General features: G+C 40.3%; 1 protein-coding gene, 1 non-coding gene and 1 pseudogene across 5 annotated transcripts; 2 read left to right on the top strand and 1 right to left on the bottom strand.

The window, feature by feature from the left end:
- Nucleotides 1-35,661: 35,661 nt before the first annotated feature.
- On the top strand, nucleotides 35,662-68,333 carry CEP78 (centrosomal protein 78). Of its 4 annotated transcripts, XM_046023982.1 has the most exons (17): nucleotides 35,662-36,134; nucleotides 40,654-40,826; nucleotides 40,921-40,993; nucleotides 42,098-42,201; nucleotides 43,676-43,850; nucleotides 46,239-46,352; nucleotides 48,073-48,137; nucleotides 48,421-48,532; nucleotides 50,148-50,165; nucleotides 51,389-51,524; nucleotides 52,939-52,984; nucleotides 54,572-54,700; nucleotides 62,694-62,771; nucleotides 64,823-64,989; nucleotides 65,834-66,005; nucleotides 66,324-66,371; nucleotides 67,741-68,333. In XM_046023982.1, exons 1-17 carry the CDS (start codon nucleotides 35,882-35,884, stop codon nucleotides 68,299-68,301), a joined length of 2,424 nt encoding a protein of 807 aa, XP_045879938.1. In that variant the 5' UTR covers nucleotides 35,662-35,881; the 3' UTR covers nucleotides 68,302-68,333. The 4 variants fall into 4 exon arrangements, with proteins under 4 accessions (XP_045879938.1, XP_045879940.1, XP_045879941.1 ...); XM_046023984.1 differs by lacking the exon at nucleotides 50,148-50,165; XM_046023985.1 differs by lacking the exon at nucleotides 66,324-66,371.
- TRNAE-CUC lies at nucleotides 49,260-49,332 on the top strand. The gene has a single exon. It is a non-coding gene; the product is annotated as a tRNA-Glu (tRNA).
- Nucleotides 63,914-64,041, bottom strand: LOC123953708 (annotated as a pseudogene).
- Nucleotides 68,334-72,089: the final 3,756 nt, after the last annotated feature.

Below are 72,089 nucleotides of genomic sequence, written 5' to 3'. Positions count from 1 at the left end.
TCTAATAAATGTTTAAGAATGAAACCATTTTGTGCTCTTTTTGTTTAAAAAGAGAGAGAGAGAGAAAGATTATGGAAAACATTTCCTCATCATGATCCTTCTTCATTAAACTGGACTCGTTTAAATGTACGCATCGATAAATGTAATGCATCATTACAACAAAAATAAATAGAGGGTGCATAATACATAGGGTACTTAAAAATTTTTTAAAAAGCAGGAAATCATTCTCTGTAAGAAACCCCGTATGTTGGCCTCACTATCATCGTCAGTTCTTGCAGTTAAGGCCCACAGCAGAGAGGGTATTTCTGGAGAACTCTCTCAGGTCCCAGACCCAAGACAAGATGAAGGTAAAGAGAGAGGTAAAGAACTCTTTAACTACAAAGCGTCACATACTAATCTACCCCTGCACCCTGTGTCTCTAGGTGTTTCACCAAAGGTGTTGAATATGAAAAGGGCTGACCTCCTATCAAATGGTAAGGAATTACATAAGATACTACAAAAAGCATATCATAAAAATACAATTTTCTTCATTATAGAGGGAGATGTTAAAATGCACATAAACAAATACATTTTATTATTTGTTTTGAACGTTAACTTTCACTTAGTACTAATGTAAGTTTCCTTTACTGTTACATCTGGTAAAACAAGGCTCTGAGGTGCCAGTCTGGTTTGTGTCCTTCTGAGGAAAGAGTTCACGAACAGTGTTACAGCATATTCTCCCATAAAAATAGCCCTGAGAATGTTTACGATTAGGCCTCTTGGAATAGATAATTTCCACTTCTATTCTTAACACTTATTCCTAAAATATCAAGGGTAGGGGGCAGTTGGTACATAAACCATCTCTACGCTTATGCTATTGATTTTGGAACTTTGAATGAGATGGTTTTCAAAGTCATATCTCCACCTGTGATCCGAAGACACAGAGGATAAGCTAATAAGTATGGTACCTGAATTACAATTCCCAATACCATGAAGAGGAGAGGCCACATCAAGGAGATAGAGCACAGAAAGGAAAACAGTCTCATGGGAGTGATTCTGAGACTCCTTAATGTACCTTATTAATGTACCTTATCATTGATTCTGCAATAGAACAGCAGGAGTCGTCCTAGCCCTCACTGGGAAGCAAATAATTATTCACCGGGAAAGGTAATTCAAATATAGCTCTTATAGAAAGCACATTTGCATATGTAAATCATACTAGCAGATTAAAAAAAATAGCCTGGGAACAAGGAAAATAAAGAAAGGGTAGAATAAAATAATCTCAGCTCTAGCGAGGTAAATGTCTCTATTTCCCTCTGCTAGTTTTCAGCTCTGATTCCTAAATTACCCTTAAACCAAAAAAAAGGAAGTGACAAGCATCATGAATCAAAAATAATAAAAAATGAAGCCCTGTTCATGTTTGCAACTACATAAAATACATTGTATTACAAAGAATACCAATAATACTGAAATACAGTCGTTAAAATACTAATATGCTTTAGTAATTAATGTTCTGCTTTATTAATAAATAACAATATCTAGCAGCTAGCCTGCTAGCTACCATGATTTTATAGTAAATTTTATTACAAGATCTCTGCAACAACTATAATAGGAGGTACACAGAAGATTCATCGTCCCATCAAAACCAAAATGAGATATCACCTTTTAGAAGAGCTGTTACCAAAAGAGACAATAAATAAGAAGTGTTGGCAGGAATGTGGAGAAAAGGGAACCTTCATGCACTGTTGCTAGTAATGCAAAATGGTGCAGACACTATGGAAAACAGCACGGAGGCTCCTAAAAAAAATCAAAATAGAACTACCATACAATCCAGCAATGCTACTTCTAGATATCTGTCCAAAGAGAAAACACTAATTTGATAAGATACATGTACCCCCATATTCATTGTAGCATTATTTACAATAGCCAAGATATGGAAACAATCTGGATGTCCACTGATAGAAGAATGGCTAAATCATATAAATATATAAATATAAATATATAATATAAATATATATATATTTAAGTATATATATAAATATATAAATATATAATGAATACTAGTCAGCCATAAAAAAGAATGAGATCTTGTCATTTGCAACAACATGGATGGAGGTAGAGGGTATAATGCAAAGTGAAATAAGTCAGAGAAAGACACATACCATATGATTTAACTTATATGTGAAATCTAAAAAACAAGACAGACAAATATGTAAAACAAAATGGAAAGGGACTCACATACAGAGAAAAGTCTGTTGGTTGCCAGAGGAGGAGGGGGATGGGGAAATGAGTAAAGTAGGGGAAGGGGATTAAAAGGTATAAACTTCCAGTTATAAAATAAATAAAGAGCTCCTGCCTGGCTCAGTCAGAAGAGCATGTGATCATGGCTTTAAGCCCCACAATGGGTGTAGAGATTACTAAAAATAAATAAACTTTTCAAAAAATTAAAATTTTTTTAAAATAAAAAAATAAAATAAATAAGACACAGGGGTGAAGGGGCACCTGGGTGGCTCAGTGGGTTAGGCCTCTGCCTTCAGCTCGGGTCATGGTCTCAGGATCCTGGGATCGAGCCCTACATCCGGCTCTCTGCTCAGCGGGGAGCCTGCTTCCCCCTCTCTCTCTGCCTTCCTCTCTGCCTACTTGTGATCTCTGTCAAATAAGTAAATAAAATCTTTAAAAAAAAAAAGACAGGGGGTGCAATGTACAGCACAGAGAATATAGTTAATAATATTGTAACAAGATAGAAAGTTGACAGAGGATAGCTAGATTTACCATGGCGATTATAAGTATCATAGTCCATATAAATGCTAAATCACTGTTACACACCTGAAATTAACATGTCAACTACACTTCAATAATAATAATAAACAATTTCCATCCTGACTCCCCTGACCCATTTCTTCCAACATCAGTATAAGGACTATCACATCTGTTTCTGATGTGTGAGAAGCATTGAAAAGGCCCCTGACCTTTTCAGTCCTTTCATCCAGGGTGTCTAAGGATGGGGACAAGTTGTTGTGATTATGGAGATTTCAAGGGTGACAACCTTGAGACCTCTCATAAAATCAACCTCAAGACTCGCAATCCCTTTTCCAAGGTTCAGTGCCAACCTAAAGGTTGCCACTGAATTTAAACACCCTGGTAACTTGAACTAGTGAACACTGGGAGGCTGGTGCCTGGACCTGCACAGTGATTTTACCTATAATTCTCAACACACAGAAAGCAAACTGGAGTCTCCTATGCAGCCTCGTGAGAGCGTGGGACTGGAGGAATGGGGGAGAGGTGAGGCTCCCCCTGTAAAAGTACCCCTGTCCTGACATATTTGCTTGCTGGAGATAGGATTTCAAGTCACCAGGGCATGCCTGTATCACTTCCAGGGACTTGGGTCCGCCTTGAGCCTGGAATTTTTTTTTTTTTTTTTTTTTTTTAAGATTTACTAATTTGAAAGGTCGGGGGGGGCATGGAGGGGCAGAAAATTCCAAGTTGATTCTATGCCGAGCATAGAGCCCAATGCCGGGCTCCATCTCACAGCCCCAAGATCACAAACTGAGCTGAAAACAAGAGTCAGAGGCTAAATCTACTGAGCCACCTAGGTGTCCCTGTGCCTGGAGTCTTAGCTCTATTATTAGGTCTTCCTCTTGGAGCACTGCTGCCATGTCTTCTTTTCTTCCTCAGCCCTGATTAGCTCTCCCTAATCACAGGAATTCAGACAACTTCAGGGGTTTGTGGTAAAATCTAATAATTCCAGCATATAATCTTCTCCCATTCAGATCTAATCTTATTTCAAGCTGGGCTCCCCTATTCTTCATCATGAATGGCCAGTTGTAGACATCCCTCCAGCATGAGCTAGTAATTAGATTTTTCCCTTTCATGTTGATGCCCAGTTGTGATAACAACTGATTCCTGGTGCATTCCATGACGCACTGTGCAAGGCCAACCAACGGAGAATACAAAAGAACACAGAGAGCAAATCCATGGCAGGTGGCTGGAGCCGAGGCTCTCAACCCCTGCTGCATGTTACAATCACCTAAGAAGCCTTTGAAAACTGCTGAGTCCAGAAGACACCCCATACCAAACAGATCAGAATATCTGGCATAGGACTCAGGCATCAATTACATTATTATCAAAACTATGAAAAAAAAATGAAGACAATTAAATAAAATGATTATCTCACTACCTCTTTGGGCGGTAGGACTATGTATTACTATTTTTCTATTTTCTAATTTTCTTTGCAATTTTAGCTTTTTGTCATCACTATGTATGGTTTTTATGCTCTGTAAATGATTAATCCACTTTTGCTTTAATAAACATTCAAATAATGTTCCATGCTCATGGATTGGAAGAACAGATATTGTGAAAATGTCTATGCTACCTAAAGCAATCTACACATTTAAGGCAAGCCCTATCAAAATGCCACCCCTTTTTTTTTTCAAAGAAATGGAACAAATAACCCTAAAACTTATATGGAACCAGAAAAGACCTCGAATAATCAGAAAAGGAATACTGAAAAAGAAAGCCAAAGTTGGCGGAATCACAATTCCAGACTTCAAGCTCTATTACAAAGCTGTCATCATCAAGACAGTATGGTACCAGCACAAAAACAGACACATAGATCAATGGAACAGAATACAGAGCCCTGAAATAGACCCTCAACTCTATGGTCAACTAATCTTTGAAAAAGCAGGAAAGAAAGTCCAATGGAAAAAAGACAGCCTCTTCAACAAATGGTGTTGGGAAAACTGGACAGCCACCTGCAGAAAAATGAAATTGGACCATTTCCTTACACCACACACGAAATAGACTCAAAATGGATGAAGGACCTCAATGTGAGAAAGGACTCCATCAAAATTCTTGAGGAGAACACAGGCAGCAACCTCTTTGACCTCAGCCACAGCAACTTCTTCATAGGAACATCGCCAAAGGCAAGGGAAGCAAGGGCAAAAATGAACTATTGGAACTTCATCAAAATCAAAAGGTTTTGCACAGCAAAGGAAACAGTTAACAAAACCAAAAGACAAATGACAGAATGAGAGAAGATATTTGAAACCCACATATCAGATAAAGGGCTAGTATCCAAAATCTATAAAGAGCTTAGCAAACTCAACACCCAAAGAACAAATAATCCAATCAAGAAATTGGCGGAGGACATGAACAGGTATTTCTGCAAAGAAGACATCCAGATGGCCAACAGACACATGAAAAAGTGCTCCACATCACTTGGCATCAGGGAAATACAAATCAAAATCACAATGAGATACCACCTCACACCAGTCAGAATGGCTAAAATTAACAAGTCAAGAAATGACAGATGCTGGCGAGGATGTGGAGAAAGGGGAACCCTCCTCCACTGTTGGTGGGAATGCAAGCTGGTGCAGCCACTCTGGAAAACAGCATGGAGGTGCCTCAAAAAGTTGAAAATAGAGCTACCCTATGACCCAGCAATTGCACTACTGGGTATTTACCCTAAAGATACAAACATAGTGATCCAAAGGGGCACGTGCACCGGAATGTTTATAGCGGCAATGTCCATAATAGCCAAACTATGGAAAGAACCTAGATGCCCATCAACAGATGAATGGATAAAGAAGATGTGGTATATATACACAATGGAATACTATGCAGTCATCAAAAGAAATGAAATCTTGCCATTTGCGATGACGTGGATGGAACTAGAGGGTATTATGCTTAGCAAAATAAGTCAATCAGAGAAAGACAACTATCATATGATCTCCCTGATATGAGGACGTGGAGATGCAACATGGGAGGTTTGGGGGGTAGGAAAAGAATAAATGAAACAAGATGGGATTGGGAGGGAGACAAACCATAAATGATTCTTAATCTCACAAAACAAACTGAGGGTTGCCGGGGGCGGGGGGAGGCTAGGGAGAAGGTAGTGGGGTTATGGACATTGGGGAGGGTATGTGCTTTTGTGAGTGCTGTAAGTGTGTAAACCTGGCGATTCACAGACCTGTACCCCTGGGGGAAAAATACATTACATGTTTATAAAAAAAATTAAAGAATTATTTTTAAAAAAGAAAAAAATAAACATTCAAATAGTAATGGACAGGCCTTAAATCTTGTAGAAAGAAAAAAAAAATCCCTCTTGCTCTGAGAAGCGTGGGGAAAGATGGTGAGTAGAGGGAGTGGGAGAAACCCAAACAAACTTCTTTTCCTATTACTTCTGGGGAAAATTTGAGCTTTTCAGGAAAGCACATGAGATGACAACACTCCAGTTCTCAATCTGGATTTCATGGAGTTTGCGAATTTTGGTCACTCCTGCAACCTCCTGAACTGTGTGAAAGTTCTGGGTGTCTATCAATATTTTCCCAGTAAAAGACTTGATTGAATGAAGCAAATTCTCAAGGAGATTCACAACGGCACTGCTTCAGAATCTCACTATGTGGAAGTGTGATTTGAGAATCACCTGCATGGGAAACACCATGGGTATTTGTTAAAATGCAGGTTCCAACTTCCACTCCTGGTCTGCTGATTAAGAAATTTTCAGATGGGGCGCCTGGGTGGCTCAGTGGGTTAAAGCCTCTGCCTTCGGCTCGGGTCATGACCCCAGGGTCCTGGGATCCAGCCCCGCATCGGGCTCCCTGCTCAAGCGGGGAGCCTGCTTCCCCCTCTTTCTCTGCCTGCCTCTCTGCCTACTTGTGATCTCTATCAAATAAACAAATAAAATCTTTTTTAAAAAAAGAAAACATATAAAAAAGAAAAAAAAAAGAAATTTTCAGATAAACAATAGATTTTTTTTTATTATAAGTGAGACCCAATTATTCCAATGGTCATACTTACACTAAGAAAAAAAAAATTCCATCAGTGTTCACATCATGCTACATGAAAGAAGCCAGACACAAAAGGCTATGTATTATACGATTCCACTTACACTGTGTTAGAGGTAAGCTTACAAAGACAGAAATCTGATCAGTGGTTGCCAGGGGTGGAGGGAAATTGAAAGAGTGACTAAAAGGGGGCATAGAGGAACTTTTGGGGGTGAGGAAACTATTCTAGATGTTGAGTGTGGTAGGAGTTACATGATGTATATGTTTGTAAAAATATACAGAACCATATACCTAAAAAGGATGAATTTCATCAAATGTAAATTATACTTCAGTAAACCTGACTTTTTAAAAAAAAATCACTATTCATCTGAAATTCACATTTAACTGGTTTCCCTGAATTTTTATTTTCTAAATCTGGCAACCCTATCTGGCATCAGAGTGAAATCAATTCCTTTTTTAAAAGGCACCTACACACACCATCCACAGACGTTTCTTGACCACAATGCTAGAGCTCTTTTGTGAACTTAATACTATACCAGCAGTCACTGGACAGTGAGATTATATCACTTGTTTACTAGGGCCTGGGATAGCTCTGGTCCCTGCCTACCGTGGATTTTTACAGTTACTGGAAACAACCATGTGCTTGATGTCACTGACTGCCTGATTTTGCAATGGACAGTGGCAACGAGGAAGAAATTTTGGTTTTGATGATTCCAGCCTAGCAATTTTGACAGTGTTAGTGCCCCTTTGTGGGCTAAAACCAGGAAACCTGGTTGAGAAGTTGCTAATGAAGAGGAAGTAAGGCGGCGTTTTCCTTTCTGTTTCAGAAAAAGACCTGCAGACTCTAACCACCCTTTTGGTAAGGGAACATTGCCACCTAGCAAGAGAATCAAGGCTCCAAACAAAGTTTTGACTCCGGCTGCACATTTTCAAGTGCACAGATTTGCAAGTTGGAGCTTTGATTACTTTCCACTTATCATTCAGGGTCTGTAAGCCTTCCATGGAATGCAGGGACAAAAAGTCATTTACCAGCAGAGTCCAGGTTTGTGAAAAGTGAAAAGGATCTCTTGAAAAGGACAGTAATATAAATAAGAATGGATTCTCTTTAGTATGCACTGGTAAATATGAGAATAAAACAAAACTAGACTCTGTTTAAAGAAACTTCTTTCTGCCTAAGGCTATGTAGATGAAATTCATATTTATTTTGCAGTTCATAAAATGTCCAAGTCCCTGACACATACAAAAGACTAAATAAAAATTACCAGAATAGAATCTCACATATAAAAACAGCATGGCTTGGAAGCATTAAGTTTGGCTCCCACTTGAAATTCCAGTGCTCCTCCCCAATCTAGCAATCCTATAGTCTTTAAACTCATCCCAGCAAAATTTACAAAGTCTCATGCCATGTGTATTTCTCATAGGATAAATCTTGCCATCAGAAAAGAGAAACTATTTAGTTAGAATTTCCCAAGCATTTGATGTAGGCTTCTCTCTCTCTCTCTCTCTCTCTATTTTTTTTTTTTTTTTTTTTTTGGTAAGGAGGTTACAGCCAGTTAGAAAAAGAAAACTCCTTTCAGTTTGTCAATTTTATAGTCTCTCCTGGCTTAGTGCCACCAATCTTAAATATGTCCTTATGAGTTGTAGCAACAAAGACTATATTGCTTTAATAAGTATTTACTGTCTGTTATCTGATCTGAAGAAGGTGATTTCAAAGTATTGTAGTCTTACAGTTGGGTACAAAGTATAGATACACTCTACAAATCTGTCTGTCTAACCTCCACCAACAAGATTATTTTACATAGAAAAAAATTTTAAACATTGTAACTTTCCATGGAAACAGCTCCAAGCTTACATAAAGGAGGTGGATATCATTATGCCCATTTTAAAGATGTGGGCACTATAGATGTGGCACATAGATGTGGGCAGAATTTAAGTAATTTGGCTCAGATCACGCAACTAGTAAGCATCAGAGCTACCCTTCAATGCCACTGGCTGAACTCCAGAGGATAGAAGAAATGCCTCACAAGAAAAGTCAGTAATAAAAACTTTAAGCACGTGGCTACATTTTACTTAAGCCAGCCTGAAACCGATAGTATCTATATACCTAGTCAACCTGCTTCATCTGTGTCCTGAAGAATGATGAACCCCAAACAAACCCACAGCCAGATCCCAAGGCCATCTTCTCATTACAGAGGGTTATCCTAGCACAGAAGACTCAGATGTCTCAGGTAGGGCAGTGGACATTGGGTGGCGTTCCAGTAATCAAATGCTGTGTAACAAACCATCGTAAAACTTAATGGATTAATAAACAAACAACAAAAACAACAACAAAAAAAAAGCTTAAGGGATTAAAATACCAACTACATTTATTTCATTCATGAATCTGCAATTTTCACAGGGATCAGTAGAGACAGTTCATCGGTATCAAGTAGCACCCCTCAAAAGCTGGAATTAGATTCATCTGACAGCCTTTCAGGTACATGACTGGTGATTCTATGATTAGAATCTTAGCTGGGGCTGTCAGCCAGAACACTCAAATGTGGCCTCTTCTTGTGTCTGGGGCTTCCTCAGAAGACACCAGAAAATGGTGGCTGGGTTCCAAAGGTGAGTATCCTTAGAGAGAAAGATCCAGACAGAAGCTGGATTGCCTCTTATGACTTAAACTTATAAATCCCTTAACCTCACTCTTGTGGATTGAACTGTGTCTCCTTAAAAGACATGTTCAAGTTGTAACCCCCACTACCTGTTTATGTGACCTTATTTAAAAATTGGGCCTTGGGGGGGCCTGGGTGGCTTCGCTGGCTAAGCATGCAACTCTTGATTCAGCTCAGGTCTTAATCTCAGGACTGTGAGTTCAAGCCTCACACTGGGCTCTATGTTGGGTGTAGCACCTACTTAAAAAAAGCGGGAGAGGGTCTTAATTAATTAAGATAGGGCCATATTGGATTAGGGTGGGCCCTAATCCAATGACTGCCGTCCTTAAAAGAAGAGGGAATTTGGATATGGGACACACACAAGGAACAATGCCATGTGACAATGGAAGCAGAGATTGGAACAATGACTCTGCAAACCAAGGATGGCAAGGTTTCCTGGCAATCGACAGAAGCTAGGAAAGAGGCTTAGAACTGACTTTCCCTCAGAGTTCTCCAAAAGAATCAATCTTGATGATGCCTTGGTTTCATAATTCTACCGTTGAGAAATTTAAGAGAATATATTCCTGTTGTTTAATTCATACAGATACTTTGTTATCTGTTATCTGCCCTAAGGAACACACGCCTGTCTGCTGCATTCTATTTATCGATATGGCCAGAAGTCTGACCCAACTTGAAGGGAAAGATAGACTCCAACTTTTGATAGAGGCTAGCAAAGCTCTGGAAGGGAATGTGGGACTTGAAATACTGCTGTGGTCATTTTTTGAGAAATACGATCTGCTATAATTAGAAAACCCTAATCTACAGGACTTGAATATCTTTGGACAGTTGTATATCCTGGGTTATATAAAGTTTTCAGTATGTTCTTCAACAGATGTTGTAAAGATATTGGAATTAGAATTTCCTTCTTACCAGATTACATGCTGGGGTTAGTTTCAGAAGTGGGGATTTATTCTGGGAATACACACACACACACATACACACAGATATTTGCACACCTGTATAAACATACATGTATTTTTTAAGATAACAAGAACAGAAAATATTTTCTGCTTTCATTTATTCCCAGAAAGAGAGCTTTGAATGGACTTCAGTATATGCTTTGACATAAAACGAGTGACGACCTAGAACATTCATCCACGTGCCCATGCTAATTTAAAGAACATTGCGAGAGCTAGCCTCTGTGAATGTTCCATGTTCTTCATTCCTCAGGGTCAGCCAATTCATGCACTGTGGCTGCCCGGACAGGAGATGTGGGGTGTGAGATATGGTGGTATATACCTCCCTTGTGCGTAATGTCAGGACACCTGCTAAGGAACAACTCTTTGTGCTTTCTGTCCAACTCTGAACAAAATGAATGACGGCCCCTAGTTACACCACATGTGAGCCCTGGGAGCGGGCACAAAGCAGTTGAAAATGATTCCTGGTATGAGTGCCCTTATCTCTCTGTCAATGAACTGTCAAAAGCTCTCTGTCAATGAGCTTTTCCTGCCTTTATGTTTTCCCACACAGGCGAGAGTAGAGAAGGGGAGGGAAACAGTGCTGAAGCAGAGCAAGACTGAGGCATCTTCCCTAGACAATTTCCCCCTCTCCATTTGGGACTCCTCATACTAGCCCTCTTGGCGTAGAAACCTGTCTGATTGTTTCATCAACTATGTGTGTACAGAAATATCCAAAGAAATAGGATTCCAGGAACGACTTTCTATGTAACAAAGACCAGTCTCTGAGCTCTTTCCAAGCACGAACTCTCCTTTGGTGAGAAGTTCCTGAGGCCCAAGTGCATGAGAGAGATCCCTGGCATTAGAGGCTCATCTCCCCCATCTTTTAGTTCTGCCTTTTCTACTTAATGGATACACTGAAAATCTTGGCACTTCAAGTTGGAAAACTCAAACACAATGATAGTGTGCAGTATTATTCAATAGACTGTTAAATAAATTAAATTTCTCAGACTCTAGGATTTACTTGTTCTCTAAGTCTGTCCCATGTGACAGGAGCTAAAGGTTGTTTTTCTAGGACTAGAATCCAGAACCCAGGGCAGGTGAAGAGCCTGGAGGAGCCGGGGGAGCCATACTGCCCCTGAATTTTCAACTCTTCTAGGAGTAAAGGACAATATTGGTAGAAAGGGTGGCTCCAGTGGCTTATTTCATCATACATTCATGGGGGAACCTCCACATCTCCTTTGCCTTTTCCTTTGTGGTCTCACCCTCTTTGGAGTCTGTGAGACGTATTTTTCCACTCAGCCCTTGAAGAAGGCTGTGTCCCATGTGACCTAAGTTTAATGTAAAGAAGTCTACTTTAGAACAACACTCTGAGGGACTCAGGGAAAGGGACCATGATCTATGCATCTTACTGTCAAATGTTCAGGAAACATATTAATACAGAGACAGAGTAATGGGAGGACATTTTTAAAAACACAGGAATTCATACAACTTTTTTAAAGTTTGCGATTATTTCCAAACACAATGCCTTAATGCCCACAAAGTACCAGATGACTTATTAGAGATGCCAAATAAGAAATAATGGGGAATGAAGAAGGCTAAAAACAAGGCATTGGTTATAGCTCTGACTAGTTAGATCCCCTCCCCTTCCTTGGTTTCTGCCCATCACTGAACAACCGAATTTGTTTCCTTCTACCTCCTCCCCATCCTTGTACCCTGCTTCAAGGAGAGTGTAGGGTTGGTGATGAATCACTGGAGAAGTGGAACTGAACAGCCTCTGAGCTCAGAGATCCAAGTAAAGCAGAGTGTGGGGGTGAGGTGCAGGGACTGCCCGAAAGCCCTTTCAGGATGGGAGTTTCCCTCTTACCACACACCTCAAGCACCCACCATTGCTTCGAACCCTCCAGAAGACAGTTACAGAAACCAAGGCAGGAGATCAGTGGGCCTTGCTTACGAAAATTTTAAATTCCAGAGAAAAGCCCTCCAGATACATATATTTGAGTGTCCAATTCCAGAAACAAGCTTTCCCCACAACTCACTCTGGAGTCAAAGACACATTTGTGCACGGAGTCTCCCCATATACTTAAGGTCTTATTTCTAAAGATGGGCAGAAATCCAAAGTTCACTGTACACTTAAGAAAAACCTAAATCATATCCTGGTAGATATGTCAACATTAAAATGAGAGGGGAAAACAAAAGGATAATTTAGCACACAGGAAATGAGGTCCCCAAATAAGAGTGCATGGAATGGAAGCCCCTGAGTGGCAACTGTGTAGCGGTTTCAAAAAAACAAGTAGTCTATGTCGAATAAGGGGATGGAGGACTCTCTTCTCAGGAATAAAGGCAATGATTACTTGATGGTCTTGAGCACAATGCAAATGGGCATGAAATTTAGGATACACAGGGAATGTGGTGAATTAAAAACAATATGTGTAAATTTAAAATATATTCCCTGCATGAAGAACAAAATATTTTCCCAAAAAATATTAACACAGAGTATACTACTGGAGACAATAGTCAACAATATTTATCTGATCACGTGTATTCATGTAAAGAATGTAATTAACTGAATATTATAAACACTGAATATGTTTGTAATATACAACAAGGCCTAGTCCTTACTCACTTCGGTACTCCAGCCAGGGGTGCCTTCATGAGCAGTCCCCCAGGGTCCCACACTTAGAAGAACTCCTATCTTGGTTTAATATTCGACTCTCATCTGTCTCGAAATTCTTTATTGTATCTGTCAGCTTGTGTTTTCTTTTTTCTTTTTTGGATTTTATTTATTTTACCGAGAGAGAGAGACAGCGAGAACAGCAAAACAAGCAAGTGGAGTGGGAGAGGGAAAAGCAGGCTTCCTGCAGAGCAGGGAGCCTGATGTGGGTCTCACTTTGAGGACCCTGGGATCATGGCCCAGGCTGAAGGCAGACATCAACCACTGAGCCACCCAGGCACCCCTCAGCTTGTGTTTTCTAAGTGAAGTCTATGGGAGGAGGGCACATGCCTGTAAGGAGAGGAGCCCATGTAGTAGCATGCCTACCGTTCTTGCTGCCCCATTCATACACAGCAGTTGCCATGCTCCATGTGCACAGCATTCAGATGGACCAGCAGCAGGGCCAGACACACCCCGTGTTACCTAAATGTCTGAGTGAACAGAAGGACTGACAGCCTCTGGAGGCTGTGCTTTTACATTCTCATCACAATCCTTCAGACACAGGGAAGGCAATGGAGTTCTGAGAAACATGAAAGATCAAGGAACCCATCATAAACTTCCTTACTCATTCACTGCCCTGTGTTAGCCAATTGCTTACCCTGGAAATGATGACATAGAAGGAAAGAGAGGGCAACCAGGGGCTCTTTTTCCTTTCAGTCCTTAGTCACATAACACCGAGCAGAAGGTAGGAATCAGGGGAGAAAGTGTACATGTTGGAAAGTAAAATTAAAACAATTGAATTAGTTTTGTGCAGCATTTCCATGGCATAGATAAGAAAGAAATACATATGCATATACAATCTATGAAGGATAAATTGTGTAATTTGTAATCCTGCACTTAAGTGAAAAGCTCTTACATATGCACTTAAAATTCACATTGCACAAGAATAAAGATGAGTGAAAAAAAATTCATGCTGATCATGCCAAATTTTAGTTTTTCTTTACTTCAAACAATAGTCAGTAGGAAGTAAAAAATATCCTAACAAGTTGAGAGAGAGAGACTCTGGAAAAAAGGAAAAGCTTTTATGTTTTAGTATGGCTACAATCACTTTTTTTCTGCTTTTCAAACAAAGGACCCCACATTCTCATTTTGCCCTGGGCCCTGTCAGTTATGGAGCTGTAGCTGGACACATTTTCTGATTAATTTAAAGCTATGGAGGGTGACAAGTTTGAGGTGAGGAGGTCATACACCTCATCCTCTAATAGACACCATCTGTTTTTATGGTTTTTAATTACACAAGTGACTGAGATTGAGTCCCCAGAAGCAGACTCAGAGGGGAAACTGTTCTAAGACAATCCAGGGAAGCTTGAACTGGAAGGAGGCCAGAAAGAAAGTGCAGTTTCAAGTAAAGTCCCTTGAAGCCAGTGAAGTCATTTAGGGTGAATCACTGGGGAGCTGTACAGAATCAAAATGCACCCTTTGAGTTACCCAATCAAGGGCGAGGCTGCAGGAGTCCGTTTACTCCTTCTGTCAGTTATTTGTTAAAAGCTGGATGGGGACAGGTACGTGAATGACCAGTCACGTCTGGCTCCCCAGAGCCAGCTGTTTCTGGCTATTTCTGGTAGCCTGAAGTCACCCTAGCAACAAAGAGATACAGGCGCTGACTGCTGGAGGGCCAAGCACCTTACATGCCAGAAAGCATAAGACATTAAATACATTCTAATAAAACTGCTTGGATCATCAGAAATGTGGTAAACAAAAAATGCTCCTCCAGAGAAGGATTACCCTGATAACAACGTGATGTGTGTTTTTCCAGGTCATTTTCTGTGCTCTAACATTCAGTCCACAAAGATTTACAAGTGCCTGCTTGTCCACTAGACACTGCAGATGTGTAAGCCGGACTTGGTCTCTGCTCTCACCTATCTTGCCTACCAGTGGGCATAGTATTTGTCTGACTGTATTGTTTCTCGCCTGTTTCACTTTACGATGTATCATGGATACCTTGCTACATCAACTCATGCAAATTTGCTAAATATTTTATTGGCCACATAGAATTCCACAAAATGGATATGGGCATAGATCATCTAACCACTTCCCTTATTGATTAAGCAGCGATTCCTAAAGGGAAATACAGCAAATACCTTCTTCAGATCTGCGTGTTGGTATATTCTGAGGCTGACTGGGAGAGGATCACTATTGTAGATAATGATGTGTAGGGATAAGTAGAGCAATCTACCTTAAGTTAAATCTAAGAGAATATTTCAGGAATATTTTTCCCTGGTAAGAATGAGCAGAGGTCTGGAAGTCAAGCCAACCTGACCATGAAGGCCATGGTAATGCGAGGAAATTGTACAGATGTTGCCATTATAAATCATTATGAAGGATGCCTGGGTGGCTCAGTCAGTTAGACGTCTGACTCTTGATTTCAGATAAGGTTGTGATCTCAGGGTCTTGGGGTCAAGCCCTGTCTTGGGCTCCAGGCTCAGTACAGAGTCAGCTTGAGGTTCTCTCTCTCTCTCTCTCAAATAAATAAATAAAATCTTAGGTTAAAAAGAAAGAAAGAATCCATTATAAGTCTTGGAGGAATTCAAGTCCTTTTACAATAGGTATATATTGTATGATTTCCAGTTATTAGTTTGCCATGCAATCCTCTGATGCATACTAATAATACGGATGGGGAAAATAAAGACCAAGGTCACATGGCCAGCGAACGGTGAAACCTGGATATGAACTTTAGTCTAACTCTTCAACCTATATTTTTTCCAAAAACAAGACTGCATGCACTTTTGCTAAACTGTCAGCTTTTAAGTGGTAGACTATAAATTGGGTATTTATTTTACTGCCTGGTTCGGGAGAGGTGGGAGATCATGGTTAGGGACAATAAAAGCTATTTATCAGCAGAATGAGCCTGTAGGGTAGAAAACTAACTATTTTTATGTAAATGTTAAACTAGAAATATAACATACATTCAGAAAAAGTGCACAAATCAGAAGCATCAAGGAGTCTTTATAAAGAACACCTGTGAGAGATGGAGAAGCAAGATGGCGGAGGAGTAGCAGTGAAATGACATCAGGTTGCAGGAGTTCAGCTAAATAGGTATCAAAACATTCTGAACACCTACAAACTCAACAGGAGATAGAAGAAAAGAAGAGCAGCAATTTTAGAAATGGAAAATCAACCACTTTCTGAAAGGTAGAACGTGCGGGGAAGTGAATCCGAAGCAACAGGAAGATAGACTGCGGGGGGGAAGGTCCGGCTCCTGGCAAGTGGCGGAGCAGTGGAGCACAAAATCAGAACTTTTAGAAGTCTGCTCCACTGAGGGACATTGCTCCAGAGGCTAAGTGCGGGTGGAGCCCTCGCAGGGACAATGTGGTATCAGTACCCACGGGGTCACTGAAGATCAGGGGTGTCTGAGTGTGGCAGAGCTCCCAGATATCGGAGCGGGGAAGCCGGCAGCAGAGACAGAGCTGAGGAGGGGGCTCTCAGCTCGGGGTTACCTTAAACCATGATCCACGGCACAGTCGGGCCACTGCTCTTTCAGCAGGGACTCCACAACTGGCAGATCCAAGGAGACTCACCTTCCTCCTGTGGAGGCAGGAATCTTCTGAGTTTGGAGACTCTAAATGGGGCCGTGCGCCAGAAACAGAAATGCTCGGTCACAGGCTGGGTGAAACCAGAGCATGGTCGGAGACCAGGAAGATGGGAGTGATTGACCCCTTTTCTTTCTCAAGACCGCACTGAGGAGTGAGGCCCCAAGCTCTTGGCTCCTCCTGGCTGGAGATTGGGAGGTCACCATTTTCATTCCAGTCCTCCATAGAGCTACGGAAAGCGTTCAGGAACAAAAACTCCTGAGAGGGAACTCCAGCAGATTTCTTAGCCTGGCCCCTAGCAAGGGCGGTGCAATTCCACCTCGGGCAAAGACATTTGAGAATCACTACAACAGACCGCTCCCCCAGAAGATCAGCAAGAACATCCAGCCAAGACCAAGCTCTCTGATCAAAGAGAAGAGCAGGGGGCGCCTGGGTGGCTCAGTGGGTTAAAGCCTCTGCCTTCGGCTCGGGTCATGATCCCAGGGTCCTGGGATTGAGCCCCACATCGGGCTCTCAGCTCCGCGAGGAGCCTGCTTCCTCCTCTCTCTCTCTGCCTGCCTCTCTGCCTACTTGTGATCTCTGTCTGTCAAATAAATAAATAAAAATATTTAAAAAAAAAAAAAAGAGAGAAGAGCGGAACTCCAGAGCTAGGGGAAAGCAATGCATGGAATTCATAGCTTTCTCCTCATAATCTTTTAGTCTTGCAAAGTAAAACTGAATTTTTAAATTTTTTTCTTATTCTAATTTTTTTGACTTTTACTCTTTCAACATTTTTAACTAGTTATCTTAACAATACCTTTCTTAAAAAAATCATTTTAAACCTTCATTATTATAGTCATATTTTATCCTTCATTGTATTTAACCTTATTTTTTGTATATATATAGGGTATTTTTTTCTAAAAAATTTTGGGATACAGTTTCTTCTAATAGATAAAAATATACCCTAAATCTAGCACAGGGCTTTGTTCTAGTCTCCAGCCTGACCACATTCTCTCCCCACCTTTTTTTTCCTTCTTCCTTTTTCCAACCAACTTATCTTATCAATTCCTTTTTTAGATTTTTAAAAAAAATTTTCATCTTCACATTCATATTCCATCCCTTCATCATGTTTACTCTTATTTTTGTATATATGTAAGTTTGTCTTTCTTTAAAATTTTGGGAGGTAGTTTCTTCTAAGAGACCGAAATACACCCAAAATTAAGTGGGTGGCTCTGTCCTATTCACCATCTAATATATATTTTTTTTTCTTAATTTCTTTTTATACCCTTTATTCTCCCCCCAGTTAGCAGTCTCTTCTGATTTGGTTAGTGTACATTTTTCTGGGGTCTTTTCACCCTTTTAGTATTTTATTCTCTCATTCATTTATTCTTTTTTTAAAAATAATTTAATTATTTGACAGACAGAGATCACAAGTAGGCAGAGAGGCAGGCAGAGAGAGAGACGGGGAAGCGGGCTCCCTGCCAAGCAGATAGTCTGATGTGGGGCTCCATCCCAGGACCCTGGGATCATGACCTGAGCTGAAGGCAGAGGCTTTAACCCACTGAGCCTGCTTCCCTTCCTCTCTCTCTCTGCCTGCCTCTCTGCCTACTTGTGATCTCTGTCTGTCAAATAAATAAATAAAATCTTTTTTAAAAGTGGGGGGCTGTCCAATAAGAAGATCTAACAATTTTAAATATCTATGCCCCAAACATGGGAGCAGCCAACTATACAAACCAATTGATAACAAAATCAAAGAAACACAACAACAATAATTCAATAATTATTGAACACCCCCTTACTGAAATGGACAGATCATCCAAGCAAAAGATCAACAAGGAAATAAAGGCCTTAAATGACACACTAGACCAAATGGACATCACAGATATATTCAGAACATTCCATCCCAAAGCAACAGAATACACATTCTTCTCTACTGCACATGGAACATTCTCCAGAATAGATCACATCCTGGCTCACAAATCAGGTCTCAACTGGTACCAAAAGATTGGGTTCATTCCCTGCATATTTTCAGACCACAATGCTCTAAAGCTAGACTCAATCACATGAGGAAAATTGGAAAGAACTCAAACACATGGAGGCTAAAGAGTATCCTACTAAAGAATGAATGGATTAGGGGTGCCTGGGTGGCTCAGTGGGTTAAAGCCTCTGCCTTCGGCTCGGGTCATGGTCCCAGCGTCCTGGGATCGAACCCCGCATCGGGCTCTCTGTTTAGCAGGGAGCCTGCTTCCCTTCCTCTCTCTCTGCCTGCCTCTCTACCTACTTGCGATCTCTGTCTGTCAAATAAATAAATGAAATCTTAAAAAAAAAAAAAAGAATGAATGGATCAACCAGCAAATTAAAGAGGAATTGAAAAAATTCATAGAAACAAATGAAAATGAAAACACAACTCTTCAAAATCTGTGGGACACAGCAAAGGCGGTCCTGAGAGGAAAGTATATAGCCATACAAGCCTTTCTCAAGAAACAAGAAAGGTCTCAAGTACACAGTCTAACCCTACACATAAAAGAGCTACAGAAAGAACAGCAAAGAAAGCCTAAACCCAACAGGAGAAGAGAAATAATAAAGATCAGAACAGAAAGCAATGAAATAGAAACCAAAAGAACACTACAACAAATCAACAAAACTAGGAGCTGGTTCTTCGAAAAGAATTCGAAAAGAATTAACAAGAATAACCACTGGCCAGACTTATCAAAAAGAAAAAGGACCCAAATAAATAAATAAAATAATGAATTATGGGGGAGAGATCACAACCTACACCAAAGAAATACAAACAATTATAAGAACATATTATGAGCAACTACATGCCAGTAAATTTGACAATCTGGAAGAAATGGATGCATTCCAAGAGACATATAAAATGCCAAAACTGAACCAGGAAGAAATAGAAAACCTGAACAGACCCATAACCAGTAAGGAGTTTGAAGCTGTCATCAAAAATCTCCCAAACACAAGAGCCCAGAGCCAGACGGCTTCCCAGGGGAATTCTACCAAACATTTAAAGAAGAATTAATACCTATTCTCCCAAAACTGTTCCAAAAAATAGAAACGGAAGGAAAACTTCCAAACTCATTCTATGAGGCCAGCATTACCTTGATCCCAAAACTAGACAAAGACCCCATCAAAAAGGAGAATTACAGACCAATACCCTTGATGAACACAGATGCGAAAATTCTCACTAAAATACTAGCCAACAGGATCCAACAGTACATTAAAAGGATTATTTACCATGACTAAAAGGGATTTATTCCCAGGCTGCAAGCTTGGTTCAACATCCACAAATCAATCAATGTGATAGAATACATTAATAAAAGAAAGAACAAGAACCATATGATACTCTCAATAGATGCTGAAAAAGCTTTTGACAAAGTACAGCATCCTTTCTTGATCAAAACCCTTCATAATGTAGGGATAGAGGGTACATACACCAATACCATTAAAGCCATCTATGAAAATCCCACAGCGAGTATCATTCTCAATGGGGAAAAACTGAGAGCTTTTCTGCTAAGATCAGGAACACAGCAGGGATGTCCACTATCACCACTGCTATTCAGCATAGTACTAGAAGTCCTAGCCTCAGCAATCAGACAAAAAAAGAAATTAAAGGCATCCGAATCGGCAAAGAAGAAGTCAAACTCTCACTCTTTGCAGATGATATGATACTTTATGTGAAAAACCCAAAAGACTCCACTTTAGAACTGCTAGAACTTATACAGGAATTCAGTAAAGTGTCAAGATATAAAATCAATGCACAGAAATCAGTTGCATTTCTATACACCAACAACAAGACAGAAGAAAGAGAAATTAAGGAGTCAATCCCATTTACCATTGCACCCAAAACCATAAGATACCTAGGAATAAACCTAACCGAAGAGGCAAAGAATTTGTACTGAGAAAACTATAAAGTACTAATGAAAGAAATTGAAAAGAAAAAAAAAGAAATGGAAAAACTTTCCACGCTCATGGATTAGAAGAACAAATATTGTGAAAATGTCTATGCTACCTAAAGCAATCTATACATTTAATGCACGCCCTATCAAAATACCATCCATTTTTTTCAAAGAAATGGAACAAATAATTCTAAAATTTTTAAAAGATTTTATTTATTTATTTTACAGAGAGAGAGACCACAAGTAGGCAGAGAGTCAGGCAGAAAGACAGGGGGAAGCAGGCTCCCTGCTGAGCAGAGAGCCCGATGCGGGGCTCAATCCCAGGACCCTGAGATCATGACCTGAGCCGAAGGCAGTGGCTTAATCCACTGAGCCACCCAGGTGCCCCAATAATCCTAAAATTTATATGGAACCTGAAAATACCCTAAATAGCCAGAGGAGTGTTGAAAAAGAAAGCCAAATTTGGTGGGTGGCATCACAATTCCAGACTTCAAGCTCTATTACAAAGCTGTCATCATCAAGACAGTATGGTACTGGCACAAAAAGAGACACATAGATCAATGGAACAGAATAGAGAGCCCAGAAATAAACCCTCCACTCCATGGTCAACTCATCTTTGACAAAGCCAGGAAAGAATGTCGAATGGAAAAAAGATAGTCTCTTCAGCAAAATGGTGTTGAGAAAATTGGACAGCCACATGCAGAAGAATGAAATGGACCATTTTCTTACACAACACACAAAAATAGACTCAAAATGGATGAAAGACCTCAATGTGAGACAGGAATCCATCCAAATCCTTGAGGAGAACACAGGCAGCAACCTCTTCGACCTCAGCCGCAGCAACTTCTTCCTAGAAACATCTCCAAAGGCAAGGGAAGCAAGAGCAAAAATGAACTATTGGGACTTCATCAAGATCAAAAGCTTTTGCACAGTAAAGGAAACAGTCAACAAAACCAAAAGACAACTGACAGAATGGGAGAATATATTCACAAATGACATATCAGATAAAGGGCTAGTATCCAAAATCTGTAAAGAGCTTAGCAAACTCAACACCCAAAGAACAAATAATCTAATCAAGAAATTGGCAGAGGACATGAACAGACATTTCTGCAAAGAAGACATCTAAATGGCCAACAGACACATGAAAAAGTGCTTGCTCCATATCACTCCACCTCAGGGAAATACAAATCAAAACCACAATGAGATATCACCTCACACCAGTCAGAATGGCTAAAATTAACAAGTCAGGAAATGACAGATGCTGGCAAGAATGCAGAGAAAGGGGAGCCCTCCTACCCTGTTGGTGGGAATGCAAGCTGGTGCAGCCACTGTGGAAAACAGCATGGAGGTTCCTCAAAAAGTTGAAAATAGAGCTACCCTATGACCCAGCAATCACACTACTGGGTATCTACCCTAAAGATACAAACGTAGTGATCCAAAGGAGCACGTGCACCCGAATGTTTATAGCAGCAATGTCCACAGCAGTCAAACTATGGAAAGAACCTTGATGCCCATCAACAGATCAATGGATAAAGAAGTGTGTGTACCCACACACACACACACACACACACACACACACACACACACACACAATGGAATACTATGCAGCCATCAAAAGATGAAATCTTGCCATTTGCAACGATGTGGATGGAACTAGAGGGTATTATGCAGAGCGAAATAAGTCAGTCAGAGAAAGAAATTATCATATGATCTCCCTGATATGAGGAATTTGAGAGTGGGGGAGTTTGGGGGGTAGGGAAGGAAAAAGTGAAACAAGATGGGATAGGGAGGGAGACAAACCATAAGAGACTATTAATCTTACAAAACAAACTGAAGGTTGCTGGGGGGAAGGGGGGATGGAGAGAGTGGTTGGGTTATGGACATTGGGGAGGGTATGTGCTATCGTGAGTACTGTGAAATGTGTAAGCCTGATGATCCACAGACCTGTACCCCTGGGGCTAATCATACATTATATGTTAATAAAAATAATTAATAATTTTACAAAAAGAACATCTGTGGAACCAGTGCTTCGCATTCTTACATTATCAGCAACGCGAAGCTTCATCAGGATTCACAATTCTGATTCCTGTCATCATGGATTTTTTTCACCTGTTTCAGAACTCCAAAAATGGAATCACATCAGGTAGTAGTAGGCAGCTTCAAAATGAGTTCCAATGACCTCTGCATCCTGGTATTGATGTCCTCATGTCATCCTCTCCACTTGAGTATACGCTGGAAGGCATGACTTACTTATAATAATAGAATGTTGCAAAAGTGAGAGATGGGACTTCCACGATTAGGGGACAAATCTCCTACCTTGTTCTCCCTCTTCCTCCCCCTGATAGAAGACAGCTGCCATTTCATGAAACGCACCATCAGAGACCCCACGGCAAGGAGGTCACAGCCCCCAGCCAGTGGACAGTTGAGGCCTTAAGTCCAATCACTTACAAAGAAGGAATCCCATCCAGAGCCAAATAAGCACACTTGGAGGCAGATCCTCCCTCAGTTCAGTTTTCAAACGAGCTGACAGTTCCCACTGACAACCTAAATTACAGCACTGAGGCAGAGGCACTGGCTAAGCCACACCTGGGATCCCAAACCACAGAATCTGAAATAAATAAATGAATGTTTTAAGCAGCTAAATATCGTGATAATTGGTTATGGAGCAACAGATAACTAATACATGGTATGTACTCATTCGCATCTGGCTTCTTTCACTCAACACGAAATTTGTGATTCAGCCATGTTTTTGCTTGGATCAAGAGTTCATTCACTTTCATTGTATTCTATTGCATGAAGTTATAATTTATTTATTCTGCTCTTGATAGAGCATAATTTGGGTTATTTCTAGTTTGGGGCCATATAATTAGTGCTTCTGTGAACACTCTTATGCAGGCCTCTTGGGGCATATATGTGCACCCATGTGCTGAGTATATACTAGGTGTACACTTGCCAGGTCCTAGGCTACACATACCTTCACTCTCACACTACTGATTTACTCTCCCACCAGCAGTGCGTGGGAGTTCCGGCAGCTCCACATTTTCATCAGCTCTCTTCATCTTGGCCATTATAGTGCACATATAGTGGTATCCCATTGTGGTTTTCATTTTCCTGATTAATTTGTGTTTTAAATGTTTAACTAAATTTCTTTTCTTTTCCCTTATGAAGATGAGTACCTTGTCATGGTTTTTTTGAGTCATTTTGGATATTCTATTCTGTGAAGTGGCTGTTCAAACTTTGCTTATTTTTCTGTTGGGTTGTCTGTCCTTTTCCTGGAATCTAGCACTTTTTTGGGCACCAAGTTCTTGTCAGAAATAAATATTGAAAAGTCCTTCTATTACTCTTTGGTTTACTTTCTCATTCTTCAATGATCATTTTGCTGATCACTTAGATCAACAATCCAACTGGAACTGACTTTTGTATATGGCGTGACATAAGGATCAATATTAATTTTTTTTCCATTTTTGACATATAAGCATTTATTGAAAAAAATTCCTTTATCTATTGTATTGTCAACATTCTCATAAACGAAGTGACTTCATGTATTTACGTAGGGGCCAAACCTGTTGTTCTATTCCATAGCTCTATTTCTATTCTTTTGGCTGTACCACATTGTTCTAATTATCATACCTTAATCAGTCACGTCGTCTGATATATAGTCCTCCAACTGTGTACTTTTTCATGTCTTACTATGACTGCCCTTAAGAATTTCCATGTAAATTTTAGATTCAACTTGTCAATTTACGGACAGACAGACATATACAGACAGACAGACAGACACACACACACAGACACACACACACACGAGAGATATTGACTCTTACTGCATTGAATCTGTAAAGTTTGGAGATTATTGATTTACAACATTGAATCATGAAATCAATGACCAATGATATCCATTTATTTAAATCTGATTTACCTCAAAGAGTTTAAGTTTTCTGTATTGAGTTTTCATAATCTTTTTGTTATATTTATTCCTAGGTGTTTGATTTTTTAAAACATTTTTGTTATAAAATACGTTATAGAGTCAGGAAACCACAAAAGGCAAATATATAGCTTAATGATATTTGAAGACAAATACTCCTGTAATCATCATACAATTAAAGAAACAGAACTTTGCCTGAAGCCCCTCCTGGTGTCCTGATCCAATTACAATTTTCTTCTTCCAAAAAGTAATCATTTCCCTCACTTTTATAATTGACTCATCCTTAAATTTCTTATAAATTTATCATTCAAGTTTGTAACCCTAGACAGCATGGTTTAGTTTTGCTGTTTTAAATAATGACTTTTTCTCTTTTACTCTGTAAGTCACCTTTCCATCCTTTTACTGACCTTCAATGAATCTGTTGAAGAATACATTGACCTGTAGAGTTTGACCTTGACTGTAGAGTTCCCCACAATGTGGATTTTGCTGAGTACATGTTCATGGTGCAGCTAAATATGTTCCTCTGTCCTCTGTATTTCCTGGAAAATAAGAAACTGGTCAATCCTTTCAGGAAGACTATAGACTGTGGTGTACTATTTGTTAGGAAGCAGATAATGTCTGGTGATCGCTCTCTATGTGATGTCAGCAGCCATTGATACTCAGTGCATACACAAATCTTTTGTTCAATCACTAGAACCCACATTTCTTCTAAGTTAATCTTGCATTTCCAAATTCTACCAGGTCCCAGCATAAATTCATCATGGATTGCAAAATTGAGATATTCTAACTTAATCACTTCTTTTCCACTTATTGGCAGGAATACTTTTATGAAGAGATCTACCCCCTCATCTACAATTTGGTTGCACAGTGATACAGTTCACAACAGAAAGGCAGGATAAAAGCTTGGTTATTCTCTCACCCCACCCCATTCTACCTCTACCATTCTAAAAATCAGGTTTGATCATAATGAATTTTTCCCCAATGATCCTTATAAGGTGACCTTTTTTTTTTTGGTATCCATAGAAACCCATGGATTTAAACATAGTTGATGGATTTTAATTCATTGTAATTATTATACCTACTGAAGTTCAAACTGTTCTATTGTCCATGGAAAGCCTCCTCACATTTGGCCCCCGAGTCCTCCTGAAATGGCCCAATGCTCTTTGATGACTTCCCTGTTATTTGGTATCACAAAACTTTCCAAGTATATTTCATACAAATGCACCACAGATCTTAAATCAGCCATTTCAAGATCATAATCTGAGCCCTATGGATCTCTGTTCCTACTGGGTTGGTCATTGGTTCTAGTCCTACTCAATAGACAGAGATAGCGTGTGTGTGTGTGTGTGTGTGTGTGTGTGTGTGTGTGTGTGTGCTTGACACATTTTCATATATAATTATATACAGAGTATATAGTTATATATAAATTTATAGATATAGACATAGACCTAAATACCTTTATCTATATAAATATGGTTAAAAATGCCATGCCTGAGTGACTCAGTTGGTTAAGGATCTGCCTTCAGCTCAGGTCATGATCTCAGGTTCCTGGAATCGAGCCCTAGGTCAGGCTCCCTGCTCAGTGTGGAGTCTGTTTGTCCTTCTCCCTCTGCCTCTCCCCTACTTGTGTGCATGCATGCTCTCTCTCTCACTCAAATAAATAAAGACTTTAAAAAATATATATATATATATATAGCTAAAATGACTTATGAATTACAGACAGATAATTCTAACTCAGCACTGCAGTTTTTAATAAACATCTTCTATATTACCTCTGTATTCATTTCCTCCATCCTGAGAACCCAAGTTCCCTAGCTCACAGATGTTGTAACTAGAACACTTCAGGGATGCCTGGGTTGCTCAGTCAGTTAAGCATTGAACTCTTGATTTTGGCTCAGGTCATGATCTCAGGGTTGTGAGACTGAACCCTGTACTGGGCTCACACTGAGTGCAGAGTCTGCTTGTCTCTCTTCCTCTGCGCTTCCCCCCATGCATGCACATTTTCTCTTTCTCCCAAATAAATAAAATCTTTTTTAAAAAAATAGAATACTCCATAATTTGTTATGTTGATTGTATGATGATTACATAATGGAACAAATCCTCATTTGTTCCATTCCATATTACTCACAGGACAGACTCAGAATTGCAATTTCAATATACAGTGCTTGAAAACAGTTTTAACTTCATTTGGTGTTTGTTCATTGTTTCTCTGTCACTTACAGGACTGATACCTACATTGCCAGAGCTTACAGCTATTGCATACGATAGTCTTTCCTGTTTAACCCTCATTTACTTCTCATTCTACAAGCAGTACTACACTTAATGCTCATCAGCCATACTTATATTGGTTATCTCCAGTCATTTTGGCTGTGTAATACTCTTTCTTTAATAGTTTCCTTCATAAGGGTTCAGGGAATTCAGATAACCTGACCTCTTGCATGTTGGTTAGTAGTTGGTCCGTGTCTTGGGGCGCCTGAGTGGCTCAGTGGGTTAAAGCCTCTGCTTTCGGCTCAGGTCATGATCCCGGGGTCCTGGGATCGAGCCCCACATCAGGCTCTCTGCTCAGCAGGGAGCCTGCTTCCCTTCCTCTCTCTCTGCCTGCCTCTCTGCCTACTTGTGATCTCTGTCTGTCAAATAAATAAATGAAATCTTTAAAAAAAAAATAGTTGGTCCGTGTCCTTTATAGTTAAAAGCTAGTTTTGTTAGGATTAATATTTTAGGTCTAGGGGCGCCTGAGTGGCTCAGTGGGTTGATCCTCTGCCTTCGGCTCAGGTCATGATCCCAGGGTCCTGGGATCGTGCCCCACATCGGGCTCTCTGCTTAGCAGGGAGCCTGCTTCCCCCTCTTTCTCTCTCTGCCTGTCTCTCTGCCTACTTGCAATCTCTCTCTCTGTCAAATAAATAAATAAAATCTTTAAAAAATATATATATATTTTAGGTCTAAAATTTCTCTAGAATACATCTTGGTATTGATCATTCTGACTTACTATTCTCAGGTATGTAATATACTTGTTCAAAATGCAGTTTCTATTAGTGTTATTTTTACTATTACTATTATTTTAGAAAATTTCTTAAATTATACTGTTAGTATTTGTTCTGTTTCCTTGCTTTTATTCTTTAGGTGCTCCTATCATTTGTATATTTGATTTTTTTTTTGCCTATATTCAGTATTTGTCACTTTCTCTTGAATCTTTTTCAACTGCTTTTTGTATTTAAAAATTTTAGAATATTCAGTAATTTATGGAGTATTTTTCATCTATTTATTCATAAGGCATTATCTGTTGTGCTTATCATTCTTGTGTTTCTCCTGATTGATTTTTTTTATTGACTTCTTTCTTACATGAATTATTTCCATTTGAGTTTATTCCTGAGATCTATTTTATGTTTGGACAGTAAGCTGAATACCAGAATAAAACCAATTCAGTTGGGATGTATTATAGTTTTACATACCATGGATACTATTTGTGCTTTTGTTTACAATTTTTTGCATGCATGTTCAGAAGAGAAATTGGCCTGTGATTCCATTCTTGTAATATTCTTTTCAGCTTTGGTCTGAAGCTTATGATGGCCTCATTAAAAAAAAAGATTTGAGTAGTGTATTCTGTTATTTCTATTTCCTGGAAATTTTTAAAGATTGCTATTTCTTCCCTAAATATTTGGAAGAATTTACCAAGAAAGTCACTTATCCCTGGAAATTGTTTTCCGTAAATGTACTTAACTAGGGTTATTAGATACTCTTTTCTTTCGTGGGTTATTTTTAGGCTGAATTTTTTTAAGAAATTGTAATCTTGGATGAGTTTCCAAATTTCTAAGCATAAAATTTATCATAATTTTAACAGCTTTGGGAAATAATTTACACTACATAATTTACCATCATTTCACCCATTAATGTAAGCGATTCAGTGCAATCCACAGAGTTGTACAACCATCACCAAAACCCAATTTTAGAAGATTTTTGTTCCCCGACAAAAAAGTCATGACACTTCAGTAGTCTTTTGCCATTGTCTTCAACCCTTCAGCCCTAGCTACCGCTCACCTACTTTCTGTCTCTACAGACTTGCCTATTCCGGGCATTTTATAATAAGTGGAATTATACAATGTATGGTCTTTTGTGAGTGGTTTTTTTTCACTTTGCATAATGTTTTCATGATTCATCAATGTTGTAACATGTATCAATAATTCATTCCTTTTTATAGCTGAAAAATATTTCATTGTATGAATATTACATTTTTATTGACATTTGGGTTATTTCCACTTTTTGATATTATTAATATGCTTCTATGAACATTCACGTGAAAGTTTTTGTGTGGACCTAAGTTTCTACTTCTGCTGAGTATATATCTTGTAGCAGAAAGTGCAGGATCACAGAATAACTCTTATGCTCAACATTCTGAGAACCTGTCAGACCATTTTGTAAAATGACAGCAGTATTTACATTCCCACCTACAGTGTGTGTGGGTTTCAATCTCATCTTTTGGCCTAGAACATGATCTACCATGGAGAGTGTTTCATATGTACTTGAGAAGATGATGGATTTAAGTTTTGTTGGATTGAGCGTTTTACAGATCTTTGTTAGGTCTAGTCAACTTATGGTGTGGTTCAAGTCTTCTATCTAGCTGTCAATCTTCTGCCTACTTCATCTATCCATTACCCACTCGGAGGTATAGAAGACTTCAATTAATATTGTTGAATTCTCTATTTCTCCCTTCAATTCTTCATGTATTTTGCTGTTTTCTTCTCACTTTTTGGTGTTCTCTTACAAGTTGCACATATTAACAATTTTTATGTCTTCCGATGGATTGACCCTTTTTTTCTTTTCTTTTTTAAAGGTTTTATTTATTTGACAGAGAGAGACACAGCGAGAGAGGGAACACAACAGGGGGAATGGTAAAGGGAGGAGGAGACTTCCTGCTGAGCAGGGAGCCAGATGTGGGGCTAGGATCATGACCCTAGGATCATGACCTGACCCGAAGTTAGAGGCTTAACAACTGAGCCACCCAGGCACCCCAGTTTGGGCCCTTTTTGCATCATGAAATCTCCCTCTTATATCTAGCAACTCCTTTTCGTTGTTGTTTTAAGGTCTATTTTGTCCAGTGTTTGTCTAGCCACTACAGCATTCTTCTGGTTGCTATTTGCATGATGTACACATTTTCATCTTTTATTTTGAATATTTTTGTATCTTTAAACCTAAGGAGTACCTCCTGTCCACACATTTTTTGTTTTTTATCCAGTTTGATAATCCTGCCTTTTGATTGGATTGTTTCATTAATTCACATCTAATTTTATTATTGATGTGGTAGGGTCTATGTTATTTTACCTTTTGTTTTCTACATGTCTCATGTTTGGAGGTTTTGTTGTTGTTGTTGCTCTTCTGTTCTACTTTGTAGAATATATTTATATATATTAAATGGATATTTTCTAGTGTAACATTTAACTCCATTTATTATTATCAATTTTTTTTAGTTAATGGCTGTTCTAAAGCTTACAATCTATATCTTATAGAATCTACTTCAATTTAAACTAACTTCATTCCAGTCAGATATAGAAACTTTACTCCTCCCTCATCCCTTTTTGGTTTTATTACATTTATATATGTCAAATATTCAACAATACATTGTTATAAGTATGACTGTAAATAATCTTACCCCTTTTAGGGTAGCTGAGAGAAGAAATGAGAGCAAATAAATATTAATGGAGTTTGTTAGGTCAATCTGTTTATTTACCATTTCTTTTTTAAAAAATTTTATTATTTTTATTATTTTTTATTTTATTTTATTTTTTATTTTGTTTATTTACTCATTTCTTCCTATGGATTCAGGTTATGCTCTAGTGTCATTCTCACTCTAACACAGCTTTGTTCTCACTGCCTCCTTTGTCTGAATTGTCAGATATACTACAGTTCTATCTGTTATGTGCACAATCATCTAAATATAAATATAACATTTATGTACTTTTAAAATCAGTCAAGAGGGGCGCCTGGGTGGCTCAGTGGGTTAAAGCCTCTGCCTTCGGCTCAGGTCATGATCCCAGGGTCCTGGGATCGAGCCCCACGTCGGGCTCTCTGCTCAGCAGGGAGCCTGCTTCCCCGTCTCTCTCTGCCTGCCTCTCTGCCTGCTTGTCATCTCTGTCAAATAAATAAGTGGAATCTTAAAAAAAAAAAAAAAATCAGTCAAGAAAGAAGAAATGTGAATTTATTTTATCTTTTTCATCTGAATTCTTTGTCTTGTTTTTTGTCTTTGTGGATTTGAGTCTGAAACCATCCGAAGAACTTCCATTAGTATTTCTTGTGAAGTAGGTATGCTAAGCAATGGGTTGCTTCAGTTTCTGTTTCTGTTTATCTGTTAGGTACCACACTGATAATACGTGGTGGAATGGTGGGGAAAACTAAAACGAGATGTGCTATATTATGTATGTTTTACTTAAGTGGCTTTGGGAAACTGTAATGTGATAGAAATCACAAAAGCTACCATTTCAGTTCCTCAGGAATGTTCCATTGACTGTCAATGTTAGTAAGGAAGATGTGAATCTCAAATCTTTCATTTGTGCTCACCTTATCATCACCAATTCTCCCAGCAATGTAGTAACAATAGTTGAGTTTGGGGATGAGTTTTGGTCAGTGTAATGTGAGCAGATATGATGCCAGCAGAGGTCTTAAATGGGCTTAAGTGGGCTCACCTCTTGTGTTTCAGTGGCCACAGTAAAAAGAGTGTGCCCTGGAGGCAGCTACCCCACAGTTGGGCCCTGGAGTCAGGTATGTGGGACAGACCTCAAATGGATCCAACCATGGAGGAAAACCAGCCACCTGGAGGTCACCTGAAACAGTCACTACAGCTAGTCCATAGATCAAAACCCCCCAAATTCTTGCTGATGTCACTAAAGTTTTAGGATGATTTGTTCCACATTACTATAGCATGAGTGGACTAACACAGTATCTTCCAAATTATTGTTATATAGATGGCTGCCACTGTACCTATACATGAGGCAACTGTGTGCGAATTTTGAGAATTCTTGAACTCTTGATGCCTCTCCAACACATTTCACATGGTTAAAATTTCCCCAAACAAGTTTGGTAATGTGCCATAAAGACCTCTCCCTAAACTTTACGAAAAATAAATAGAGTTCTATTTATTTTATGCTTGTATGTAGTTAAAATACATTTTATGAATATAAAAGGGTGAAAAATTGTACAGGAACATCTTTGGATAGCTGTTATTCATAAGGGAAAATTATAATCAAAATAGGCATTTCGCTGAATGTAGAGCACTGATGCCCCCAGTGTCTCTAAAGGCCAAGTGAACAAAGGCATTTAATAAGTATGGAATCCTGCTCTTCATTTGAGAGGGAACAAGCTGTTCTAAAGTGGCAGAGGGATGCTCTTAGCAGCTATTTGCAACACTCTGTGAGCTTGGTTATTATGTTGCTATGAAGCAGCCTATTGTCCAAATGTAACTAACTACAGAACCTTGAAAAGTAGAAAAAGACAGAAAGAGCGAGAGAAGTAATTTTATTCAACATTTGTTCATTCATTCACCAAATATTCACTGACTAGGTTGACTATGTGTATAACAGCAATGCTGAGAACTGCACAGAACACAGAGATGTATCCCTGCTCTCAAAGAGTTTAGATAAGATAAGATAAGATAAGATGTAAATGCATTATGGCAGTGCCAGATATGTCCTATTAAACTGTTCCCAAGTTCAGAGGAGAGAAGGGATCCATATCTTGCTTGGATCATCCGAGAAGCTTTCCCAGAGGAGACAAAAGGGTGGTGACTAAAAGAGTTTTTGACACAATACATAGAGCTGGAAGGAAGCAAAGATGTAGAGATAATTAGACCCATAGATTAAAAACAAGCCTGGTAAGTGAAATTAAAGCCAAACTGTGTAAAGTTTTAGATGTCATTCTTAAAAGTTTGGGTATTGTTGTGTTGGCAACAGATGTCATGGAAGGTTTGGGCAGGGCAACAGGATGACCCATGAACCTTGGGAAGCTTTATAAATGATATAAGGAGAGCCTGAAGCAATCATCACAATCCACATTGTGATTTAAGATAATAAATTTAAGATAATTAAGATAATAAATTTAAGATAATAAATGGTGAATAATGGCAATGCAAATAGAAGAAAGGAGTACAAGAGATGCTATAAAGGAAAAACTGCCAGGGCTTGATGGTTGATTAGGTACATTCATTTGTTCGTTTAAGAAGTGTTTTAACTAGTGCTACAGGTACATGTAGCATGTAGTAACTGTGCTAGTCCCTGGAGATGCAAAACAGACATGATCTCTTCCTCATGGACTATATGGTGATCTCTGTTTCTATCTTAAACGGGCTGTGAAATGTGATGAAGTCTATGAATGAAAGAGACATGGTGTTATGAGAGCTTAGGATGGGGGGACTTGATGAGCAGAGTAGGTAAGGGAATGTTTCCTTGGCAATGTGACACATGACCTGAGAAGGATGAGAAGGCATTAACCGGGCACAGATGGAAGGGAATATTCATGTAGAGGGGAAAGCATGGATAATGAACCACAAGTATGTAGGTCTGAGAGGAGTCCTTTGTGGGCTAGACTCCTGAAAAATGAAAGGGAGGGGGGTGCAAGAAGAGGGTGCAGAGCTCATGCCTCCATCACATCCAGTGGATGCAGTGCCCTGTAGATCAGACACTCAAAGTGCCAGTGGACAGTGAGATAAGGAGCTTGCTCTAGAATGTACCAATACACTGCTACCATCATCAAGAGAATCTCATCTGCTGAAATGAACAGGATGGTGAGTGCATTTACATTCTGAAGCAAGCTCCTCATCTTATAGAACAGTAACCATTCTCAACTGCAGCCAGTCTGTGAGTCCACATTGAGGAGCTATATCTTAAACAATTGTGAGGAGGATTGCCTTTATCCTAAGAGAAATGGGAAGTCATGGAAGGATTCAAACAGGAAGCAGGGGCTGCATTACGAAGCATGGATTAGAAGGCAGCCAGAGTTCATGGAAAGAAGATGAAGAAGTCTGTGCCTGAAAACTTACTTTCCTGGTGAAATAAGAGGTATCTTCTTCAGGTCAGAGAGCAGGGACACAGTATCTAATGGTGACATGAAAAGAATAGAGGAAGTCTAGAAGAGCCATTGCGAATTGTTTTCAGTAAAGGAGTGGAAAAAAGAAATGAGAATGACTTGGCAGTTAAAATAAAGACAGCCTATGTTGTTGACCAGGTTGACAGAGGTCTGTGACTGGATCCAATAAACTCGTTGCTCTGAAACCAGGTCCAGAGAAGATCAGGATTAGAGATGAGCAGAAGGCATCAGCACTGAGGCTCCATGGGAAAGTAAGCTGGGTTGGAAGTCTGGGCATAATGTCAGGATGGATCAGTGAAATGCAGTGAATGAGGTAAAATGATCCCACTTAATCAGTGGATGGTGTCAAAAAAACTCCACATATTGAATAAAACAAAACAGAAAGATGAGCTTATTTCAAGGCTTTTGACCTCCAACTTCTGGGAGCAATCAATTCCGAGTCTCTCACAGGCTAAGGGATTTTTATGGGGTAATGCAGAAGTTATTTGGTTTTTTCCAGCTGACTGGTTGCCTAGTCGTATTCTATCTTATTTGGATCAGGGTAGCTGAGTCAAGGGAACAAGGAAGTCCAGAGAAGGTGAGATCAGAGTTGGCATTCAGGGACTGGCTGGTGTCCTTTGCTGATTTCTAAGCAGAGCTGTATATTCCTGTAATTATTTAAGTTTCCTTTATGTGTGGCAAGTGACCATCTTCATTTTGTCCCTGACGTAAGTGACTCCATTTTAGTTTGGCTCTATAGTGGAAGAGGAATGCTGTAAACATAACACCTAAAATTATCACCGTTCTAGAAACTGTATACAAATGCAGGTTCAGAAGCCCATTATCTGAGTTCTACCTACTTAGTGGATATACAATCATATATTCCTTATGGAGTTGTTAAGAAAATTAAATTATTTCATACTTAAACAGTGCTTAAAATAATGCCTGGGAGGGTGGGCCTGGGTAACTCACGTGGGTTAAGCAACCGACTTCAATTCATGTCATGATCTCAGGGCCCTCTAATTGAGCCCTGCCTGGAGCTCCCTGTGCAGTGGGGAGTGCTCTTCTCCTTCTCCCTCTGCCCCCCCCCCTCGTCCCCACTTGTGCTCTCCCTTTCTCTCTCAAATAAATAAATAAAAATCTTTGAGAAAAAAATAATGCCTTGGGCGTGCAGGGTGGGTCCGGCCATCCGGCCCTAAGCAAGTGGGGTGGGTGCCTTTTTATGATAATCACTTGCAAGAGGGGTGCCTGGGTGGCTCAGTCGGTTAAGCATCTGCCTTCCACACAGGCCATGACCCCAAGGTCCTGGGATGGAGACCCAGGTTGGGCTCCTGCTGAGCAGGTAGTCCGTTTCTCCCTTCGCCTCTCCCCGCTGGCTTGTGCGCGCTCTCTCTCCGTCAAACAGATAAATAAAATCTTTTTAAAAAGGTGGGGGAGGATAATCAACCAGACCCTAAAAAGGAAGTAAGCCATTGAGGGTGTTATGGATAGTCCTTGCTCAGTGGGGATAGCAATAGAAATGTTAAAAGCATTTAAGTTCCCTGGTTAGCTTTCATCAACCCTAAAGGCAACCCTGTCGGGACCCCCTCTCACTCTAGAGCTTTTTCTGTATCTTCATTTAATAAACTTCTATCGTTTTACTCAAAAAAAAAAAAAAAAGCTAGAAGACAGAATACTAGTTATGAGAGAGTTAAATGTCAACACAAAAAGCGATTACTAGTAATCGCAATAACGTCCTGAATTTATGGAACTCATTAAATATGCCAACAGCCGTGTGAGGTAAGTCGAAACTACAGAAGTGAAGAGTTACTTGTAGGAATTAACACAGCAAAGATTTAATGGGCAGCAGTGGACATCCACTAAATCGTTCGCACATCCCTTATTAAGGGTCTTCTCTCCTGGCGGGTGCAAACAAGACACCCGTCAGAACTTTAGACCACTTTTTAACTGTGCTGCAACATCCATTTCTCACTGTTATTCGACCAGAAAAACCTCTCCGCAAACCTCAAATCCCGAAAACCGCCTACCTTCCGCACCTCCCTCGCCTCGGAGGTCCCGCCTCCTGTTCTCACGCCGCGTCCCCACGGGAGGCGGGGCTCCCCCTGCGTGCTGGCGCTCAGCGAGCGTGCTGACGTCTCCGCGCTCCGCCCCTGCAGGCTCCGCCCGCCGGCTTGAATCCCGGTCCCGCGCGGCGGAGGGCGGAGGGGCGGGAGCCAACGGCCGGCGGCGGGGGAGGGGGGCGGTGCGGGAGCGCGGTGTCGAGGGGCTGGCCTGGCTGTGGCCGCGGACCCTGCGTCTTCCGGCTGAGACGCCAGTGCTCCGTAGCCGCGGGGTCGCAGCTGCCCGGCCGTGAGCGACCCGGCACTCCCGGGCGCCAGCGGGCATTGTCTCCGCCGCCGGCGTCCCTGGAGGCCAACGCCTGGCCATGATCGACTCGGTGAAGCTGCGCCGCGACACTGCGGCCGACTTCTTCTCGCACTACGAATACCTGTGCGCGCTGCAGGACTCGGTACCGCTGCCCTCGGTGCGCGCTTGCCTGCGGGAGGGCGTGCTGGACTTCAATGCCGACCGCCTGCGCCTCGTGGACTGGGCGCCGCTCCTGAGCACCCTCAAGATTAATAAAGATCTGCCCCTAGTCTCTATCAAGAGCTTCTTCCAGCCGTGGCTTGGCGAAACAGGTTTGTAGTTCCCGCTTCGGGGGCCCTGGTGACGGTGCGGCGAAGCGGGATTTTAGACGGTGCCGGGTGGAGGCTGAGCACCTGCCGGGGTGGCCAGTCCCGCGGTCTGGGTGCAGCACCCCTGGGACTCACCGGCTCAGTGGCCCGGAGTGAGTCAGTTACGGCCCTGTAGGTCTCAGCGTTCCCATTCGTGATGTGGGCCAATAGGACGCGCTTTACGTGGTGATTGCGAAGATGCACGGAGTTACTACTTGTAGAGCACTTAGCGCGGTCTTGGGCATCATTAAGCGTTCGACAGATCTTGCCTGGTTTTCTGAATGAGTTAGCGTGACAGAGAACAAAGCGATTTGGAAAACTGCTACAGCCCAGCCTTTTGCTTCGTTTCGGTTTGAATAAGACATAGTTTTTAGGAAAAATAAAAACAAAAGTTGTTTTTGTTTTTGTATTATTTTTAGTGACGTCTTATAGTGGATAGACTCTGTGGCCTGAGCGAATTACTGAACTACAATCCCCACACTTGTAAAGTGGCATTAAGACTATTCTTTCCATCTCTCTTAGAATCAACAGGTTGTTTAAAAGTACACTTAACTGGTGAACACTGAGTAACGTACAAAATCATTTATTTATTTATTTATTTTTAAAGATTTTATTTATTTGACAGAGAGAGATCACAAATAGGCAGGGAGGCAGGCAGAGAGAGAGGGGGAAGCAGGCTCCCCACTGAGCAGAGATCCAGGACCCTGAGACTATGACCAGGCCCCTGAGACTATGACCTGAGTGGAAGGCAGAGGCTTAACCCACTGAGACACCCAGGCGGCCCTGTACGGAATTATTGAATCACTGTATGGTACACTTGAAACTAATATAACACTGTATGTTAACTACACTGGAATTTTTAAAAATAAATTTGGCCAAAAAAAAAAAAAGAATTGCATAAGTTGTATAAAGTTCCTGGGCACTCAGATGAGCTCAGCCAGCACCAAGCACTGTTGAAGGCAAGGCTCCTGGCCTAGAGGATCTCCTCTTCTACTGGGGGAGGCAGCAAGTAAACACCAGCACAGTAGTCAGTGTTCTGGAAGAAATGATCTCTGGTGCTGCAAAGCAGAGAACAATGAAAGGAATGTTCAGGGAAGACTTCTTGGAGGAGGTGCCTCCTTTCTGAGGATGTTAGAAGCTATTCAATTGGCAGAAGAGAGCTGCATGTGTGAAAGTTTGAGAAATATAAAAATATGACAAAACTAAAGTACAGGACAAGAACTTAGGGTTCTAGAAGTGAGACCCGAGACTGGAAACCAACCTGGCAGGGTCCACACAGGGAGGGGCCTTGTTTGTCCTATCAAATAATTGGTGTTTATCCCGATGGTTGTGGGAGACACAAGGATGATGAGATGGATTTTTTTTTTTTAAGATTTTATTTATTTACTTGACAGACAGATCAAAAGTAGGCAGAGACAGGCAGAGAGAGAGAAGGGAGGAAGCAGGCTCCCTGCTGAGCAGAGAGCCCGATGCGGGGCTCATCCCAGGACCCTGGGATCATGACCTGAGCTGAAGGCAGAGGCTTTAACCCACTGAGCCACCCAGGTGCCCCATGAGATGGATTTTTTATTTAGAAGCTTGCTGTACCCTCCATATGGAAGGCAGTTGATTGGGAGGAGGACAAATAGTAATCTGAGAGCCCAAATTAAGGTATAGAAAGGGAGGACTGGATTTCAGAGATCAAAGAGATAGAATGGACGGGGCCTGATGACCAGTTGGGGGGGGAGGGCAGCAAGCTTGGGTGACAGTTTATAGCAGCATCTTTCTGTGAGACACAGAGCACAGTAGGAGGGGATTTGGGTTGGGAGGGAAATCTAACTTCATCGTTAATGCTTTAGGAGGGCCAGGCGGGGCATCGCAACATGTCTGCTAGACATCTCGGGGCTGCAGGTGCAGCTCTGGAGTTTATGGGGGAATGTTTGAGATGTGGGAGAAACTGAGGTAACCCACAAAGAAGATCTAGAAAATCCTAACCTGAAGGTTGTTTTTTAAAATGGACCCACTTGGTCAGAGACACCTGGGTGGCTCAGTGGGTTAAAGCCTCTGCCTTCGGCTCAGGTCGTGAACCCAGGGTCCTGGGATTGAGCCCCACATAGGGCTCTCTGCTCAGCAGGGAGCCTCCTTCCCGCCCCCTCCCCCACCCCCTGCCTGCCTCTCTGCCTGCTTGTGATCTCTGTCCGTCAAATAAATAAATAAAATCTTAAAAAATGGATCCACTTGGGGTGCTTGGGTAGCTAAGTAGTGAAGTGTCTGCTTTTCGATCAGGTCATGATCCCAGGATCCTGGGATCGAGCACCACGTCGGGCTCCCTGCTCAGCAGGGAGCCTTCTTCTCCCTCTACTACTCCCCCTGATTGTATTCCTTCTCTTGCTGTCTCTCTCTCTGTGTCAAATAAATAAATAAATAAATATCCTTAAATTAAAAAAAAATAAATAGAAAAAAAATGGACCCACTTGAGTATGTGTATAAGCTGAGACAAAGTAGCTAGGACACAGGATGTGAAGATCCAGGAGAGAAGGTGACTATGGATCTATTTTTTAAAGACCTGAATGCTTGGGACACCTGGGTGGCTCAGCTGGTTAAGCGTCTGCCTTCAGCTCAGGTCATGATCCCAGGATCCTAGGATCAAGTGCCCCATTGGGCTCCTTGCTCAGCAGGGAGCCTGCTTCTCTCTCTCTCCCTCTCTCTCTTTCTGACTGATAAGTAACAAAATCTTTAAAGCCAAAACCAAAAAAATCTGAACAGTTGTCATGTGCCTGGCCCTTTTCTAGGCTCTGGGTTTCACATCATCTGTTATCTCTTCTGCAAGGACATTTCAGTTTATCCCCTGGTGAAGAGAAGTCACATTATTCTCTCATCTCATGCAGGTGTAGTAACCGTTCCATACCTCTGAAGGGACTTGATGTATCCAAAGTAATCAGAAGCAGTTACAGTGGGAAGAGACCTTAAAGTCAAGGCCACTGTACTTAATCTTGCCTAATCTTTCCCACTGAATGTAAGAAAAATGTGTCATAGAGATCACTCTCTTCAGAATTCTTTCCCTGAACCTTTGTTTTCTCTTGCATCCAGTGGCTCCAGGCTGTAGATTTCAACCTACTAGGTTTGCTTCTTTATTTTCACCAGCATTGCTTTGCTTTTCTCTTTTTTCTTTTCTTTCCTTTCCTTTCCCTTCCTTCCTTCCTTTGATTTTATTTATTTTAGAGCAAGAGCATGAGCAGCGGGAGGGACAGAGGGAGAGAAAGAATCTCAAGCGACTCTGTGCTGAGCTCAACACTGGGCTCAGTCTCACAACCCTGAGATGAAGATCTGAGCTGAAATCAAGACTGGGTCGTCTAATAAACTGCGCCTCCCAGGCGCTTCACCTCGCCAGCTTCTAGCTAGTGTTGCTGCCTCTGAGTTCAGTTTCTCTCAGTTCATCTGCTTACTGGGCTTCAGTGATGTTTTTCTTTATTTGAGAGAGAGAAGGAGAGAGCCAGGGGCTGGGGGGGGGGGGGGGATGCGGAAACAGAGGGAGAGGGACAGGCAGACTCCACTCCCAGCATGGAGTCCCATCACGAGGCTCAATCCCAGGATCCTGAGATCATGACCTGAACCAGAACCAAGAATCGCCACTTTAACCGACTGAGCCCACCAGGCGCCCCTTCAGTGATCTTCTAAAATGAAAATACATGTTTAAAATAATGCTTGTAAGGACTCACCAGCACAGGATTATTTTGTATGGGCTGCGAGGTTTGTGCTCTGCACAGAAGCTTGAAATCTGAGCTGTGCTCTGCCAAGCCCCAGGGGGCTAATTGGCCCAGAGGAAGAGGTGCTTTTTCTAATCTGTCTGATTTAGGTACGTTTTTCTAACCTGCAGAGGCATCTTTACTGTGCCAGTGGTAGCCTCTGTCTTCATCAGCTTCTGGGTAAAAGCCATAGGCTTTTTTTTTTTTTTTTAATTTATTTATTTGACAGAGAGAGAGATCACAAGTAGGCAGAGAGGCAGGCAGAGAGAGAGGAGGAAGCAGGCTCCCTGCGGAGCAGAGAGCCCGATGCGGGGCTCGATCCCAGGACCCTGAGATCATGACCTGAGCCGAAGGCAGCGGCTTAATCCACTGAGTATCCGAGGCTTGCTTTGGCTAACCTCCGTATTGTAATTTCGGTCTCCTCCCCCTTGTGCCCTGGCCTTTAGTCGTCCCCACCTGCAGTATTTCCCATGGCCAGCAGGTGTCAGGCTTTGCACAGGTGCTCTCTCTCTGCAGTTAAGCACCTCCCACCCAGACTATGCGGTCATTCCCTTTCCAGATTCAACTTCAGGGTTATCCTGAAGCCATCACTTAGACATAGAAGCCTTTCATAGGAACCTCTGTACACATAGTTTATATTTCTATCTCGTGTGGTTGATGTTTTGAGCTTACATGTGTCCCTCAAAGAGGGCTTTAAGAACACAGAGCAGATGCTTTCTCACGTTGATAATACATATTTTGCAATAATTTTGCTTTAGGTTCTGACAGAAGTAAAGTTTGCAGAAGTCGTGTTCCTGCGATAAGAAACAAAGATGTGACCTTCCAGTTATGTAAAGCTCTCAAGTGCTGTTTAAGTATATCAAGTGCATTAAAGAACCTGGAGCTGAACGGACTAGTGCTGCGAGAGAGAGATTTGACTGCTTTGACAAAGGTAAGGCTTCTCCAGTGTGTCCTGCAAACATTGGATATTTGCTTTAGGAGGAAACTCAACCCATAAAAATTTTAACTTTTTCTTCCCATTAAAGGGATTGAATAAATCCACCTCTCTGGTGCACCTGTCTCTTGCAAACTGCCCAATTGGAGATGGAGGTTTAGAAAGTAAGTTTCAGTGGTTTTTAAGTCTCCTTCAACCAAACTGATCTCAAGTCTCCCTGCTTGCATGTTAATTGCTGTCTGTACCTTTTCTGCCTGGATTGTCTCCCATGCCTGATCAAACCGTGGTCTTGTCTCACCTGTACACTGAAAGTTTGTCATGCTGGATACTCTCCGAACCATTTCACTTAGATTATGTTAAGCCACAAGCCACACAAGTATATATTATATTGTTCGTATATATGTAGTATAATACTATATATATGCTGTATGATATATACTATATTATTTCATTCATCTTTTTATTATCAAGAAATAATTATGGGAAGGGACATAGCAAAATGTAAAGACAAAAGAATCATTATCCTTAAATAGTTAAAACATCTGTATGCAATCATAATGACAAAATGCACTGTGTTATGTACTAAAATAGGAAATACATGCAAAGTGCTACGGGAGTATATAAAAGGGCAGCAAATTCAGTGGTGTTGGTGGGGGGGTATCATAGAAGTAATCACAGAGAAAGTAATTGTTGATTGGGGTCCTGAAGAATTAGTGTGTTCACTGTATCCACTAGTGGTCTGGGGTGGTAAGGAAGGCTGCACTTTAATTTGAGGGGATTAAGACTTTGACATGTTCTGTCTTACATTGCTCTAGTATATTGCATAGCACCTAGTAAAACTCTGGGTTTAGAGTTGACATTTAAATTGACGGATAACTGATAAATGAGTTTGGGTTCTATCATTGGGAATAGGAATATATAGGAAGAGTCTTGGGCTTTTTAGGTTTTTCTTTTTCTTTCTTATATCTCAAAAGGTATAGAGTACTTTACTGACTAGTTGGGCATAAAGTTTGCCAGGTTCAGAATATTCAATTCTAGCATCTAGATAAAATTAAACTGTTGCTGTAAACTAGAATAACCCTTTATTACTGACATATTTTTAGAATGCACCAGTCCATCCGTTGCCTGGGAAGATTGTAGATAGTGATTTTAAGACTACAGCTATAAACCTCTGGTAGATTCAGGGAAAGCAATTAAGTAGAATTGACCAGACTGTATGGGCTCTTCATCTTATCGTGTGTGTGTGTGTTTTTTTTTTTTTCTTTTAGTTATTTGTCAAGGTATAAAGAACTCTATCACTCTTAAGACAGTAAACTTCACGGGGTGTAATCTGACATGGCAGGGAGCAGATCACATGGCCAAGATCTTAAAGGTGATTTTCTGTTTAAACTTTCATGAAAACATATTCTGTGATTAAAGCACATTAATATTCTGATACAAGATGGCACATCTTTTCTTGTCTTTTGATATACATTATTACAGTTTTGTTGAAAGATTATTACCAGTTTTCAGTTTGGGGTTCTACCACTAAGGAAAAGTAATCCATTTAACCGTAGGAATAAAAGATCTAGTGTATAATACATTATAAATAATACTTTCATGTATTTTTAGTTCTTGGAAACAGCCCATCACTGGGTGTTACAGTGTTTCTAAAACGTAGCCAGGCCCATTCGCTGACTTAGTGACTGTGGCTGTTTTCGTGCTACAGCAGAGTTAAGTATTTGCAATGGAAACCTTATGGGCCACAAAGCTGAAAGATTTACATTTGTGCCTGTGCAGAGCAAGTCCATTGACCTGACCCCAGATACAGAAAAAAGTCAGCAGCATGGATTCTGAAACCAAATATCCCAGTTTCAGATTCTAGCTCACCAGTTTCATAGCTTCTGACCATGGACACATTACTTAGCCTCTCTGCTTAATTAGGAGGACTAAATGAACTAGTTTGTATAAAATAGTGCCTGGCACATTATAAGCACCGTGAAGGTGTTTTGCTGTGATTTCTACTTTTTGCTTTTATAAGTTATTGTTCATAGAAAAACGGCACCAATGATTTTCCATTTAGACTGGCTTAGGAACTTTGAGTCTTTTGTTGTTTGAGCATGTAGTAAGTTTTCTTTCTTTTAAAGTCAGTGTTCCCTGTTACCAAAATTTGTCTTATGAATACAGAGAATTGAATATGTCTTTACGACTCTATCTGTGGTTAAAAATCAAACCATCAATTTCCTGAGGGAGGTCAAACTGGCTTTGCATACTGGAGGCCTCTAAAGTTGGTGTGCAAACTCTAAAATAGTAAGATCCATTGAGTCAGGGAAAGAAAATACTGGAACCTCTATATTCCTCTTGTAGTATTTAAAAAATAACCGTGTGGTTTATAATGTAGGTGAAGTGTATGTGCAGAACTGAACGTGTAACTTCGCGTATATAATTTATCAGTAAATAGATCCATGTTACAGAAAGTTTACTGCAGGATGCCCAGTCAAGTGTCTGGAAAACACGAGAGGACAGAATGATAGAACTTAGAGCCTCAGCAATAACAGAATTTAGAACCAATTCCCTGACTTGGCAGATAAAGAAAATAAAATGTATAGAATGTAATTTGATTATCAAAGTTTATGTGACTAATCAGCCACAGGTCACTCAGTGCTAGAATCTAATCACTGGCAAATTAGAATCTGGATCCCTGAGACTCTTGAGCTAGAATCGACTATTGAGCCTCTCGGGGTGACTCTCTTGGCTTATATGCTTGGTATGTGTGTGTAAATGTCTGACATGATAAGCCATCCTCAGTAGGCATACCCTGCTTCCTTATCCAGATGTCTTAATTTCATCCTGTTAAATCTTTGAAGTATCAGACCATGAGAAGGCACGAGGAAATCTGGGCCGAGAGTCTTCGTTACAGGAGGCCTGATCTGGACTGTATGGCTGGTCTGAGGCGCATCACCTTGAACTGCAACACACTCATTGGTGACCTTGGTGCGTGTGCTTTTGCAGAATCTCTCAGTGAGGATTTATGGCTTAGAGGTAAATCCTAGAATTTTTTAAATGTTAAGTATGTTTAGCTTTTGGCTTGATACCATTGTCATGGGATTTTTTTTTAGCCTTATTTTTTCCAATACCTTTTACTGTGCTTTTAAGCTTCTCTAAGAGTTGCATATACTCTGTAGGAAATACAGAGTAACTAAACAAAATTACTCATAATCTTAATACACATTTTAGCGTACCTTCAGTGTTTTGTTTTTCTATAAACATGTTCATACACTTCAGAGACTAGAAGAGTGGACTCATGGTTCAGTTACTCTTTCATGCTCTTCTCTTACTTAATGATGCATCATATAGTCCCCCATTATGTTGATGTACACTAGTTTAATCCTTTGCGATTAGATTTAAACACTTTGTACTTTGCTCTGTCAGGAACAGTGTGTAGTGAACCCATCTCTGTGACCATTGCATTAGCTCTATAGATTAAGTTACTAAAGGTGGAAAGACCTCATAATGTGACATATTTTTATGACTTACTGCACATTGCCGAATTCCCATCCAGAAATCCTGTGCCAATTTATAATCCGCCTTAACAGTGCACGTGAGGCCTCTCCCCTCACAAATGCTGGCTTGTGTCACTAGTAAAAAAAACCGTAATGCTATAAAAGTGATAACCCTTCCTTTTTAATTTTTTATTTTATTTTTATTTTTTTAACCCCTCCTTTTTTATGCAGGTGGGATTACTCCAAACTTTATAGATTTTTAAATTTAATATGGTATGAATATCTCAAGAAGTCCATACATTTATATTTCCCACATCATTTTTAGTGACTTGCCATTATACGAATATGCCGTGGTCCATTTTGCTTATTTATTGCTAGATATATGAGCTCTTGGCAGGTTTTCACTGTTAAAAACAGTACTCTGATACATATCCTTGCCTATGTCTCTTACTTCCTTTGGTTAAATTCTTAGTTGCTAGGTCAGAACGGCATGTACATTTTCAAGGTTTTTGTTACGTGATCTTGACCTACTCTGATGGAAAAATCTCGTTTTATTGTTTTAATTTGTATTCAGTTTATATGCTCGTGACATGTAGTGGCTATTTTTATTAATTTGGCTAGTTGGTTAATTATATCCTTTGTCCATTTTGTGGTAAGAGTTTGCGAGGATTGCATTGTGTTGTTTCCATATGTCTGGCTTATTTCTGTGTGTCATGGGGTTTTAAAAGACCTCAGTTACTTTAGTGTAATGGTTTATACAACACTTTTAAAAAAGGGCTCATAACGGGGCGCCTGGGTGGCTCAGTGGGTTGAGCCTCTGCCTTCGGCTCAAGTCATGATCCCAGGGTCCTGGGATCAAGCCCCACATCGGGCTCTCTGCTCAGCGGGGAGCCTACTTCCCCCTCTCTCTGTCTCTGCCTGCTTCTCTGCCTACTTGCGATCTCTGTCTGTTAAATAAATAAATAAAATCTTTAAAAAAAAGGGGGGGCTCATATGATAGTTTCCTCCTAGGTAGTGTTTTTTATACTTGTGCTTTTGTGTTGATCCCTTTGGTTTAAATGAGTATGTTGTTCAGCCTCAGAACTACTAGTATTATGATCATTTGTTCTGTTCTTTGACCTTTTCAAGACAGTGTTCTTGACTGTCATTCTTTCATGGTAGGTTCTTAGCATATGTTCCCTATTCACACATTCTTCGGATTTGTTATTATTTACACCCTCTTTGACGTCTTTCTTCGCTTTTCTTTTCTAAAACTAACAATTACTACATATCTGCTATTTGGCTTTTTCCTTTTAACTAGTTTTAAGAGTGATTTGGAACTCAAGATCGTATCGAAAGAATGCAGCGTGTTCTCTGAGCTCCACCCAGCTTTTGCCTGTGCAGTTTACTCTGCCACTAGCATCTGTTTTTTAACACATTTGTTTTTTAAGATTTTATTTATTTATTTGACAGACAAGAGATCACAAGCAGGCAGGGAGGCAGGCAGAGAGAGGGGGAGGCAGGCTCCCCACTGAGCAGAGAGCCCAATGCAAGGCTCAATCCCAGGACCCCGGGATCATGACCTGAGCCGAAGGTAGAGGCTTTAACCCACTGAGCCACCCAGGCACCCTCTGAGACCCCTTTTGTGAGGTTTTTCACTCACAGACTAGAGTTATTCTTCACCTCTGTAATTACAAAATATGTTGGCTCATTTATTGGTACTAAGAGCAGGCTAGTCATGGCTCATCCAAGAATTTTTTATTGGATTTTGTATTATATGTGTCTGTATGCACTTTTCTATTTTTCCTTCTTCAACACCCAAGATTAAAAACCTGCCATGACTTCTTGTACAGAAATCTTACATGAGCTTTTACATGAATACGCAAGAGTTTTATGTGTGTCAAATCTGTGTAGAGTTGGCAAGTGACCTTTTGTCTTTCTTCAAAAGCACTTGACCTGCAGCAGTGTGGCCTCACCAGTGAAGGAGCAAAGGCTTTACTAAAGGCCCTCGAAACCAACAGAACTCTGGTCGTTCTGGATATAAGGAAAAATCCACTCGTTGGTATGTCACTCCCTTTTTTTTTTTTTTTTTTTTTTAAAGATTTTATTTATTTGACAGAGAGAAATCACAAGAGAGGCAGGCAGAGAGAGAGGAAGGGAAGCAGGCTCTCCGCTGAGCAGAGAGCCCGATGCAGGACTCGATCCCAGGACCCTGAGATCATGACCTGAGCCGAAGGCAGCGGCTTAACCTACTGAGCCACCCAGGCGCCCCGTCACTCCTTTTTTAATTGATGAACAAATAACAAAACAGAAGGAATGTGTTCGTGTGTTGACAGTTTTTAAAACCTAATGTGTTTGCTTTCCTAATGCTATACTTTCCTAATCTTGTACTTCCCTTGTGTTTTAGCAGATAATTTACTAACTAACATGAGTTATACGTGTAAATTGCTCTTGGCTGCCACTCTGAACAAGGCGAGCCTAGATTATAAGCTAGCTTCCACCAGGAGAATTAGCGCCTCTGCATTGCTGCAAAGAGCATTTCATTCATTTCTCAGTGTAGCAAGTAATTTTTTAATCCTTTCTGTGTTCCAGACACAGGCTTTAGGCACTAGGAATGTAGCAGTGAACGGGGTCAACCAAAGTCTTACCTTCTTGGAGCTTATGTTCTAGTGGAAGAATTCAAGTAGAAATGAATAGGCAGATAAGTAGTGTGATTTTAGATGGTGGGAAGTACCAAAACAGCCTGAGGTAAAGACCCTGAAGGGGGCAGTAGGGCTGTATTCCATTTGGTGAGGGACAGGTTTACTGGAGAAACGGCTTTTCAGGGGAAAGCTGAATGAAAAGAGTGACTGGCCATTGGGAGACCTGGAGGCAATGTGTACACAGGTGACAGGGTGGGTGGAGTATTTAAGGAAAACATGGAGGCCACCATGGTCGGAACTCTGAGTGAAGGAGAGCAAGGTATGCAGGGAGGTCGCAGAACTGGCCAGGGGTGTGATCTTACAAGGTCTTGAAGGCCAGAGTAAGGATATGGACTATTCTAAATGAGTGGAGCGTTTTGAGCTGGAAAAGGCTTGATTGTGTTTCAATAAGATGACTCTGCTGTAGAGAATAGACCTGGGGGTGGGGGAGAGATAAAAAAGGAAAATGGGGAGACCAGTCAGGAGACTATGACTCCCCTCAGGAGTCCAGATAAGGGCTGTTTATGGTTTGCCTTAGGGTGGAAGGTTGGGGCTGGTGAAGCAGTTCAGTTCAGTTGTGTTTTAGGGGGTAGCTAATAAGACAGATCAGGTGTGGGTATGAAGGAAATAGTAATAAAGAAGCAAAGAAGTGCTGGATGATAACGGGTGCAACCAGTTGGTACCACTCACTGAGAAAGGGGGTCTGATGAGAGGAGCAGCTTTGAGAGAATATCAGGACTTTGGGTTTGGTGGACTAGATGCCCTTTAGGAATCTAAGCATCTGGGCAGTGCCCAGACTTTTGCTTTCTATCCAAAGCCACGTTAGACACAAAGTGGTCAGATTTCATCTTTGCTGCTGCCAAAAGAATAGTCACTGTGGGCAATATGGGAGGGGGCATACTTTCGTGTTAGGTTTCTGAGGAAGAAATTAGAATACTAAAAAGGGAGAAATAGGTATATAATCACATAATGTGTGTTTTATATTTAGTTTAATGTGAAAAGCAGTAATTAGTTTGTTTTTTTTGTAGTTTGTTTGTTTTTAAATGGGAATAACCGCTCATTGGGAAGCAATTACTATAATTTCGATTTATTTTACTTTAGATCATTCTGTGATGAAAGCAGTTATCAAAAAAGTTCTCCAGAATGGAAGGAGCGCCAAGTCAGAGGTAACATGTTGTAGTTCTCTGGGAAGAATTTTTCTTTAATTGCATGTTTTTCTTTTTTTCCCCCCTCATAAAACTATCAAGGCATTTTTCTGCCATCTTAAATCAATTAAGTCAAATCAAATGGCTTTTCTGTTTTGAAAACATTGTGTGATTCTTTAATTTGAGGTCCCAGAAATGCAGATTGCAAACCTTTTGTTAACTCAAAATAGCTTAATTTCCAATTGAGATCAAACCCTTATAAATAACCTGTAACTGAAATAAGTGTTTTTTATTTCTCTTCCAGTACCAGTGGATAACTTCTCCATCAGTGAAGGAACCATTCAAAACTGCTAGACAGAAAAAGAGAACTATAATTCTGGGAAATGGTCGGAAGGGGAAAGCTACTATTAGAATCGGTAACTCCTTGCATTTTTAACACGGCTAGAACTTATGCTATATATGTGTTCCAATGGCTAAAATTAGAATCTCTTCCCATTGTGTGATACTGTGGGTAACAACCAGGATTAACCACACTGCATATAGGAAAGACTGTAAATGTTCTGATACAGATCATGAAAATTTATGGAATTAGAAACAATTTTTAAAAGAGATGCTAATATTTCCATTTTTTTAATTAACCAGCGATGTGTTCTTAAAAAGTTCATTATTTTGAATATATTTCTTTTTTTTTTTTTTAAAGATTTTATTTATTTATTTGACGGAGAGAGAGATCACAAGCAGGCAGAGAGGCAGGCAGAGAGAGAGGAGGAAGCAGGCTCCCTGTGGAGCAGAGAGCCTGATGCGGGGCTCGATCCCAGGACCCTGAGATCATGACCCGAGCCGAAAGCAGCGGCTTAATCCACTGAGCCACCCAGGCGCCCCTTGAATATATTTCTTGGTTAAGATTTTCGTTTTCTCTTCCTGTAGTCTATTAACATAGACAATGGAGGTACTCAGGTGACAAGGTGGAAGGAATATTGATGTGATTCCACAGATCTCGAATAAAATTTGCCATTTTTCTTCTTTCACTTCATTTTAAATTGAATTAAAATTCTATATGATTTCATAGTTAATATTTTTTTATGTATTCACAAGGTTTCATTGAGTTCAGTCTATTTTTTAAATTAGTGAAAGATTTGGGGTGCCTGGCTGGCTCAGTCGGTAGAGCACATGACTCTCGATCTTGGAGTCATGGGTTTGAGCCCCATGTCAGGTGTGGAGCCCACTTTAAATAAATAAATAAATAGTGGAAAATTCAAAATAACCTAAATATTATATAATTTTTTAATAGTATTGTAAACATTTCCATAAATACAACTTTTTTTTTTAACTATTAAAAGGTATGTTTTTTGATTCTCCATTAATCTCCTTGTTTGGTCAATAAAATATTGAGTAGGAGTTATTAAATCAAAAGAAAGCTTAACAATTCTTCTACCAAATTTTATTTTAAAATATATTTTAGTACTCAAATAGTATATGCAAGAAGCTGAGATTTGTAATGTTACAGTAATTAGATATTATTATTAAAAGTTTGCATCATGTGTAAAACATTCTTAAAAGTGTCTGAACTGGTATTTTGATATAATATTATTGTTTTTTAAAGATTGTATTTATTTATTGGAGAAAGGGAGACACAGAAATAGTGAAAGTGGACAGGAGGAGGGAGGAGAGGGTTAAGCACGCTACTTGCTGAGCAGGGAGCCCGATGTAGGACTCGATCCCAGGACTCCAGGATCATGACCTGAGCTGAAGGCAGTCGCCCAACCAACTGAGTCACCCAGGTGCCCTTGATATAATATTAGAAATAGAATTATATATAGGTAAAAAATACATATGTTATATTAGGATTTCTGTAATTTTAGTATCTGGTGGTATATAATAGGACTTCATGGAATGAGAATAAAAAATTTAAAATCTTTTTTTTTTCCTTAGCATGATTAAACAAAGTGGAAATGTGACTGAAGTTTACAGGCTCACTGAGCTATTTTAAGAGTAATTTTATTTCTTGGGCTTTTTTTGTATTTGCCTCAGTTATATGGAGACATAGAGGTAAGCCACAGCAATGTCTGGCTATGTAGTTAGATCCAGGTGAGTATAGGGTTAAATGTGTGAGTTGTGTCACATTCACATTGTAATCATGTGGGCAGAAAGAAGATAGGAACTTTAATGGGAACTATATCTCCTAACAAGATACATGCCAATTATTTTGGATTTAATTACAAATGGTATTTGCACTAATTTCTGAAAGTCAGGGGAGAAGTGTACACATACAAACCACAAATATACGAACATTTTTCCTTGAGAGTAATTAAGTTAGAAACAAAAAATAGCACAAAGTGAGTGGAACTTTTATATATTTTAACAGGTGTATAAATTTATCCAGAAAAATCACACAGGGTCATGTAGAGATTATCAATAAGCTACACTCTATGAAATATTTGCCCTCTGTTGCTACATATGCTTTACTTCTCATGCCGCCCTAATGCTGCTAAAGTAGTATAGTAAAATAGGTTTGAGGAATAAATATAATAAACCTATGTTACTTGTTTTGAGTAACAAAAAATATTTAAATGTCAATTTTAATATATGGTTTATTCTAAATAAAGTATTGGCATGTAGCTGTAGTTGTTGCTACTAACCATTTCATATAAGGATACTTGACTTTCTAATGCTGAAATTGGGCCAAGTCTCCATATTTTGCTCTATTATCCATTGGGTCTTACTTTTTTGTTTTCTATATGAAATCAAATGAGCATTGAAGGTGACAGACTTAGAGCGGGTAGCGTTGACTTACCTGCCACTTAGCAGCTTTCAGTCCTATTCCTTTGTTTTCACATAGGAAAACTAAACTTACGTTGAAATTTTGGTCCAATGCAGATTCTCTTTGGCAGGAATCAGGGATGTATCAGTGTTTCTCTATCTTTGAGATTCAGAAATACCAAAGATATTCTGAGATTCAATAAAATGAATGTTTCTGCATGATACATAAGGTGTATCGTGCATGTTTCATTTTTTGGGATGTATTTTTTTATTTACTTCTGCATGTTATGTGCATCTCATATATTTTAGTTAAAATGATAACTTGTTACTCTGTGAGAACTTATATTTGTAAACATTGCTAGTCTATGTAAAAGCATTTTTACAGAACAATCCTGTTATTAATGGCCTCGCATCATTGGCAGGTGCCTGTTTTATAAAGTGTGAACATGTGATGATTGCTGTGTCACCATTTAGTACATCTTGATTTTGTCCTTTAATGCTTTTGCAAACAGGATTGGCCACGAAGAAACCTGTAAGCAACGGAAGAAAACACTCCCTTGGTAAAGAGTGTTACGCTCCTCAACCTCTACCTCCTGGCGTGTCTGGTTTCCTGCCGTGGCGCACAGCGGAACGTGCAAAAAGGAGCAGGTAGAATATATATCTTCCTAACTTAAGTTGTTCAGAAATTTTCATTTTGGAGCTTCTATTATGTGGGTGGTCTCTAGTGGTTTCTCTAGAGGACAAAACGATAACACAAACCTGCAGCTTCTGCCTAATGAGTCCTTGAAGGAAGAAAAACAAAACAAAAACAGTTATAATTGGGAGTTGCAGGCTATTTCTGTGTCACAACAAATGCAACCCTGTGGGAGTCAAGAAGAGATAACATTCTCCGCACTGGTACAGGTAAGTAAAGGTTTCATTAAAGGTGGATATAATTGGGCAGGGCCCTACAGTGCAGGAGGAGGAAGTTGGATATTTAAGGAATGGGGAAAAAAGACATTTCCAGCCTGGAGAATAGTTTAATGCAGAATGGATGAGGAGAAGGGATTAGACTTAATCTAACTCATTCAACTGGCTTAAATCATTTTAGTGAATCAGATTTAGTAAATCAAATTAGATTTAACTAGTTTTAGCTGATTACTTACCCAGAGGATAACAGTGCCTAGCGATTTTTATCCTGGAAGTATAAAAGTCTCTTTAAATGGTCAAACTGTAATTTTAGGCCTGCTGAGTGAATTAATTTGCTATAGATTATTTTTAAATAACTTACAGGGTACTTTTCAAGAAATTGGGGATTAACAATTGCTTAAGAAAACAAAGACTTGGGGCGCCTGGGTGGCTCAATCATTAAGTGTCTACCTTCCTCTCAGGTCATGATCCCAGGGTCCTGGGATCGAGTCCCACATCAGGTTCCCTGCTTGGCAGGAAGCCTGATTCTCCCTCTCCCTCTGCTTCTGTTCCGTCTCTCACTGTGTCAAATAAATAAATAAATAAATAAATAAAATCTTTAAAAAAAAAAGAAAAAAGGAAACAAAGACTTGATTTTAAATAAGACTTGAGGTAGGTACTTCCTAAAATAATTGATGCTTACATTATATTGATGAATGTACTCTCCATTGCAAATGGTGATATGAATTATTATTGCATAAACTCTAGTTCCCAGGCTCCAGTCTTTACACTTCAGTTTTATGACTTTGTGATTTTATATCATCTTTTTATGATACTTCTTAATCTCAAGAGCATTCTGATCACAAGGAGTTGTCAATTGGAGAATGATTATTAGTCAAAGAAGTTAGATTGGAAATCTAAACCAGCCTGAACGTAGAAAGTGAAGACATCCCTCACCAGTTCAGGGAGTTATGACAAGCCAGTCTGCTAAATCCTGTTCAGTTTTCTCCATAGCAGAGCCTCCTGACTCCTTATTTTGAGCTTATTTTTTTATACAAAATTCACATGTACTATTAGTAGTAGTATTGTACATAACTCTAGCAAATTTTATGAACTGGCATTAACTGATGATGTTTACATCAATGTTTAACTTAATTTGTTGATATCTCTTTAGGGGTTTTCCAGTAATCAAAACTCGTGATGTATATAATCATTTGCAGGTACGTAATTCTCATATTTACCGTATATAGAAGATTAAGTGAGAACGGTGGAAGGTCATTCATTCTCTTTGTGTTTTAGACTAAACAGAGCCTTACATGGAACATTCCCTCTCTGAAATAAATCCATTTGCAACTTGTCAGGTTGCTCTCCCAATGACACTATGTAGTTCTGTGACTATGACACACACTGGGCATCTTGTGGGTCCATCTGTAAACAGGGAAGCCATTTCTCCAGCCCACAGGTCACCTGTAAGCCCAGTGAAAGGAATTTGACCGCTCTTCCTGACCCAACACACGGAGTTGTCATTTTCAAGAATGTTTTTATGTTTTCGAGAAATGTTATTTGAGGGCTTTTTTTTTTTTTTAAAGATTTTATTTATTTATTTGACAGATAGATCACAAGTAGGGAGAGAGGCAGGCATAGAGAGAGAGGAGGAAGCAGGCTCCCTGCCAAGCAGAGAGCCCGATGTGGGGCTCGATCCCAGGACCCCGGGACCATGACCCGAGCCGAAGGCAGAGGCCTTAACCCACTGAGCCACCCAGGCGCCCCTATTTGAGGGCTTTATGTAAAAGTTCCAGATCCTAAAGGCAAAATAAAGAAGTCAGAGTCTCTTGTCTCTCAGAGCACTTCCTCTGCCACCGAAGCCACACACATTCCCTGTCCTGCTGCCTCATGGTCTTAGAACCAGCCATTCCTGTCAGAGTGTCAGGTTCTTCTTCCCCCTTGTGCTGGGAGACTGCAGAGTTGCTTGGAGTAGGGCAACACTGCTGGATGGGGAGAAGAGCACCCCAGGTGTGAGCCCTGCCCCTTGCATGTCCAGAAGAAAGGGTGCACACCTCATTCTACCATTGGAACTTTCCTGTACTCTGGGATTTGTTGCCTGTGGTTAAAATGGCACCCCAGTGACTTGTCTTCTGTGCAGTTATGCAATCCCAGTGCTCCTCTTTTTGATCTGTAGACTTTTTATGGGGTCATGATCAGGTCAGTTTTCAAGTGTTTGGAAACAACATACTGAACTGCATTCCAGTGGCAGTGAAACTTGAGAGGAGAATTGTGTTACCGTTACAGTAGTTCTGGCTTACGGTGGCTGAAGGATGATACATGAGATTTTTGATGGGCCCGTTTTAGTTGTGTATGTTTAAGTGATTTACTTTTTAAATTTTTTTTCACTAGATATGTTGACTTTCTAATTATTCTTCTAATTCTTACCACTCCCCTATTGATGGATTTTCCTCCAAAAACTACATTTTCTTCCAGACTTTTTGTACAGTGGAGAGTAAATGTCTCATCTTCAGTGTAAAGTTGGTCTGAGAAAAATGTTCACCCTGGCTCCTCACTTGGCTTAGGTGAAAGAAAATTAAAAATAATATGGATGATTCCAAATATTAACCTTAACAGAATTCCATACGTTAACAGCAAAAATAAGTCATTGTTATTTTACTTTGTCATTGCTTGTTTTAGACTAAGTAGTAGAAGATATTTATAGATAATGACACGATACCTTAGATCAGTTTTGTTAAATGTCCTATAATATTTGGTATCTGATTTTTGTTATCTCTTCTACAACCTTGTCTTCTTTCTCTAAGCAATCAGATTTTCCTGTGACTGTGACAGTAGAGAGTCCTTCCTCCTCAGAAATTGAAGAGGTCGACGATTCATCCGAAAGTGTTCAAGAGGAGCCTGAGAAAACCAGTTTAAAACAAGAAGCATTAGAGGTACAAAGTTACCACTTTAAAGATCCAGAGATAGTTTTTTAAACCATAGCAGTTATTGGGCAGGCAGAAGCCTGATCAGGACACCGGAAGAGCTTGTACGTGGCTTTTGTCTTTCCCTCACCGGTTCCTTGGCTTAGGCCAATGTGGAAGGTAGAAATTTGAATTCAGAGAAAAACCAAAAAGGAATTTTTCCATTCCTAACCAACTGAGCCACCTAGGCGCCCCTTTTACTATTTGGTTTTTTAAAAAAGAAAGCCAGATTTTTATTTTCCTAATAAAAATTAATGACAGTAACATAGGGAAATTCTAAGCTAAGTACCTGGAAAATTATGAAATGTTAGAGTGGGATGAATCTGGAATTGATGTCAAATTATTCCTTATATCTTCTAAACGAACACCTATAATTTGTAGCCCTTAAAGTGCTTTGTTACTAAGTTGCACGGTAGAGACAAGACCCCAGACCGTCTAATTTGCGGTCATGGTCATTTTAGATGTGTTCATTTCCTGCACCCAGGCACTAGGGAGATTGTACTTCTAAAAGCAGCAGTAGGCACCGGGGAAGACCAAGGTCAGGAACTGTCACCAGGGATTACCTGATTCAGGATGTGCTGAGGACCCTCTCGGCTCTTCTCCATTTTGATAAGAAATTAAAGTGCTCGTATCAAAATTTTTAAGAATTTATCCACAACAATCAAGAGAAGGGATTTTTCAACATTTTTTACAAAGACAGAAGACAAGTGGGAGGGTGGGAAGCTGTGAACAGAGGAACACCACAACCTAGAATTGCACAGGGACTGGCTTCCGCCGAGGGGAATCTGATCCCCCTGGCAGAAATAGCTCCATCCTCAGATGCGCAGGGAGGAGACAGTGGAATTAGTAAAAATGTGACTGAAATACAGAGAGCAGGTGTGGGAGGTTTTTATTTGGGAGAGTTGACTCCCATCCCCACCCTCATTCTCCTGAAATGAGATAATTTTACTTTGGAAAAAACTGGGGAGTTAGATGTAAGTGATGAATCCCTAAATTCTACTGAAACCACTGTTACACCATATGGTAACTAACTAGAATTTGAATAAAAATTTGAGGGAAAAAATGGGAGAACTAGGGCACCTAGTGCAGTTGTACACCCTAGAAAAGAGTATTTGGGAGGTTCCTTATTATAACTGACTACCCACCTCTTCGCAGTCAACTGTGAGCTTCCGGGGAGCTTTCTGCTCTCATTCCTAAGTAGAAAATAACCGGTTCGCCTGAGAGTTGAGTAAAGCATACAACATGACGGGGTGGGAGGTGGGGGGGTTGGAAAAAAAGGAATAAAACAGGTACCTGGTAGGACCAGGGACTATTTGCTGTTAGCATCTCAACAGAAAACAGAACAAAATGTAAATATCAGCTTTGACAACAGAAAAGATAGATTTGGAAGGTAAACAAGAGGTGGAAAGAAGGGAAAAAGGCATGAATGTCCAATTCCCAAAGTGGGGCTTTGGGAGAGTTTATGGTCAATTAACAATACAGTTTTTTTAAGGTTTTATTTATTTTTTTTTTTAAAGATTTTATTTATTTGACAGACGAAGATCACAAGTAGTCAGAGAGAGGAGGAAGCAGGCTCCCTGTTGAGCAGAGAGCCAATGCGGGGCTCGATCCCAGGACCCTGGGATCATGACCTGAGCCGAAGGCAGACGCTTTAACCCACTGAGCCACCCAGGCGCCCCTAAGGTTTTATTTCTTTATTTGTCTCGGAGAGAGAGAGCACACACAAGCCAGGGGAGTGGTGGGCAGAGGGAGAAGAAGAAGCAGGCTCCCCACTGAGCAGGGAAGCCCCCAATGCAGGGCCAAAGGCAGACCCTTAACCAACTGAGCTACCTAGGTGCTCAGTTGGTTAAATCCATAAAAATATGGATTTTTAAGGATATCACTGCAAGTGAAAGGGTTCATGACCAGTGGAAAAACTAATGGGGACGTGACTTCAGTGAGAGAAATGGACTAGGAAAAGAGTGTAAATGAATTAACGTCTTTTTTAGTAAAGTAGGAAGTTAATAATGTCTAAAACTTAATCATGACATGGTCATATAAGTTTGTTACTTGGAAATAGAGAAGAATTGAAAATAAGAATGACTAAAGGCTCATTAAGAAAGGAAATCCAGGTGGGGCGCCTGGGTGGCTGGGGATCTGGGATCTGGGGTCCTGGGATCGAGCCCCGCATCGGGCTCTCTGCTTGGCGGGGAGCCTACCTCTCTCCCTACTTGTGATCTCTGTCAAAAAAATAAAATTAAATTAAAAAAAAAAAAAAAGAAAGGAAATCCAGGGATGGGGCAACGATGATGCTCAGTCGTTAAGCACCTGCCTTCAGCTTGGGTCATGATCCCAGAGTCCTGGGATCTAGCCCCACATCAGGCTCCCTGCTCAGCGGGAAGCCTGCTTTTCCCTCTCCCCCTCCCCCTGCTTGTGTTCCCTCTCTCGCTGTGTCTCTGTCAAATAAATAAAATCTTTAAAAAAAAAAAAAGGAAAGAAAGAAAGGAAATCCAGATGGCTAATAAACATAGAAAAGTGTCCAGTATGAAAGGCCAAACACTCCAATCCCATTAACAAAAAATGTCTGATAATTATGGGTTTCCTAGACCTGGAGTATAATAGGAATCCCACACCTTGCTTATATAGGCATATAAATCTACATAGCTACTTTGGAAAGCATTCAGCGTTGTTCATTGCCTGAAGTTGTGTTACTACTCTACAGCCCAACCAGTTTCCCTCTTCCCTGCCCAGCTGGTGTATGTACTAGACTAACTGCTGCAACAGGACGTGTGTGTGATTTGCACTAGCACCAACTGGAAAACAGCCCAAATGTCCCATAAGAGTCAAAAATTAAATTGTGTGTATTCATTTAGTGGGAAACTATAAAGCAATAAAGTTTAACGAACTAGAGCTATCGGCAACAACGTAGATGAATTTTTAAAAACAATTTGACAGGAAGGCTGGATATGCTGTGATTCTCTTTTAGTGAAGTTAAGAATTGAGAAAACCAAAGGGAATTTTTAGGGATGCATGCATGTAAAGACGCATTTTTTAGTATGTATATCATATTTTACAATTAAAACCTGCCCAGAGGGCTACCTGACTGGCTCAGTCTATAAAGCATGCCGCTCTTGATCTCGGAAATGTGAATTCAAACCCCACGTTGGGTGTAAAGACTAATTAAAAAAATTAAAACCTACTTAAGAAAAGTTTGCCTCAAGGGGGCTGGATGTGTGAGTGAGTTGAGACTATTTGATTTTAAGTCCTTTGCTACTATTTGCGTTCACATATATTCGCTAGCATTAATTGAACATACCCTCCGTACCAAGCACTCTTCTGAGTTTTATGTGTGTGTGAACTCATGTAATCCTCCCAAGAACTGTGTCGTGTGCGGAACCTATCTTCACGTTAGAGATGAGGAAATTGAGGCCTAGAGTTCCTGAGCTTGCCCAAAGTTATACTGCTAAGGGGTAGGGCCAGCTTTTAGCCAGAGATTCTGAATTTTTAAAAATACAATCTGAAAGAGAAATTTAACTTTTTTGTTGTTGTTGTTTTAATATTTTATTTATTTGACAGAGAGAGAGATCACAAGTAGGCAGAGAGGCAGGCAGAGAGAGAGGGGGAAGCAGGCTCCCTGCTGAGCAGAGAGCCCCGATTCGGGGCTCGATCCCTGGACTCTGAGATCATGACCTGAGCTAAAGGCAGAGGCTTTAACCCCGGTGCCCCAGAAGTGTAACTGTTAATTATACACATAGATCTCATATTGGCACGGGTTTATCTCATTCAGCAATTACTTATCGCGGACTTTAAACTTGGCACATGTTCTGGGATAAGATACATCCCCTTCCCTTAAATTTCTTGCACTTTAAAGTGAGGAAACAAGCCAACAGTTACAGTAGAAGTTATATACCAAGTGATACATTGCTGAAAGCAGTCTAAAATCTTAGGAATCTTTTGAAGATCATTATTACAGAACCTTAAACATGCTCATTTGCTTTGATCTTAAACTCATTTTTATTGGCTTATTGCAAGAAAATTATTCTGCATATGGAAAAAGGCCTTCATGTGTAAAAATAGTTATTTTGTTTTATAATATTGGAAGGTTAGAAAGAATTTAAATGCTTAATGGAGGAATGCTTATAGAACCAAGAGACATGCTCAGTGGAATATTTGATAGCCCATTAAAAAAAGTCAAGTTTAAAAAAAAAAAAAAAGTCAAGTTTAGGGGTGGCTCAGTTGGTTAAGTGACTGACTCTTGATTTCAGCTCAGGTCATGAGATCAAGCCTCAAGTTGGGCTGCTTGCTCAGTAGGGAGTCTGTCTGAGATTCTTTCTCACTCTCTCTCTCCCCTCTCCCCTGCCAGCTCACAGGTGTGCCCACTCTCTTAAAAATAAATCTTTTTAAAAAATCAAGGCTATGAATCCCTTAATTATATAAAAAATGATTGGTCTAATGTACAACGGAAAAAAGTTGAACATAAAATTAGAGATAGAGTATGATGGGAGCTTTGTTTCAGAAAAAGAATCAAACTAGCCAGTGTACAGAAGGGGAAGGAGAGCAGATAACAAGAAGGATCATTAGTCTAATTTACATAACCGAATGTCATGTAATTTTCTTTTTAAGATATTATTTATTTGTCTGACAGAGAGAGACACAGCAGGAGAGGGAGTACAAGCAGGGGGAGTGGGAAAGGGAGAAGCAGGCTTTCCGCTGAGGAGAAAGCCAGGTGCAGGGCTCCATCCCAGTACCCTGGGATCATGACCTGAGTCAAAGGCAGACACTCAGGCGCCCCACGTAATTTTATTATCTAATCTTTTGGTACCATATTTTTTTTAAATGTAGACATTGAGCTTTTGAAAAACTTTTTATTTAAATTCAATCAATTAACATAATGCATTATTATTTTCAGAGGTAGAATTCAGTGATTCATCAGTCTTACATAATACCCAGCGCTCGTGACATCTCGTGTCCCCCTAATGTCCATCACCCGGTTACGCCATCATGCCAACCCCCCATCCCCCTTCCCTCCAGCAACCCTTAGTTTGTTTCCTATGATTACGAGTCTCATATGGTTTCATATTTTTTAAAGAGCATGAATTACTTAAAACTTTGGAGGAGGAAGGTACACTTTCTCATGAAAAGCCAACGTGATGTTCTAACTCCCTCCACTAGAGGGAGAAGCCATGTCATGTAATTGCACAATGTGCTGTTCATCTTTAGAGCCAGTTGAGAATGGAGCATTTCAGTCTGTACTTCCCTGATTGTGGTGAGACTTTGTTTACTTATTTGTTTAGAATTTCTGTGAACTAAGTTTTAACTATCAAAACCATTATATAAGTAAGTAGAGGAATTTTGCAATTTTTTTTCTTTGTCCCCATTTAAAATGTGGCTGGCTTCAAGTGTATAATGAAACATTAAAGAATTTGAAGTTATTAGATTATTTTTAAATTTTTAAACATAAGTTCTGAGTATAAAGTGTGTGTTCATTGAGCAAAATTTTAAAAACAATGAAAAACTTACTGAAAAAACAAAAGCCACCTCTATATGTACACACATCCAATCTACCCTTTTGCCATAAAAAAATACCAAAAATATTTTGTCCTTTCACTAAATACTCTTACATACCAGAGAATCTTAGATTAAGTTTATGTACTATCTTCCCTGAAAAAACACACAGAATATAGAACTCCTGAGGCCCATTCATTAATTCTGGTTAAGACCTCTTATTGTCAGTGTTTTTTAGTGGCTTCACAGAGCATTTCTTCAAATGGGTATGCTGTTTTTATTTAAACTAACCCACTTTGGAAGCTTGTAGCTTACTTCTAGGATTTAGTTCTAAAACAGTCCTGTGTAACATGTCGGTAGATAAATCTTTGCTGCATCTCTGGTGATTTCCTTAGGGTAAATTCCTAGGTGTAAGATCGTTGGTATGTACTCACTGTCCAGAAGCTGGTCCTAGTTTCCTCTTTCAGTGACAGAATATAATAGAGTTCCTCCCCTCAACCCACATGCACCAAGGACAAGCTGAATTTTAAGTTGAAATTCTTTGTTTATGTGATTGTTCAAAAGCCTTTAAAATGTATAAATATACCTCCTTGTTTTAATAAATAGAGGTATTTTATTTATTTATTGCTGCATAAGACACCAGCCCCAAAACAGTGGCTTAAAACAGTAACATTTATTTTGTTCATGAACCTGAGGATTGAGTAGTATATTAATTTTCTGTTGCTGTGAACTTAGTGGCTTGAAACAACACCTGCTGACGAGCTCCCAGTTCTGTAGGTCAGCAGTCCAAGTATGGCACGACTGGGCTCTCTGCTCGTCTCATAAAGATGAGCTCAGGATGTCAGTCAGGCTGTGTTCCCATCATGAGACTCTGGGAAAGAACCTACTCCCAACGACACAGCTCATTGGCCTAATTCAGTTCCTGGAGTTGTAGGACACAGATCCTCCTTTCCGTGTTGGCTGGATGTCAGGGGCCAGTCTCAGTTCCTAGAGGCCTCCCTCCTGCCTGCCTTGCCACCATATCACACTTGACATGTTCCAAGCCAGCCACAGAGAATCTCCCCTTTGTCCCTTTTTTACTTTAGATCTTAAGGAAGACCCCAGTCCCTTTCAGTGGGCCACCTGATTAGGTCACATCCACCAGAATAATCTCTTAAGATCAATTAAAGATTTGAGGAACCTTAATTACATCTACAAAATCCCTTCACTGCAGCACCTAGACTAGGATTTGATTAACTGGGAGGATTAATAGTTTAGCAGGTAGGAATCTTGGGGCGTGGTGGGGGGAGCTCTCTTAGAATTCTGCCAACCACTGCAAGGACTTTAAATGTCTTGTTCTTGGAAATTAAAAGGGGGGTTACCAATGTGCATTCTATTTTACTGATGTTGGTGAATGGGGAAATGACCACTTCTGTGAACAGGCATGTAACCCAACTTCCTGAGTTCAGAATGTGGTTCTATAACAATGTGACGTGGTCTTGGGTGTCCTACTCTACTTATCTCTGCCTCTGTTTTCTCACCTGCAAAAAGACATGGAGTTAATAATTGTTCTTTCCTTGTAGGTCTTTGATGATTAAATTAATATCCTGGAAATTCCTACTAAGGGCTTGGCACGTAATGAAGTTCTTTAAAAGTGTTTACTGTTTAAAAAATGCATTTGAGGGGTGCCTGAGTGGCTCAGTGGATTAAGCCTCTGCCTTCAGCTCCCGTCATGATCTCAGGGTCCTGGGATCGAGCCCCGCATCGGGCTCTCTGCTCAGCAGGGAGCCTGTTTCCCCACCCCCCCAGCCCTGCGCCTCTCTGCCTACTTGTGATCTCTTTCTCTCTGTCAAATAAATTTAAAAAAATAAATAAATAAAAATTTTAAAAATGCATTTGAATCTGAAATAACATAATTTGGGTGGATTAACTGTGTTAATAAGATTTCTAGTTATAAAGGGACCTATTAATAAAAGTAGAATTTTCCCTTCTCGGCCTTAGTTTTTTATTTATTTCAGACTTAACTATATTATACACATATGCCTTTTATGGTGAGCTGCCACATATTTATCTTGAAAAGTATTGGATTCAAATAAATTTTTAATATGCTAATTTGATATTTTTGGTAATTAATTTCACCAGCATGGTATGATATGATCATAAGTAGTAGATTATAATCCTGAAGTCTGGGCACCTGGGTGACTCAGTTTTTAAGTGTCTGCCTTTGGCTTAGGTCATGATTCCAGGGTCCTGGGATTGAGCCCCACATCCGGCTCCCTGCTGGACAGGGAGCCTTCTTCTCCCTCTCCCACTCCCCCTGCTTGTATTCCCTCTCTCGCTGTGTCTCTCTCAAATAAATTAAAAAAAAAAAAAAAAATCCTGAAGTCTGAGTTTACTTGTGGCTCTGTGCCTATATCCTTGGTGAGATCTATAACTGGAAAGGCTTTTGGATATGATACTATGAATTGTTTATAATACTTACTCTATTTTTTCACACTAGGAGAAACTGGAAGAGTGCCTAAAGCAGTTAAAGGAAGAAAGAGTAATAAGGTTTAAGGCTGATAAACGAGTCAGTGAGGTAAACAAGTTTTTTCTTACTTTTGAAAGTGTTTTGGTTTTATTTTTATTTGATCTTAAGGCATACACATGCAGTTTATAAATTCTTAAACTAATATATTATGAATTGGTTGTACCATATGAACCTTTGTATTTACTTATATTTAGGGGTCATATGATCTCTATTCCAAAAAATATGTTTTTAAAATGGAAAAATCTTAGGGATACCTGGGTGGCTCAGTCAGTTAGCCATCGACTCTTGATCTCAGCTTAGGTCCTGATCTCAGCGTTGTGAATTCAAGCCCTGCACTGAGGCCCACCTGTTTTGGGCATGGGGCAAATTAAAAATAAATAAATAAAATCTTAGCGGTTTTCTTGGTGCGTGTCTGTTTTTATGATGTTAACTTATTTTCTGTTTATGACGCTTCAGTTCAAGAAAGCACTTATGCTTGGGGGCGCCTGGGTGGCTCAGTGGGTTGAGCCTCTGCCTTCAGCTCAGGTCATGATCTCAGGGTCCTGGGATCAAGCCGCACATTGGGCTCTCTGCTCAGCGGGGAGCCCGCTTCGCCCTCTCTCTCTGCCTGCCTCTCTGCCTACTTGTGATATCTATCTCTCTCTGTCAAATAAATAAAATCTTTTAAGAAAAAAGAAAAGAAAGCATTTATGCTTATAAAGCTTATATAGTAACATAAAAGACATGATGAAACTATTTACTGACAGTGAATAATTTAAATAAATATGTATAAAATATTGGAAAACTAAGAATGCAATGAAAAATAAAAATATATACTATGAGAATTACATTAGGCTACTGTGCATGGAAGCAGGACATAAGCTCAGAAGTTGTATGTAAATGTAATTGATTACTATAAGGTGAGTTTGGGGAGGAACTTTTCCAAGTGCTACATGGGATTGATGAACACTTACTCATTCAGTAAAGGTTGAGCACCTTTAAGGTAAAAGCTCTGTCATGAACAAAAGAGCCTCTCTGAGAAATACTAGTCAGGTTTACCTGTGGCTTTAGATGAATAGGTGGTGAGGGGGAGGGGTCACATGAGGGAGGAAACATTTTCAAGAAGCCAAGGAAGATATTAGTCATTGTACAATTAAGAAGCTGGATACGATTTAGGACTTTTAAACTTAGCCATTTAATATTTTGCTCAGTGAAGTTAATCCTTAATGTCCAGCAAAGTTCGAACATGCTTTGCTCAAATCAGACTATTTCACTTTCTAATTTAAACTGATAAGAACAGATATTACACTTGATCTTAGCCAAAAGGCAGAGAAGTGATTCACTTTCTAATTTAAAGGGAACCTTAAGCAACTAATTTTTCTAATGTAAATGAGGGTCTGTTATGAATATAACCAGTTCGAAAAGTGATCTTTTGAAAGATCGTTAATAAAACAGTTACTTTGGTTTATTTATATACCACCTAAGTGTTGTATAGGAAACTTTGTTGGGTATTTTTGGGTTTTGATTCCTTTTTTTTTTTTTTAAGGTTTTATTTATTTATTTGAAAGAGAGAGTGTGACAGCGCGCACAAATAGGGAGGAGAGGGAGAAGCAGACTCCCTGCTGAGCAGAAAGCCCCACGTAGGGCTCAATCCCAGGACCCTAAAATCGGACCCGAGTCAAATGCAGAGCATATCCGACTGAGCAACCCAGGAGCCCCTCCACTTATGCCATTTTTTTTTTTAAGATTTTATTTATTTATTTGACAGAGATCACAAGTAGGCAGAGAGGCAGGTGGGAGGGGGGGTGGGGGGCCACCGTTGGGGGGAAGCAGGCTTCCTGCTGAGCAGAGAGCCCGATTCGGGGCTGGATCCCAGGACCCTGGGATTATGACCTGAGCCGAAGGCAGAGCAAAGGCAGAGGCTTTAACTCACTGAGCGACCCAGATGGCCCCTTTGGGTTTTGATTCTTCAGTGATGTAGTCTCTTTCTTTATAGGCAGAAATAGTAATTACAAATTAATTACATTTGAAATGTTTTGTTTTAGTTTTATTGCTTAAAAACTTTTTTTTTAGGACAATGGAAGAAAATCATGTCAGACATTTTCAATTTTCTTTTGTAGCTGGAACATGAAAATGCCCAGTTAAGAAATATAAACTTCTCTTTGTCTGAAGCCCTGCATGCACAGTCCTTGACAGGCATGATCCTGGATGATGAAGGTGTTTTGGGCAGCATTGAGAATTCTTTTCAGAAGTTCCATGCTTTCTTGGACCTCCTTAAAGATGCCGGGTTAGTTCATTTCTCTCCGTGGCATGATTCTCTTTGCATCTGTAATGATGGTTTACTGAGGAATGTGAGCAGTTTTCATTGTTTCCATAGTTGTCTTTAGCGTATAATATAGGGTATTTTTTAAGTGAGGAATTAAAAGAAATGCAAAATGGTAAACCTGCTTTGGTAGAGGAGAGAGCCCATTATAAAAGAATAACCTGTTGATAAGATAATTTGTAGGTATGGTTTTGGGGAAAGACTACATGAAGATAATTTTACTTGAAAGTATTCCAGAATGCATCGGAATTTCCTTCCCTTTTATTTATCTTCCTTGTAAAATATGTTTGAATTACAGTGGTTTTTGTCCTACACACAAAAATTATTATTAATCTGCAGGGCACATATAGATACAGATCAGTCATTCTCAACCAGGAACAATTTTGCTAAAGGAAGATACTGAAAGAACTGGAGATTGAAATTGATGGAGTGATGTTTTGTGGGTGAAGGGGTTGATGTTGAGAAGGAAGGAATGAACACATTTTTGGAAACTGGAGGAAAGGTGGTCAGGAAGTGGGGGTGAGGTGAGAGGTGATGCACTGGCTGCTTACTAGAAGCTGAAGCACTGAAATGGAGTAAGAAGTCGGCTGATGGTTGAGATGTTGCTGGGAGAAGAGGGAGTGCTGCAAAGGCTGTGTGAGCTGATGTGGTCCCAGAGCATGAATCTGGAAGGGCTCAGAATTTGGGAGAGAATAGGGGCTTGTATCTGGAGTAGGGTATTTCATGATTATAGGTACAGGGAAATTGAAGCTGCTCGCATGGAATTATAATAACTTTTGCTTTCTCTTCCTTCCCTCCTCCTGTCCAGGCTGGGGCAGTTTGCCACAATGGCTGGTATAGATCAGTCAGATTTTCATTTACTGGGTCGTCCCCAGATGAATTCTACTCTTAGTAGTCTGCCTAAGGAAGAAAAGAAGGCACTTGAAGAAGAAAAACCAGAATCAAACCAGAATCCCCTAGGACAGATGCAAAATATCCAAGTAAGTGGACAGAAAAGAACATAGTGATTCTAAGGGTGATTAGCCAAAAGGGAATTACCAAGTCAGAGAGAAAATAATGATGCTCTGTCCCTATTTAACTCACATACTTGGGAGGAGCCTTTTTGGGGTGCTTTCCAGATGTGAAATTAGTAAGTTTGGAGCCATTTCATAATACCGTGTAGTTACAAATAAGAAAGGTCTTTTGCAAATGTGTGATATAAAGCAAACTATCCTCAGTGAAGAAAGAAATGAAACATTAGAGAAAACATTCCAAATTTTAAATTGTGTAAATGTCTATTCTATTCATATTTCATCTAGGTTTCTATTTGTATGCAGTCAGCTTACAATGAAGGAACACTAATGAAGGTACAAGTACTGATACAGATAATGTTCTTAACTAAGTAATCCAGACATAACTAATAGACAGTATATTATAGAGAGCCTCCCAGTTATGGAAGCGAGAGGGGATAACCCATCTGCTTTTCTCCTGGCTCTCCTTGGAGCCTTCCCTTCATCTCCCGTCTCAGCCAACCTTAGATAGTCTTGGGAACTGACAGCTTGAGGACAGTCTCATCACAAATTAGATACTGCTTACATGTTCCTGGAGGATAGAAAAGAAACTAATTTTCTTAGGGAATAGGGCTTTATTATTATTATTTTTTAAGATTTTATTTATTTGATAGAGAGACCGCAAGTAGGCAGAGAGGCAAGGGGGGGGGTCAGGGAAGAAGCAGACTCCCTGCTGAGCAGAGAGCCCGATGCGGGGCTTGATCCCAGGACTGTGGGATCATGACCTGAGCCGAAGGCAGAGGCTTAACCCACTGAGCCACCCAGGCCCCCGGACATTATTATTTTTAATGAGGGAAAGGGAAGTGCACAATAATCATCCCAGACACAAAGTCTGAAAATGTAGTAGTCGTTGCCTTGGATATAGCAAAGTTAAGTTGGGAATCAACTGGCAAGATAGAATTAGAAAAAAGCTGGGTCTAAAATCTTCTGACTAATCGACTATCTTTTTTTTTTTTTTAAGATTTTTATTTATTTATTTGACAGAGATCACAAGTAGGCAAAGAGGCAGGCAGAATTTGCGACGACATGGATGGAACTAGAGGGTATCATGCTTAGTGAAATAAGTCAATCAGAGAAAGACAACTATCATATGATCTCCCTGATATGAGGAAGTGGACATGCAACATGGGGGGTTAGGGGGATAGGAGAAGAATAAATGAAACAATATGGGATTGGGAGGGAGACAAACCATAAGTGACTCGTAATCTCACAAAACAAACTGAGGGTTGCTGGGGGGAGTGGGGGTTGGGAGAGGGGGAGTGGGGTTATGAACATTGGGGAGGGTATGTGCTATGGTGAGTGCTGTGAAGGGTGTAAACCTGGCGATTCACAGACCTGTACCCCTGGGGATAAAAATACATTATATATTTATTAAAAAAAAAGATAAAAAATTAAAAAAAAAAAAAAAGAGGCAGGCAGAGAGAGAGGGGGAAGCAGGCTTCTTGCTGAGCAGAGAGCCCGATATAGGGCTTGATCCTAGAACCCTGGGATCACGACCTGAGCCAAAGGCAGAGGCTTTAACCCACTGAGCCACCCAGGCGCCCCCAATCAATGACTATCTTAATAATACGATCACAGAGTAGCATTGTGGTCCTGGACTCAACTTTTTAATGGTTGGCTTTGTTCACTGAATTTTTGTTTTGTCGTCTTTTGTTTTTCCCTTCAGTTTCAGAAAATTACAGGTGATGCTAGAATTCCTTTGCCTCTCGACTCCTTCCGTGTCCCCGTTTCCACGCAGGAGCCCTTAGAAACTTCTAGAGACAACCTGGAAGTCCCAGTCAATGAACAGCAGCAGGACTCTATCAAAGAATTCATTGCTAGAACATGTTCTCCTTCAGCAGATGTGATGTCTGGAACTGGAAGCCAAAGAAAAGAAGATGAATTGTCTAGAAATAACAGATCTTCTTCAGAGAAAATGAACAAAACAGGTGAATATACGAAAAAATGTGCTAAAAAACAGCCCAGAAAGGAACTGCATTCTTGCTCTGACTCACCTGTAAATCGGAATAGTAAAGGAATCGGACAAAATGATTCTTTGGTTAATGAACCAGTTAAAAGTGAGTCTTTGAAAAAACACGTTTCTGGCAAGAAAGAAAGTAGAATAGTGACTGTTTCATCCAAGACGACTAAAAGTAAACTCAATCTGTTAGAACACTCTGAAAGTGATACTCTTGGATCTGATTTTGAATTTCAAGAAAGCATCCATACTGTATCACACCTGACATAGATCTAAATCTTTTAAAATTATGTTTTTGCCTTCAAATTTTAATAAATTACTTATGTTTTCATTGTGGCATATGTTATTTTAAAATATAGTACTGGAAGACGTTAGACCTGTTAAAGAATGGAAAGATTCATTCTTTTTATTGCAATGAAACTTTTGGATATGTTTTCTGACACTCTCCAACTTTCATTCAACAAGTATTTCCTGTGAGCCTAATGTGTATGATACTATTCCAGGTGCTATTGCTTTCAGCAATGAACAAAAAAAACCCTTTACATTCATGGAATTCATATTCTGTGGAGAGAGGGGAAAAAAATATGGAAGCAGGATAAGGGCCTTAGAAAAGACAGGGTAATAAATTGGGGAGTTTTTTTTTTTTTTTTTAAATTGGGGAGTTTTAACATTTGGGTAAAAGTGGAAATACTATAAATCATGGGCCAGAAGCCATTAGCATATCCTAATTCATAATAACCAGCGCAGCAAACATTTACCAAAGTACTTAGCCCTATTTCTTGATTACAGCAACTGTATAAAGCAAGGAACCATTATTGGGCCCATTTTATAGATGTGGAGGCTGAGGAGACAGATTGTGTAAGTTTCCCAAAATTACAGAGCTTTAAATAAGTGGTAGAGCTAGGATTTGAACCAGAACCCATGTTGAGCTCTTAATCCCTTTGTTGTCCTGTGACCTTATTAAGAGAGGAAGGGCTTGGGGCGCCTGGGTGGCTCAGTGAGTTAAGTCTCTGCCTTCGACTCGGGTCATGATCTCGGGGTCTTGGGATCAAGCCCCAGATTGGACTCTCTGTTCAGCAGAGAGCCTGCTTCCCTCTCTCTCTCTGCCTACTTGTGATCTCTGTCTGTCAAATAAATAAATAAAATCTTTAAAAAAAAAAAAAAGAGAGAAGAAGGGCTTGAGGAAGCCATGGCGAGAAAAGCCAGTGAGCATTGCAAGTGCAGAGCAGGGCTATCAAAAAGTATGCCTGACCCTCCCCCATCAGGGTCAGCTACTTAAAGGCAGAATATGTGAAGAGCATATGAATGTGCATCTCAGGACCAAATTATGCCTCCCTATGTAGAACGTGCATAGATAAGTCCCGGAGTTCAACCAGACTGTGACTTGACAAGTAAAATCAGAGAAAAGCTGGTGTGTCAGATTTCTTCTAGAAGGCCCTGCCTGATTGTTATCAAAGGACCACTGCAGTACTGTTGAGTTCATGGATCATGGATTGAGTGCTGTGAGAGTAAAACAATAAAGATAATAGCCCTTAACCAGCAGGTAGCATGAGAGTAGGAGACGCACAAGCAGAGATCACATCCTCTAATGGGACCACTTAGGGAATGTAGCCCGTGTTTGGGGAAGAAGAGAGAACTGGGGCCAAGAAAGGTCATTTAAAGAGCTCACATCTAAGCTAAGTGTTGAAGGACTAGTTGGAAACCGGTAAATAAGGGGAGGAAGGGAAAGAATCCTCAAGTTGGAGGGAACAGCATAAGCGGAAGTATAGAGTCAAAGGTGTGAGAGGGATGTGTTTGGGGAAGGCCGGATACAGATTTCAGAGTTGGTGGGATGTCATCAGACAGTGGTAGCAAGGAGACTGCAAGCAGGCCTTATAAGCCATGTTGCACGGAGCTGGTTCTTTCTCCTCAGAAAATAGCTAATAAAAGGGTTGAAGAATGGAAATGACGTGTGGAGGATTGCATGTTAGATCATGAATGATCAGAGATGATGCCACACTCTTCTGAGGACCGCTGTTTTTTAATTTTCAAATAAAAATTAAAGACTTAATTGAAGTCTTTAATTCTTAATTTAAGTCTTTAATTGAAGTCCTTACTGAAAGGGTTCCATGGACAAAAGTAAGAGAGACCCTGACTTAAATAAAGTTAAGTGGGTTTCTTTATTGTATGACTTCTCAGGGCTACTGCAAGCTAATGGTCATTCTGAATTTCTAAGACAGGCATAGGGTACACAGCCCTTCTCAAATATATTTGATTATAGAATCTTTTTTCATTTTTTTTTTTTTTAATTCAGAGAGTGTGCGTGCACAGATGGGGGTGGTGAGGGACAGAAGGAGAGAGCATCTCAAGCAGACTCTGCGCTGAGCACTGGGTCGGACACAGGGCTTGATCTCACAACCCTGAGATCATGACCTGAGCTGAAATCAAGAGTTGGACACTTAACTGACTGAGCCATCCAAGCGCCCCTAGAATCCTTTTTTAAAAGGAGTGTCCAATAACTAGATCCACCAAACAAGAGTTTGGTAACTTCTGAATTAGGCAATAACAAGAGGAAAAGGGGTCTGAAATAAGATATCAAGGGAAGAAATAAGTTTGAATTTTATTTAGGAAATAAAATAAGCAAGACTTGCTTGTGGGAAGTAAGGAGATGGTAGGAGGCAGAGGCTGGACTCCCATTTGTGTGGCTGAGGTCGGGGATGGTATCACGGAGGTTGGATAGAGGGAGTAAGAACTGTATTGGCGGGGGGGTGGGTGGGTGGGTGGAACCTGGGTAACTAGGTTGGTTGTGTGTGCATTCAGCTTAGGTCATGATCCCAGGATCCTGGAATCAAGTTCTGTGTCAGGTTCCCTGCTTGGCGGGGAGCCTACTTCTCCCTCTGCCTCTCCGCCACTCATTCTTTCTCTGTCTCTTGCCCTCAAATAAATAAATTCTTTAAAAAAAAGAAAACTGCACTAGGTAGAAGAGTTGAGGTTCGGATGGGTTGAATTTTAAAGCATCTTCAGGAGTGCCTGGGTGGCTCAGTGGGATAAGCCACTGCCTTCGGCTCAGGTCATGATCTCAGGGTCCTTGGATCGAACCCCACATCAGACTCTCTGCTCAGCGGGGAGCCTGCTTCCCCCACCCCCGCCTGCCTCTCAGCCTACTTGTGATCTCTCTCTCTGTCAAATAAATAAACAAAATCTTAAAAAATTTAAAAAAAAAAAGCATCTTCAGAATTCAGGAGATGAGTGGGACTTCCTTAGTATAGTGGTTATCACGTTTGCCTAACAGAATTCAGGAGATGATGGGTCGATCACTGGATGCGCATGTGAAGGCATGGAAAGATAAAAATGTGAATGGTGTGAGCACGTGTAAGCGGATGAAATCATGAAGATGGTTGAGATCAAAGAGAACTGTGGGGTCTTAAAAAAAGTTTAAGTCAGGGGTGCCTAGGTGGCTCAGTGGGTTAAAGCCTCTGCCTTCGGCTCGGGTCATGATCTCAGGGTCCTGGGATCGAGCCCCACATCGGGCGCTCTGCTTAGCAGGAAGCCTGCTTCCTCGCCTCCCTCTCTCTGCCTGCCTCTCTGCCTACTTGTGATCTGTCTGTCAAATAAATAAATAAAATCTTTAAAAAAAAAGTTTAAGTCAGAAGCAGAGAAAGGATTTTGAGGAGAGCAGTAATAGCATTTCAAGAAGGAGGAAATAGGTAACAGTGTCATGCTGCAGAGAATGTGTTTGGCTTTGGCAGTTAGGTTCCTGGTGACTTTGGAGGGAGTCATTCAGTGAAGTGGTAGACAAGTAGCCAGACTGAGACAAGTTGAGGGGACAGGGCCACCCTGAGGGGACACTGAAGAGTGGGTATAGACTACTCTTTGAAGGAGTCTGGATGAAAAGAGGAAGCAATGAGTTCGAAAGAATTTTTTTAGACTGAGAGTGACTTAAGTGTTTATAGATTGAAAGGAATGAACTTGACAAAGATAGTGAAGATGCTGAGGAGTGAGAGCCTCACCTGGGGAGCAGGATCCAGGGAGGTGGGAGCATGAGATGCGTTAATGCTGTTAGGACTGGAAGAAAGAGA

This window comes from Meles meles, chromosome 11, assembly GCF_922984935.1.
Source record: "Meles meles chromosome 11, mMelMel3.1 paternal haplotype, whole genome shotgun sequence".
Lineage (NCBI taxonomy): Eukaryota > Metazoa > Chordata > Mammalia > Carnivora > Mustelidae > Meles > Meles meles.
The sequence above is the reverse complement of the archived record's forward strand: the minus strand, read 5'-3'. Positions and strand labels throughout refer to the sequence as shown.

Bases quoted from the DNA above. Each gene is read 5' to 3' on its own strand.
- CEP78 (XM_046023982.1), top strand. From the start codon at position 35,882: ATGATCGACTCGGTGAAGCTGCGCCGCGACACTGCGGCCGACTTCTTC. The intron at 64,990-65,833 runs GTTAGTTCATTT...CCTCCTGTCCAG, and splicing joins GACCTCCTTAAAGATGCCGG to GCTGGGGCAGTTTGCCACAA. The intron at 66,006-66,323 runs GTAAGTGGACAG...TATTTCATCTAG, and splicing joins GACAGATGCAAAATATCCAA to GTTTCTATTTGTATGCAGTC.